The 72089-nt window shown below is 41.8% G+C and overlaps 3 protein-coding genes and 1 pseudogene across 3 annotated transcripts; all 4 read right to left on the bottom strand.

Annotated features, from left to right (window-relative positions):
* Positions 1-2034: 2034 nt before the first annotated feature.
* On the bottom strand, positions 2035-5022 carry LOC120030563. Its single transcript, XM_038975979.1, has 6 exons — positions 4965-5022; positions 4440-4805; positions 2732-3082; positions 2454-2582; positions 2261-2310; positions 2035-2169 (listed from the first exon to the last, which is right to left on the bottom strand). The coding sequence occupies exons 1-6, from the start codon at positions 5020-5022 to the stop codon at positions 2053-2055; spliced, it is 1071 nt and encodes a 356-aa protein (XP_038831907.1). The 3' UTR covers positions 2035-2052.
* A 10683-nt stretch (positions 5023-15705) lies between these two features.
* Positions 15706-17289, bottom strand: LOC120030594. Its single transcript, XM_038976019.1, has 5 exons — positions 16977-17289; positions 16413-16757; positions 16135-16263; positions 15942-15991; positions 15706-15825 (listed from the first exon to the last, which is right to left on the bottom strand). The coding sequence occupies exons 1-5, from the start codon at positions 17287-17289 to the stop codon at positions 15706-15708; spliced, it is 957 nt and encodes a 318-aa protein (XP_038831947.1).
* Positions 17290-21646: 4357 nt separating this feature from the next.
* LOC120030252 lies at positions 21647-24926 on the bottom strand. The gene is made up of 7 exons (XM_038975600.1): positions 24905-24926; positions 23202-23546; positions 22752-23093; positions 22497-22628; positions 22293-22342; positions 22053-22172; positions 21647-21679 (listed from the first exon to the last, which is right to left on the bottom strand). The coding sequence occupies exons 1-7, from the start codon at positions 24924-24926 to the stop codon at positions 21647-21649; spliced, it is 1044 nt and encodes a 347-aa protein (XP_038831528.1).
* Positions 24927-33420: 8494 nt separating this feature from the next.
* LOC120030253 lies at positions 33421-39663 on the bottom strand (annotated as a pseudogene).
* Positions 39664-72089: the final 32426 nt, after the last annotated feature.

The raw sequence follows: 72089 nt of genomic DNA on the forward strand, positions 1-72089 counted from the left end.
AAAAAGATCATGAAGGACAACAACCCCCCTAGCCACTGCCTGTTCACCCCGCTACCATCCAGAAGGCGAGGTCAGTGCAGGTCCATCAAAGCTGGGACTGAGAGACTGAAAAATAGCTTCTATCTCAAAGCCATCGGACTGTTAAACAGCCATCACTGACACAGAGAGGCTGCTGCCTACGTACAGACTTGAAATCATTGGCCACTCTAACACATGTATATGGATCACTAGTCACTTTATTAATGCTACTTTAACAATGATGTTTATATGTCTTGCATTACTCATCCCATATGTATATATCGTACTTTATACCATCTATTGCATCTTTCCTACGCCGCTCGGTCATTGCACATTCATATATTTATATGTACATATTCTTATTCCATCCCTTTACTTAGATTTGAGTGTATTAGGTAGTTGTTGTGGAATTGTTAGATTACTTGTTAGATATTGCTGCACTGTCAGAACAAGAAGCACAACCATTTCGCTACACTCGCAAATAACATCTGCTAACCATGTGTATGTGACCAATACAATTTGATTCGATATGATTTGATAATTTTTTGGGGTTGAGTTAATTCGAGGTTGATTCAGTTTTTTTCCCAGTGAGTTGTATCAGTTATGGCTACAGGCCATTCGACATTCTGATTATGGTGTCGATACAAAGCCTGAAGTGATTCACCAGCTGCGTTATCTGTGTGCAGTGATCGCTTTGATCACTTTGGGACCGGTTGAAACTGGGTTCTGTTCTCACCGTCTTTCCACCATGGACCGGAAAGCTCCAACCATTCGAGGTAGATTGCAAGCAAAGTTGCTAACACCTGCAGTCACTACAAAGTCATTTATAACGCTATTTGTTTGCCATTCACCAAACTAGCTCGTGGTGTATTTGGCTTGCTACTGTAATGGTAACGCTATCCTATCCTGCTGATTGTTTTGTTTATCAAATCAAATCAAATTTATTTATATAGCCCTTCGTACATCAGCTGATATCTCAGAGTGCTGTACAGAAACCCAGCCTAAAACCCCAAACAGCAAGCAATGCAGGTGTAGAAGCATGGTGGCTAGGAAAAACTCCCTAGAAAGGCCAAAACCTAGGAAGAAACCTAGAGAGGAACCAGGCTATGAGGGGTGGCAAGTCCTCTTCTGGCTGTGCCGGGTGGAGATTTTAACAGAACATGGCCAAGATGTTCAAATGTTCATAAATGACCAGCATGGTCAAATAATAATAATCACAGTAGGTGCAGCAAGTCAGCACCTCAGGAGTAAATGTCAGTTGGCTTTTCATAGCCGATCATTAAGAGTATCTCTACCGCTCCTGCGGTCTCTAGAGAGTTTAAAACAGCACGTCTGGGAAAGGTAGCACGTCCGGTGAACAGGTCAGGGTTCCATAACCGCAGGCAGAACAGTTGAAACTGGAGCAGCAGCATTGCCAGGTGGACTGGGGACAGCAAGTAGTCATCATGCCAGGTAGTCCTGATGCATAGGGCTCAGGTCCTCCGAGAGAGAGAAAGAAAGAGAGAAGGAGAGAATTAGAGAGAGCATACTTAAATTCACACAGGACACTGGATAAGACAGGAGAAGTACTCCAGATATAACAAACTGACCCTAGCCCCCCGACACATTAACTACTGCAGCATAAATACTGGAGGCTTCGACAGGAGGGGCCAGGAGACACTGTGGCCCCATCCGATGATACCCCCGGTATATTTTGCTTTGTGATGCAATTCCCTCTTCCAATACTCATAATACTGATAAGAATTCTCAACCTAGGTCCCGATTCATGGCAGACATTAATCTACTTCCTGGATTTCAATACGAACATAACCAAATACATTGGTAAATATACTCAAGCAAGGCATCTAAAAATTGCCAGGGGTACTGACAAATGGCCAGGAAAGTGTTATAAAGTGCCCAGAAGTGTTATGGGTGAACTTCCCCTTTAATTAAAGTTACTACAGTAATTGTTAGTCACAGTAATACTGGTAATAATTTTAATAAAGAGAGTTTAATAAAATAAAAATCTAATGGTTTTTCAATTATCCAGTTTTACTATCTGATCCCAGAGTATACCGTCTCTTCCTCCATGTTGCTTCTCTGTCTTCTAGACCTGTTCTTCTTGTTTCTCAGGTTCAGAGCTACATAATGGAGACTGTCTGCATCTTGGGCCTGTGAAGAACAATTATAAAATGGAGGGAGAATATTATTATATGCTATTTGTAACATTTTATGGTAATACAACATTAGGAATTCTGCTTACCCCTGGATCTGAAGAAGAGACTGCTGGTTCTCTTGTCTGAGAGACGGGTCCTGAAAAGGAAGACAGAAAAGATAAAGATACAACTCCTTCTTCCATTACAGATACATCTGGTGATATGAAAGAAGAGCAACTTCTATGAAGGACTTTAACTGCTACATAAATCATTCATTTATTTGGTATGGACTTCACTTACCTCTACACTGCAGACACTTTCTCTTGCTCGTCTTGTACATAATGCATCCAAGGACAGTGATCAGGATAAACGACAGACCCAATGCTGCGCTTAGGCAGTACACCAAGAGAATAGGTTCTGCGCCATTGTCTGTGAAAATAAATATTGTGCTAGAAGCATAGTAACTATATGGATGATTGCATGATTTCTCATGTGATCTAAATAACTAGTACTGTATGCAGTTTTACACTGTAGATTATTCAATAGATATAAACAAAAATGTAAGACGTATCACCTACCCTTGATGTCCAGTTTCGTCCCATTTCCAAACAGCATCTCCCCACATGAGGCCACAGCACAGTAGTAAGTCCCAGCATCAGAGAGGCTGAGGTTCCTCTTGGGGAGGTTGTAGACACAGCTCTGTGTAGGAGACCCAGCCTCAGGGCTCTTCTCACACTGATCACTCCTGTCTCCATGCGTGTAAATGATTCCTGGATGGGATTCTCCCGAGCCATGTCTGAACCAATAGACACTGTGTTCTCCTGCACAGGTATCAGTGTGTATTGTACAGTTCAGAGTCACAGAGTCTCCTGGCTGGACTGACCCAGAAATAGATTGCTGGAGCACAGTTGTGTTTATGGACCATGAACCTGATAAGAAAGATTATGTCAGAAAATCTGTTTCCAATGTTTGAACTTAACATTTGTTGAATACGTTCAGTGATATCTGATTATGTAAATACCTGATATAAAATGTTAGTAGATGTTAAGTCCCCTATATAGGGGACATTGATTGGTTGTGGACCGGTTCAGACTGACATTTTGGTGTACAAAGCTTTCTGTGAACGTCCTAGGGTCCAGTGCTTTATAGTGCCAGATGGCCCAGTCTGCCTGCTACCACTCTGTCAGCGGAGCTGACTTCTAGTTTGAGGTTTCCCACCCACATTTGCATAGGTAAATGACGTGTCACTTTTTCTGGCCTATCCAGACAAAGAATCGATTTGCTCTCCCTCTGAGTGATGGAGCTGCTATACGAAAGGGGACAATCTGAGTAGGGTCTATCTGTGGACCGCAGACTAGGCCCACCAAGTAGTGTCACGTGAGAGTTGGGTTCAACAGGGTCTGATCCAGCAGATACTGTATGTGTACTAGTTAGCTAGTGTTCATGTAGTGACGTTAAACTTGTAGTGACGTAATGCTAGTAGGAGCGGCATGTACTGAAAATGTTAATGGCATCATACTGTTGAAGGTCCCCTCAATGGCAGTGAGCGAGGAATGTAGTGGGTGCAGTGTGTAGTTTCTGCAGTCCGCAGGTAGATATTATTGGACAGTCTAGCAATTTCAGCAATCGTGCTTTAATCTCACTGTGATATTCTCAGCTGGATTTAGAGCTCTCAACATGAAAAAATACGAAATAATTGAATGAGATTGAAAAACGGCCACTTTCTCTTGGTTACAGAAGACGAAATCAGTTTGTGAGTAAAGCTGAAGTTGTAACGAGTCTGCAGCAATTTGATTGGTGCCTCTTCGTCGCTCAGAGGAGGCTTGGCAGAAAATGTTCTCACGTGAAATGTGGCCAAATTTGTACTGTCACTAAATATGATCATATTTATAGTATTTTGCAATTATAAGAAAGGTGAAATCTTAAAGTAAGTTGTTTATAATTTGATTGTTACTATATTTAGAAAGCATTTCAGAAATTCCAAGCCCTTTTCCCCTAGTTTTGTTGAATAGGAAAAAATATATTTTTATACATTCATAATATTTGTAATATGTACTTGAGCTTGTGTTCTCAAAAGTGAGTACACCTCAGCAATGTGTAACTATTTTTACCAGAAAGGTAAGGTCTAATGCTTTCTAGAACTTCTTAAGCATTAATAGTTATTGTTTATGGCCATAACATGCACAATAATTACTTTTGGGTATGTTTCTTTAGGCGGACATCTACATTTTGCATTATCATTCAAGAGGTTAATGCAACTTTTCTTTATAAATTCAGATTTTTTACCTTTTACAATGACAATGGTTCCTTCTCCAAATTCCATGATGTTGTTATAAGCACTCCCACAGTAGTATGTTGCTGAATCCGAGAGTTCGATGTCGGAGATCCTTAGGTGATTCACTCCTTTGCCACATCGCAGTGAGAAACGAGGATTATCCTTAAATTTCTGGTGAAACGTAGCATCACTGTCATTCTTATAGAAGGTTGAGAAGAGCTGAAGTTTTTCTCCTAATGTTTGCTTGTACCAGGAGAAAATTACTGCCATGTCGCCTTCATAGAAGCAACGCAAAATCACTGTGTCTCCAACGTTGGCAGAGATGAGATCATTCTCCTGACGTATGGATGAGGACTTAATCCCAGCTACCATATGAACTAGAGAACATAAAAGTATATTGTCTGCTATATAATATAGGTAACCCCAAATACAACTTTGGATTGTCAAACTGTTCTAAAGCATTAAATGCAATGCCTCATGCCTCTAAATCAAGAGTGGACATCACATAAGCAGTGAAATATAAAATATTGACTTACCCCTCTCTACGATAAGTGGAAATATCAGACACAGTGCGATCATTTTTGAATTTGTCATACTCTTTACTAACTGTGTCTTGAGTGGCAAGAGTCTACCCGTGTAGACATCACTTCAACAATGGGGTTATTGGTGATTGGTTGAACTCTACGCATCATTTTTGTTGACGCCTCATTCAGGGTGCGCTCATGTACTTCTCATGTATCTTGTTCAGCTCAGTCTCACAGAGTTTCCTGGCAGGACTGCCTCAGAATATCTGTTTTATAGGTAGATTCTGATCCTTATAAATGTATTTCAAATTGATCACTAATCATTAAAGTTCGACATCCCTTCTTCTTCATAACTGCAGCTTCTTTGGTCTAAGAGACTCATACTTGTGTGTGACTATCTTGGGCACACACATGCTATGCAACTTTCATCCACTAGGGCTTCAATTACCACACAGCCACTTCACATCACCAAAAACATATAGAGAAAACACAGCAAACACAATACAGTAGTCTTCTTTTAGTGATCTCTCATTCAGGATTTACACTCAGTAGAACAGATGGATAGAATACCCTCCCATGATATTGTTATTGAGTAGGTCCATGGTTCTAGTGTCCTAACATCACACTTAAAATCAGGGTTTGATATTTGACTAAGAAGTACTGATCTCTAGGTCAGTTGACCTACTAAAAACCTAATTGTGTTTTTTTCACCGATTTCAGTTGACTTGGTATAGATAAGCTGCCTCATCAAAAGAGTTGGTTTACTGTTGGTTACAAAAATTGTCAACTTGAAGAGCAAGTCTAGTATAGACTAAGTTCAGTATGAGAGAGGTAACAGCTCTTAGACATCTGGCTAAAAACCACAGAAAGAGAGAAACAGAGAGAGAGGAAGAAAGAAAGAGTAGAGTGCCCTGTGTGTGCAAAAGGTCAGGAGGCACTAACAAAGCAGGAACACATCTTCATGTGTTCATAGGTTGCTGTGTATGTCAGGGGATTTTAGTGGCATGAGAAAAGAAAAAAAAAACGTTAAACACCATTAACCCAGTTCAATGTACCATCGATATGTTTAGGCTACGACATGATCCTCAAATTTTCCCTATACCCGTCATGAGGTTGCTACAACCTAGCCCATGAATGAAAGTTTACAACATAGGGACACGCAGGTCGAGAGAAAAAATTGAGACAGTGACACATGGACAGACAGTGACACATTCAATACAGCCTTGCACACTCTAGCCTGCATCTAGCTGATATAGTTGTGTCCAACAGTTGCAGGGAGTCCAACAGTTGCAAACACAAGTTTCTATTGGAAAAATGCAGGTATGTTGTCATAATTCTTGTGTAAGTCTATGGAAGGGGGTGAGAACTATGAGCCTCCTAGGTTTTGTATTGAAGTCAGTGTACCCAGAGGAGAACGGAAGCTAGCTGTCCTCCGGCTACACTATGGTGCTACAATACCTTACAGAGTGCTGTTGAGGCTACTGTAGACCTTCATTTCAAAACAGTGTGTTTTAATCAACTATTTGGTGACGTGAATATATTTAGTATAGTTTTATCTAAAAAAGGATGACTTTTTAAATGTTTAACTTTTTTAAAACTGAAATTCACTGAGGAGGATAGTCTTCCCCTTCCTCATCTGAGGAGCCTCCACTGGTGGGTAGGGGTCTGAGCTGTAGCCTGGATACACTTTCTACTCTACACTCTGTTAACTAACGATTACAGTTCAAGAATTTATAAAACCTATGATCTTGTAAGTGATAAGATACTGTGTTCCTCTACATGTCAGTAGAGCTGTATTTCTAATAGTGATGGACGTGAACAACGAAGAACGAGACCAACTGACTGACACCACATAGACATCCTGCTGAAAACCACAGAGTGTGTAGTAGGCCAGCAGGCCTGTCCAAAGCGTAGATATGGCTTCGTCTTGAGCTCACAGCAGACCAAAGTGTTCAGATACCTGTGAACAGGTCACTGAGTGCATGATGTGATGGTGGGTTTAGCATGGTAACAGTAGGTTGTCTCTGCAGAAACCCTCTGGACAAACATTCATACAGGCATACAGTATGTAAATCAAAACAAATGTTATTTGTCACATGCACCGAATACAGTTGTGAACCTTACCGTGAAATGCTTACTTACAAGCCCTTAACCAACAATGCAGTTCAAGAAATAGAGTTAATAAAATATTGACTAAATAAACTAAAGTTAAAAAAAAAATCTAATCAATCACAAGGTAACACAAGAAATGTACATAACAATAACGAGGCTATATACAGGGGGTACCGGTACCATGACAATGTGCGGGGGTACAGGTTAATCAACGTCATTTGCAAAGTGACTATGCATAGATAATAAACAGCGAGTTCAATGGTGGGGGGGTTCAATGTAAATAGTCCGGGTGGCCATTTCAGTAGTTTAGTTGTTCAGCAGTCTTATGGCATGGGGGTAGAAGCTGTTAACCTTTTCATACGTACTAACAAACCAACAAACGGGTGTGATCATTCTACAGTGGTCTCAGCAGCGTACGCTTAAACCAGTGTGATTAGAACGATTATTTAGAACGTCCAGTTTCGATTGACGCAACAATCAGCATTTGAGCTGGCCACACTGTTTTTTCACAGAAACATTTTGCGCAAACACAGTCCTTACAAAGTTATGTCCAGAATGTGAGCAGTTTATTTTGGATGTAATGTTCAGACATTCACAGAAGTAGCTACAGCGTAACACAATCATCCAAACCGGAAAATGTAGGCTACATTTGTCCTAGTGCTAACAGAGGAAAGATTGACATAACACAAGTGGTCATATTTTTATAGCTCTCGGCTGACAGAAACTACATTATGAATTAGCTAATAGCAATTACTATTAATAATTAGGTGCAGAACGATGATGATATATATGATATATCATCATAAATTGGGTTGAAAGTAGCCTAGTGGTTAGAGCGTTGGGCTAGTAACCGAAAGGTTGCAAGTTCAAATCCCCAAGCTGACAAGGTACAAATCTGTCGTTCTGCCCCTGAACAAGGCAGTTAACCCACTGTTCCTAGGCCGTCATTGAAAATAAGAATTTGTTCTTAACTGACTTGCCTAGTTAAATAAAAAGTAATATTTTGGGTGAGCTCACCATTGAGCTACATAATTGAGTACAACACTTACCAGAAATCAAATGTAATCTGAGATGGGTAGTTTGTGCGCGCCACCATGTTTTTTTTTTTCCGCATCAACCAAAGATAATAAGAGGAGACAAGATGAGTTTTGTATGTTTATAGTATGCATGTTGAAGGGGGTGTGTCGTCTACAATCATTCACTTCCCTTCATTCACTTCCGGAAGTTTACCCGAAAGATGAGTGAAAAATTCCTTCACCTCATTATAACATCTTTGGTCTGGTTACGTGACACCCAGAATGCATTGTATAATGTCAACAAACATAGCGCCACACATAGCTGGCAAATAGCTTTGCATTAGTCAGATAGCCAGTACAACCTAAAAAAGTATTTTACACACATCATAGGTGTCCATTACAATCTATGCAATAATCAGAATGCATTATTTGTCACTAGTACTTTACAAAACTGTAAATACATTATGCTACATACATACACTACCATTCAAAACATTTGGGGTCACTTAGAAATGTCCTTGTTTTTGAAAGAATGGCAACTTTTTTGTCCATTAAAATATCATCAAATTGATCAGAAATACAGTGTAATGTTAATGTTGTACTGTAAGTAATTTAATGTATGTACCCCTAATTGCACCGAATCTGTTTATCCTACAGCTATTGTAAGCGGTAATCATTAACCTATAAACCAGTTACACTGTTAGCACTGAGGCGGTGTGCAATAGTAGGAAGACCACTTTATGCAGTTCACCCTGCACTATCAGCGCCAATGTAAATAACATGAGTAAGTCTACCTCTGATAAGCTTCCCAGTAAAGCATCAAAAAGATTCAAGCAAGACAGAAAACTGCTAAAAAATAACCCATATTAACATATGTAGCCTATGAAACAAGGTCCACACGGTGGTTATAACATCCACCGAAAAGACAGAAATGCCAACGGAGGCAGTGTTGCGGTCTATATTCAGCACCACATTCCTGTAAAGCTTAGAGACGATCTAATGTTAAATACTGTTGAAGTAGTATGGCTACATGTTCATCTACCTCACCTAAAACCCTTTCTTGTGGGAAGCTGCTATAGACCACCAAGTGCTAACAGTCAGTATCTGGATAATATTTGTGAAATGCTTGATAATGTATGTGATATCAACAGAGAAGTATATTTTCTGGGTGATTTAAATATTGACAGGCTATCATCAAGCTGACCACTCAGGAAAAAAATTCAAACTGTAGCTAATGCCTGCAATCTGGATCAGGTTGTCAGTCAACCTACCAGGGTAGTTACAAAAAGCACAGGAATTAAATCATCAACATGTATTGATCACATTTTTACTAATGCTGCAGATATTTGCTTTAAAAGCAGTATCCAAATCCATAGGATGTAGTGATCACAATATAATAGCCATATCTAGGAAAACCAAAGTTCCAAAGGCTGGGCCTAATATAGTGTTTAAGAGGTCATACAATAAGTTTTGTAGTGATTCATATGTTGATGATGTAAAGAATATTTGCTGATCTGTGATGTGTAATGAGGAGCAACCAGACGCTGCACTTGATGCATTTATGAAACTACTTATTCCAGTTACTAATAAGCATGCACCCATTAAGAAAATGACTGTAAAAACTGTTAAATCCCCTTGGATTGATGAGGAATTGAACAATTGTATGGTTGAGAGGGATGAGGCAAAAGGTGTGGCAATTAAGTCTGGCAGCCCAACTGATTGGCAAACGTTCTGCAAATTAAGAAATCATGTGACTAAACTAAATAAAAATAAACTACACTATGAAACAAAGATAAATTATATAAAGAATGATAGTACAAAGCTTTGGGGCAATTTAAATGACATTTTGGGAAAAAAGCCAACTCGGCTCCTTCATTCATTCAATCAGATGGCTCATTCATCACAAAGCCCACTGATATTGCAAACTACTTTAATGACTTTTTCATTGGCAAGATAAGCAAACTTAGGGATGACATGCCAGCATCAAACGCTGACACTAAACATCCAAGTATATCGGACCAAATAATGAAAGACAAGAATTGTACTTTTGAATTCCGTAAAGTCAGTGTGGAAGAGGTGAAAAAAGTATTGTTGTCTATCAACAATGACAAGCCACCGGGGTCTGACAATCTGGATGGAAAATGACTGAGGATAATAGCAGACGATATTGCCAGTCCTATTTGCCACATCTTCAATTTAAGCCAACTAGAGAGCGTGTGCCCTCAGGCCTGGAGGGAAGCTAAAGTCATTCCGCTACCCAAGAATAGTAAAGCCCCCTTTACTGGCTCAAATAGCCGACCAATCAGCCTGTTACCAACCCTTAGTAAACTTCTGGAAAAAATGGTGTTTGACCAGATACAATGCTATTTCACAGTAAACAAATTGACAAAATAATTTCAGCATGCTTATAGGGAAGGACACTCAACAAGCGCAGCACTTACACAAATGACTGATGATTGGTTGAGAGATATTGATGATAAAATGATTGTGGGGGCTGTCTTGTTAGACTTCAGTGCATCTTTTGACATTATCGATCACAGTCTGCTGCTGGAAAAACGAATGTGTTATGGCTTTACACCATCTGCTATAATATGGATAAAGAGTTAATTGTCTAACAGAACAAAGATGGTGTTCTTTAATAATGGAAGACTCGCAAATATAATCCAGTTAGAATCAGAAATTTGATGGTAGCTGTTTAGGCCCCTTGCTTTTTTCAATTTTTACTAATGACATGCCACTGACTTTGAGTAAAGCCAGAGTGTCTATGTATGCGGATGACTCAACACGTCAGCTACTACAGCGACTGAAATGACTGCAACATTCAACAAAGCGCTACAGTTAGTTTCAGAGTGGGTGGCAAGGAATAAGTTAGCCCTAAATATGTCTAAAACTAAAAGCATTGTATATAGAAAAAAACATTCACTAAACCCTAAACCTCAACTAAATCTTGTAATAAATAATGTGGAAATTGAGTAAGTTGAGATGACTAAACTGCTTGGAGTAACCCTAAACTGTCATGGTCAAAACATATTGATGCAGTAGTAGCTAAGACAGGGAGAAATCTGTCTATAATAATAATATTCTTAACAACATTATCAACAAGGCAGGTCCTACAGGCCCTAGTTTTGTCGCACTTTGACTACTGTTCTGTCGTGTGGTTAGGTGCCATAAAAAAGGAATTAAGAAAATTGCAATTGGCTCAGAACAGGGCAGCACGGCTGGCGCTTGGATGTACACAGAGAGCTAATATTAATAATATGCATGTCAATCTCTCCTGGCTGAAAGTGGAGGAGAGATTGACTTCATCACTACTTTTATTTATGAAAGGTATTGACATGTTGAATGCACCGAGCTGTCTGTCTAAACTACTGGCACACAGCTCGGACACCCATGCATACCCCAGAAGACATGCCACTAGAGGTGTCTTCACAGTCCCCAAGTCCAGAACAGACTATGGGAGGCACACAGTACTACATAGAGCCATGACTACATGGAACTCTATTCCACATCAAGTAACTGACGCAAGCAGTAAAACTAGATATAAAAAAACAGATAAAAACACCTTATGGAAAAGCAGGGACTGTGAGGCAACACATACATTGGCATAGACACATGCATAGACACACACACACACACACACACACACACACACACACACACACACACACACACACACACACACACACACACACACACACACACACACACACACACACACACACACACACACACACACACACACACACACACACACACACACACACACTAACATACGCCCTATACATACACATGGATTTAGTACTGTAGATATGTGGTAGTGGTGTAGAAGAGCCCTGAGGGCACACAGTGTGTTGTGAAATCTGTGAATGTATTGTAATGTTGCTTTGGCAGCAGCAAATGGGGATCCATAATAAGTACAAATACAAATACTAAACAGTATCTCCCCACATGAGCCCACAGCACAGTAGTAAGTCCCAGCATCAGAGAGGCTGAGTCTCCTCTTGGGGAGGTTGTAGACACAGCTCTGTGTAGGAGACCCAGCCTCAGGGCTCTTCTCACACTGATCACTACTGTCTCTATTGTGGTAAATGATTCCTGGATGGGATTCTCCTGAGCCATGTCCGAACCAATAGACACTGTGTTCTCCTGCACAGGTCTCAGTGTGTATTGTACAGTTCAGAGTCACAGAGTCTCCTGGCTGGACTGACTCAGACACAGGCTGTTGACGCACAGACATGATTCTGCACTCTGAACCTGACAAGACGGCCAATAAACACATTGCATCTCTAGAATATTACTGTAGCAAGTGTTCTCCCATAAAAATGTGTTAAATGAATATCTTAATTATCTGACTAATAAGAGAATACTTCATATTTACACTGTATATATGTCAATTCCGATTTACACAAACTAAACAAAATCGGTCTCTTTACCTTTTACAATGAGAACGGCTCCTTCTCCAAACTCCACCTTATTGCTATAATAGCTCCCACAGTAGTAAGTACCTGAATCAGAGAGATGCATGTTGAGATCATTAGGTGATTCTTGTTTTGGCCATTTTCCACTGAGAAGTGAAGGTTATCCTTAAACTCTTGGTAGGCTGTTTTGTTCCTGTCAAACGTATACACAGTTGAGAATAGCTGTACCAGGAGAAATGTATGTCCATGTCGCCTGCATAAAAGCAACGGAAAGTCTTCAACGTTCGCTGACATGAGACTACTATCCTGATGTATGGATGGCGACTCAGCTAGCACATGAATTAGAGAACATGTAAATATATTAGCTGGTACATACCTCAAATACAACTTTGGATTGTCAAAGTGTCTGTAGAACAATAATGGGATACCTTATGTCTCCAAATCATCACATAAGCAGAGAAATATAAAATATTGACTTAACCATCTCTACAAGAAGTGGAAATATCAGACACAGTGCGATCATCTTTAAAGTTGTCAGCTCTTCACAACTTGGGTCTTGAGTGGAAAGAGTCCACCCATATAGACAACACTTCAACAATGGAGTTACATATGATTGGTCGAACTGGACCACATCATTTTTGTTGACGCCTCATTCAGGCACGATTGTGGTCTTTACGTGTATCTTTTACAGTTCAGAGTCACAGAATTGTTCTACAGGTAGAATCTCATCGTTTTGAATTGTATAAAATCAGCACACATGTTTTAAGCAGGGTTTCCCTCAATCTTTATCTCTGCAGCTACTGTTGTCTAAGAGACTCATAATTGAGGCTTTTTTGGAACATACATGCTATGACACTGTCATCCACTAGGGCTTCTATCACCACACAGTCACTTCACCTCACCAAAAACATAAATAGGGAAAACATAGCAAACACAATTGTAACGTCTGCTTCCAACTCACACTCTCATACACCTGATCCCAATCACCTGAATTCTGAGAACCTGTTCACACACCTGTATGTCATTATCACACTATTTAGTTCAGTTCTTTGCACCCCATCTTTGTGAGGTATTGTTTGTTTTTGACACACTTCTCTTCGAAGCTCTATTTTTCCCATCATTTACTCATCCCGTGTATGATAGTTTTTGCCTGCCTCACTAACGACGCCTTTTGCCTATTCCCTGCCTGTACCTTAGCCTATCGGATTTCCTGTTATTCACCTATTGCCTGATCTCCCGGGCGACGTTTCTAGCCTGTTCCCTGCCTGTACTGTTGCTTTTTGGACCCCCTGTGTATGACCTGCTTCCTGCCCCTGGACCCAGCTACCTGCCTCTTCCCGTGGTCCTTTACATTAAAACCTCCCTGGTACAAGTGGGACGGTAGCGTCCCAATTTCAACAGCCAGTGAAATTGCAGGGCGCCAAATTCAAAACAACAGAAATCCCATAATTAAAATTCCTCAAACATACAAGTATTATACACCATTTTAAAGATAAACCTTGTAAATCCAACCACAGTGTCCGAATTCAAAAAGGCTTTACGGCGAAAGCACACTTTGCGATTATGTTAGGTCTGCACCTAGCCACAGAAACCCATACAGCCATTTTCCAGCCAAGGAGAGTGTCACAAAAGTCAGAAATAGCATTAAAATTAATCACTTACCTTTGATGATCTTCATCTGGTGGCACTCCCAGGTCTCCATGTTAGACAATAAATGTTTGTTTTGTTCGATAATGTCCCTCTTTATGACCAAATACCTCCTTTTTGTTCGCACGTTTTGTCCAGTAATCCAGTAATAAAAGGCGCATGCACTAATTCCATACAAAAAGACAAGAAAAAGTACAATAAAAGTTAGTAGAAACATGCCAAACAATGTTTAAAATCAGTTCTCTGGTTGTTTTTGTCATAAATAACCAATAATATTTCAACCGGACAAAAGCTTCGTCAATAGAAAAGGAGAAACAAGAAAGGCGTGTTCCCGATCAGGGCGCATGGCTGATGAATGGAAATTTCCACTGGCCACTGATTGAAAGTGCTGTATCTCCCTCATTTTTCAGAGTAAAAGCCTGAAACAATGCCTAAAGACTGGCCACATGTAGAGGAAGACACGAAGCTTGTGAACTGGGTCCTAAGTCTTTGTATGGTGGATAGGCTTACAATGGAAAAACAGCCTTTCAGAATAATAGTACTTCCTGGTTGGATTTTCCTCGGGTTTTCGCCTGCCATATCAGTTCTGTTATACTCACAGACATTATCTTAACAGTTTTGAAAACTTTAGAGTGTTTTCTATCCAAATCTACTAATTATATGTACATCCTATCTTCTGGGTCTTAGTAGCAGGCAGTTTAATTTGGGCACACTTTTCATCCAAAAGTCCGAATGCTGCCCCCTACCCATGTGAAGTTTTAAGTTTTACACCTGCTGCGCTCTGCGCTTGAAACCAGCTCTATGTCTCCATCGTGTTCATTACAACAATAGAGTAGTCTTCTTTTAGTGATCTCTCATTCAGGATTTACACTCAGTAGAATAGATGGATAGTATGCCCTCGCATGATATTGGCATTGAGCAGGTCCATGGTTCTAGTGGCCTAACATAACACTGATCGAGAATACTCTACTGATCTCTACTTCAAATGACCTAATACATATCTCATTATGTTTTTTCACAGATTTCCATCGACTGTGTGTAGATAAGCTGCCTCATGAAAACAGTTGGTTTACTGTTGCTGAAATGGTCATCTTGAAGTGTAGGTAGTATAGCCTACAGTATGAGAGAAATAAGAGTTCTGAGACATCCGGCTGAAAACCACAGAAAGAGAGAAAAAGAGAGAAAGAGGGAGTAAAGAGCAGAGAGAGAGAGAGAGAGAGAGATATGTCTTGTGTACAATAGACCAGCAGGCCCTAACAAAGCCTTTGCGACTTCCTCATCTTGTGTTCATCACACACCACAGAGTACCTGTGAATAGGTTGCTGTGTGTGAGGCGGTGTTAGTCGCATGAGAACGGAAAACACTTTTCTTCAATACAACTTAAAGATGCCTGAGCATGGCCCAAATAAATACATTCAACTTCCTTTGTCTTGATTATTGTTAAATGTTTATTCATCTTATCACATGGCAGAGAGGCAATACATTTAATTTATTAGTAGCTACAGTTACAATAACAAAGCTAATACAGTAACTTAGAGCTCATGAATCTGTTTTATTGTTCTACTGTCTGATCCCAGAGTACAACGTCTCTTCCTCCATGTTGCTTCTCTGTCTTCTAGACCTGTTCTTCTTGTTGCTCAGATTCAGAGCTACATAATGGAGACTGTCTGCATCTTGGGCCTGTGAGGAATAAATATAAAATAGAGGGAGAATATTACTATATGCTATATATGCTATATAGTAATATATAGTAACTGATATTTTTATTGTAATACAACATTTGGATTTCTGCTTACCCCTGCATCTGAAGAAGAGACTGCTGGTTCTCTTTTCTGAGAGACGGGTCCTGAAAAGAAACACAGAAGAGATAATGATACAACTGCTTATTCCATTACAGATACATCTGGTGATATGAAAGAAGAGCAACTTCTATGAAGGACTTTACCTGCTACATAAATCATTCATTTATTTGTTATGGACTTCACTTACCTCTACACAGCACACACTTTCTCTTGTTCATCTTGTACATGATGCAACCAAGGACAGTGATCAGTATAAACGACAGACCCAATGCTGCGCTTAGGCAGTACACCAAGAGAATAGGTTCTGCGCCATTGTCTGTGAAAATAAATATTGTGCTAGAAGCATAGTAACTATATGGATGATTGCATGTTTTCTCATGTGATCTAAATAACTAGTACTGTATGCAGTTTTACACAGTAGATTATTCAATAGATATAAACAAAAATGTAAGACGTATCACCTACCCTTGATGTCCAGTTTCGTCCCATTTCCAAACAGCATCTCCCCACATGAGGCCACAGCACAGTAGTAAGTCCCAGCATCAGAAAGGCTGAGGTTCCTCTTGGGGAGGTTGTAGACACAGCTCTGTGTAAGAGACCCAGCCTCAGTGGTCTTCTCACACTGATCACTCCTGTCTCCATGCGTGTAAATGATTCCTGGATGGTATTCTCCCGAGCCATGTCTGAACCAATAGACACTGTGTTCTCCTGCACAGGTCTCAGTGTGTATTGTACAGTTCAGAGTCACAGAGTCTCCTGGCTGGACTGACTCAGACACAGGCTGCTGTACAACGGTGGTGTTTCTGGATCCTGAACGTGATAAGAAGGTTATTATGTCAGTAAGTATATGTGTGGGTCTTAACTAAACATATGTTGAATACATAAAATAATATTTCATTATGGGAATACATAATTTTGTATTCCGTATCATTGTATCCAGACGGTAAAGTGGAAAAAGTGTTCAAGATGTTCCCTCAGTTGCAGTCCATAAGTAACTAGTTATTTTCTCTTTAAATTTGTATGTTGTACCTTTTACAATAAGAATATATCCTTCTGCAAATTCCACCATATTGGAGTAGGAACTTCCACAATAATATGCTGCTGAATCAGAAAGCTGTACGTCTGAGATCTTTAGGTGGTTTATTCCATTGCCACTTTCCACTGAGACACGAGGGTTACCTTTAAAGCCATGGTAAAATATAGCATTCTTTTCATACTCATAAAAGGTTGACATGAGCTGAGGATTATATCCGAAGGGTTGCTTGTACCACAAGAAGTGCATTGCCAAATTGCCTTTATGAAAGCAGTGCAAAGTCACTGTGTCTCCAACATTGGCTGACATGAGACGGATGGCTAAGGATTGTGCCACATCTAGAATACACAAAAGTACAGAATTTCATTATATACTTCAATATACATGTATGAATTGTATCAATAAAGGTGTACATCCTATAAGCAGAGAAATATATACGTGTGACTTACCCATCACCCTGAGAAGTGGAAGTATCATACACAGTGCCATGATCTTCTTTGATGTTGTCATCCTCTTTACTAACTGTGTCTTAAGTGGAAAAAGTCTACTATGTAGACAACACTTCTACAATGGGCTTATTGGTGATTGGTCGGACTGGACACGTGCATCATTTTCGTCAATGCCTTATTCAGCCCACCGTGGTCTTCATAACTGAAAACCACTCATATAATCAACGTTTAAAGTGGGCCAATGCTTACTTTGTAGGATATTTTGTGCAGGTTGGGTGTCTTGATGATGATGTTTTTTTTACATTGTGTACTTTGCAGGCACTGACTGGACAAAGATGTTAATCCCGAGGTTGCATTGTGGTAAGAGAAATATAAATGTCCATCAGTAAAATGGGTTTAAAGTAATACTGTTGTCTGGTAAGCATGCAAAAAATGTTCTGGCATACAATGCAGTATGTACCTGTATATGCTTTAGGTATCAAACTTAGTTTTGTGCCTTAGATATCTTTGGCCCCACCACATGCAACAGTTACAGTTCTCCTGATGACCTATAGGAGGACTGTTATACATAGAACATAACTTGATATGTACCATGAGGAACAGTGGTGGAGTGTCATGAGTGTTTATGGGGGAATCACTTACAGGATGAAACAAGTCTATTGTATGTCAGTCTCGTTCACTATCATTCACAGAATCATGCTCTATCTGAAGTGTAACACCTGACAGTTTAATAGGGGTCAGGGGTCAGGGGTGTACGTGGGTGGATAGGGCTCTTACCTGTAGCCTAGTATACATGTACACAACTTCTACTTTAAATCAATTATCGTAGTTCAAGAATGAACATGAACATGCTTTTTAGTCCAGGACTAGTCATAGTCTGTGTCTGGGAAACTGGCCCATGTGATAAGATAGAGGCTATATAGCATGCAGTATGTCAGTGGACTGTGTTTCTAATTGTTATGGTCGTGATCAACAATATAAACATGAGAGAAAACACACTGACACCATATAGACATCCTGCTGAAACTACGTAGTGAGTGAAATGCCAACCAGGCCTGTACAAAGCAAAGAGACGGCCTTGTCTTGAGCACACAGGAGATCAAAGTGTTCAGGTACCTTTGAACAGCTCACTGAGTGCATGATGTGTGGGTGGGTTTAGCATGGTGTTAGCAGTTGATGTTATTCTTCAATAACACAGACCCCAAAGCAAATCAGGGGGAGAAAAATATATTTATTCAAAGAGAACAAATCATAGTTGTTATGCTGGAAAGTAGATGGTAGATGTTAATACCCAAGCTTAGCCTGTGGTTGACCAATTAGACTTCCTTGCAGTTAAATCGGGCCAATGACCAAATACCAGGTATCCCATTTCAGAGTCAATGTATAGACAATTTGGACCAATGAGAACTTGCCACATGTAGCTATGAGTCCCGAACTGGAATTCCTAAAAAATACTAGTTCAATTGCTCTCTAGCCCTCTTGACCTGTAGTCCTCTTGACCTGTAGTCCTCTTGACCTCTAGTCCTCTTGACCTCTAGTCCTCTTTGTGGTGCATTTATCTTAGAATATTCTTACAATGTTAACAGAGGTTGTCTCTGCAGAAGCCCACTGTACAAACATTAATACAGGCATACTGTATGTACAGAACACAAGAGAAGGAAGAATTCTATTTTAGTCTGTATCAGTTGTTTAAATAGATATTTATTCATTCAAAAAGAAGGTGCATCCTGTACACAGGGATTTCAGGAGAGCAGTTCAATCAATTAACACATACAGTATAAGGAAGGATGCTGATGATCAATTGAATTAAAATATCTTTCAAATCCAATACAAGCAACAAAGCAATCTCTATAAATCATAATTTGTAATACATAGCGATGATACAGTACCACAGACTTCATTCAAAACCCATCTCTAGTCTATTGACACTGGCCTTAGCTTGATCTATTTCCTGGTGGTGTAGACGATGATAAAGATGATCAGACAGCAGAGGATAATTCCAGTTCTTATGATGGAGAGAAGACCAGGATTCTCATCTGTGGATCAACGTCACAACATGAAATAATAAAATTGCTCTTTAAATGACATAGACTGACCAGGTGAAAGCTATGATCCCTTACTGATGTCACTTGTTAAATCCATATTCAATCAGGATAGGTGAAGGGGATGAGACAGGTTAAAGAAGGATTCTTAAGCCTTGAGACAATAGACATGGATTGTGTGATTCAGAGTGTAAATGGGCAAGACAAAATATGTAAGTGCTGGTGTGTGTCAAAAACTGCAACGCTGCTGGGTTTTTCACGATCAAAGGTTTCCAGTGTGTATCAAGAATGGTCCACCACCCAAAGGACATCCAGACAACTTGAAAAAACTGTGGGAAGCATTGGAGTCAACATAGGCCAGCATCCCTGTGGAAAGCTTTTGACACCTTGCCCCAACAAATTGACACTATTCTGAGGCCAAAAGGGGGAGGTGGGGGGGGGGGGGGGGTTGTGGACTTCTGCTTGTCAAACATCTCTTTCAAAAATCATGGGTGTTAATATGGAGGTTGTCCCACCTTTGCTGCTATAACAGCACTACTCTTATGGGAAGGCTTTCCACTAGATGTTGGAACATTGCTGTGGGGACTTGCTTCCATTCAGCCCCAAGAGCATTAGTGAGGTGGGGCACTGATGTTAGGCCTGGTTCGCAGTAGGTGTTCCAATTCATCCCAAAGGTTTTCGATGGGGTTGAGGTCAGGGCTCTGCTCTCTTAGCCAACCAGCTAATTTGACACACTTTATCTAGTCTGTTTTTCTCTGTGGTTAGTGTGGTTCTAAAAGGAAGCAATTTATCAGAAGGAGGATCCTCCTCTATTGGTCTCATTCTGACAGAGGAACCTGCAGTAGTTTTTGTGCTTCACAAGACATGTCTGTTTGAGAATGTACTGAAAGTTCTTCCATGACATCATCACCAAATTGCCCCTCCCTCTGGACCACAAGTTAGAATAGATGGTGCTGCATCATACATGAGGTGCTTAACTTAGAGGGTTCAGATAGGGTTCATTAGCAGTTATTTGTGGTTTGTAACTGATTTCAGATAAAAAAATATATATTAGAGTCAGTTTTATATATAAGTGTTTTGTTGTGGCTGTAAACTGTCAGGGGCAACATGAACAACAAGTAAAGATAGTGAGAACAACAGTGACAGCACATAGACATCCTGCTGAAACCACATAGAGACATAGAGACACAGAGAGCAGGTAGGAGGGTCCTGTGTGCACAAAGCCAGCAGGCCCTCCCACCAACCTATTAGATACGACCTCATCTTGTGCTTACAGCAGACTGCAGAGTACCTGTCAATTTGTTCACTGTGTGGGGGTGGGTGTGAGTGACATGCTATCAACACAACTAAAAGAGGACAACACATTGCAGAGAGAGGACTTGAATAAATAGGTTGTCTCCCATACCTATTCAACTACTCCCTGGAACTCAATACAAAACTACACACAAACATGAGTCATTGTCACCGTCATATAGAGATCACTCTGCTACCCATTTTATTTTGAATGATTGTGTGGCTCCTCCTGGTAACTAAGCTACACTTTATAATAACTTAGTTGATGTTAGTAGTAATGATCCAGTGATGATGAATAACTAGCCTGTTTGATGCATGTGACTCTATGATTCTGAAATGGATTTATAACATGATACAGATGTTTAATATGTAAGTAATAAATGTATATATTACCTTGTTATAGATTCTTTTGGGCTTTTATTGACAGATATGACTGCACACATGAGCTATCACAAGAAAGTACGTTTTCAATAATTCTTTATAAAATTTGTAAACAATTTGAAAAATTTCTTGACTTCTAAAAGTTGCTGTGACTCTACTGGTGAAGCTGCCACAGGGGACTTCCATATAACCTGCTGCTCCCTATTGACAGATAAATACATTTTGTCAATAGTTTGTGAAAACTGCTCAGTCACAATATGTACATTGTCATATCTGAAATCAGTCTCAACAAAATATAAATGATGTTCAAAGTATATTCACCTAAGATGTTTATTTTAATTCAGGCTTTTCTCATGAAGAGAGTGAGTTGTACTCTTAGTGACATGGTTGTTTGTGGTTTAGATGCACTGAGGTGTGTGTAGAGAGCACATGGTGAGGACTGACAGTCATTGCTGGGGGTTAGAGATGAATTTAGCTGAGTGTTAAATCTATGTAGCGTATTCAGAACACCACAGAGATGTTTTCAGGATACAGCTAAAAAAGAGTTTGAGACAAACTTAAACACCAGTCAATAGATGCATATTCACAGTGCATTATGCAACCAAATATAGCTTTGTTACATTGAGCATCAGCCTAATATGGTTGTTGCAAACTGAATCACTGGGTGAAATGTAAGGACAGAGAAAAATATGAATGCAAACCAAATAATACCTCTATATGAAAGCAGTTGAATGTTTTATTGGATCTAAAATGCACAACAGTATCAATGTTAAAAGGAGCTTGACAGAATACAATTTTAACACACAATGAAAAGCCATAGTTATGCATACAGTGTAGAAAACACAAATCCAATGCAAGTTATAGAAGATAAAAAGTTGACATTTCAGTCCATGTTTTGGCACCTCACCCCAGAGTACACAGTGTCTCTCTCCATGGTGCTCCTCTGTCTCCGGGTCTTTGGCTTCTTGTGGATGACATTCAGAGCAGCGTAATGGCCCGATGTGAGTGTGTCATCGTGTTCTTGATCCTAAGAGGAATAGAAAAATAAATTCCAAAGACATCAGGAAATGACCTGATAATTTGATAGAAGGATCTGTTTACAGTTCATGAAACTCATACAAAAAAATTCACTTTATGATCTGCATACCTGGTTATGAGAACCGGGGACTGCCGGACCACTTGACTGAGTGCGCATTTCTTTTAGACAAACACATGGTGGAATAACCATCATCAACATAATCATCATCATCAACATCATCACAAATGAATTAACCCAGTTTCATACCTAAAACATGTAATGTATACTCCATCTACAGCTTTAGCATATTTTGTAGACAATGATACCGCTTACCTCCGCACAGCAGAGAGGTTTTCTTGGTCATCTTATACAAAACACAAGCCAGGACAATGATGATGATGACACACAGACCCAACGCTACACCCAGACAGTTCACCAAGAGAACCTGGTCCTCCTTACAACCATCTGTGGAAAAACAGACAGTGATAGAGGAGATTCAGGACATTTTGTTCATCCAGGCATACAATTTATTCATAGCAATGTGAAGAAATGTTAGACATTTTCAGAAATGTCCGAAATATCACTTGCGGTCAATGTCCAGCTTGGTCCCATTCCCAAATAGTATTTCTCCACATAAGGCCACAGCACAGTAGTAAGTCCCAGCATCAGAGAGGCTGAGGTTCCTCTTGGGGAGGTTGTAGACACAGCTCTGTGTAGGAGACCCAGCCTCAGAGCTCTTCTCACACTGATCACTCCTGTCTCCATGGGTGTAAATGATTCCTGGATGGGATTCTCCTGAGCCATGTCTGAACCAATAGACACTGTGTTCTCCTGCACAGGTCTCAGTGTGTATTGTACAGTTCAGAGTCACAGAGTCTCCAGGCTGGACTGACTCAGACACAGGTTGCTGTACAACAGTTTTACTTGATCCTGAAATAAAAAGTTATGAATTCATTTTAGATGATGGATTAGCACATTTGAAGAATTAACATAAATGCCATATTTTACAATATTACTGTTAATAAAACAATAGCCCACCTTTCAGAATGAGAAGTATCCCGTTTTTGAATTCCATCACATTAACATTCATTCCCCCACAGACATATGTAGCGGAGTCATATGGCTGAGTGTTGGAGATATGTAGATGATAAAATCCATTTCCACTTTGCACTGTGAACCGACGGTTATCTTTAAACTCACTGTGAAATTTTGCACCACCATCATATTTGTAAATTGTTGATACAAGTTGAGGCTTCTGTCCTACTGTTAGCTTGTACCATGAGATATAAGAATTTCTGTCCGGATAGAAGCATTGCAGAATCACATTGTCTCCAAGATGAGCGCGCAGAAGAGGACTTGGATGGCCAATGTCCTCCGTGTCCACTATGAATTAAATACAGAGAAGATAACTCAGACAACATGAACATTTACTTACTTTAATTACATTCATCCTAAGTCCTGGTTGGGTGTGGTGTACAGTGTTTGGTTTCCCTGAGTGTGTGAATCAAACATTGTTAAACATTGATTCAGGAGTATGAAATATTAGAATCCTTGGTTTACCAAAATTACTTTAAGTTGTTAAACTACAATAACATAGATCATATAATGAGACGAACTTACAGGCTTGGATGATAACCAGGACAAGACACAACCTGAACATCCTTCAACGTCTCTCTCTCTGGTCTGGTGTAACAGAACAACTGAGGTGAGGGTCAAGAGACAAAGTGAAGTGACAGAAATGTGTATCTACATGCACCACAGGAGGCACAACTTTTAGGTTGTATCCATTGGTTGTTTGAAGAGGAAGTGAGGTCAAAAATATGTCCCACCTTAAAAACAGAAACAGTATGTATTCATATATGAATCAATGATGCTATTCTCTCTAAAATACTCACGCTATCACAAAGGAGTGCTATTTTTCTTCAAGTGGTATAAAGTCAGTGGCTATTGAAAGTCTACACTAACATTGGAAGTATTCATTTTTGATACAAAGTGGGATTCAATTGATTTAATTGTAATTTTTGGTCAACGATCTACACAAAAAACCAACGTCAAAGTGGAAGAAATTCTAACATAAGTTTACCTCATGCGAATAAGTGGTAAGAATTGGGTAAGTCATTAAACATAGAGGAAAAAAACATGTTTATTGAAATATCACACAGGCAAGACATCAGTCAGGAAGTTAATAAAGCTTGGTCGCAAATGGGTCTTCCGAATGGACAATGACCCCAAGCATACTTCCAAAGTTGTGGCAACAACTTAGTCACATGTCTGTGGAACTTGTTCAGTTTGTCTCAGTTGTTGAATCTTGTTATGTTCATACAAATATTTACACATGTTACGTTTGCTGAAAATAAACCCAGTTGACAGTTTGAGTTTGAGTTTATTTTATTTTTACAGTGCACATTAATCAATGTTTCAGTTAAAGTGACGGTTTTAGCCAGCCGGCTAATTTTCAACCGCAGTCTCTGGACAGGTTATTAAAAACAATTACAATATAGACAATCATTGAGCAGTGAGCACACGCAGAGCAACATAGGACAAGCAAGACATAGCATACAGACAGAGCAACATAGGACAAGCAAGACGTAGCATACAGACAGAGCAACATAGAACGAAAAGCAGCAAGACAAAATTCATAAAAGCAACAAAGTGTTTCCACACCTCACAAGCTACAGACAACAGACAACATGTAAAGCGGCAATACACAGCTAGGGATTATGTTCACAAATCTGATTTACCTTTAGCCAGGTCTTCATGCATTTTGTGAAAGTGTGATATGTGGTGCAGTTCTGTGTGTCTGATGGCAGTGTATTCCAGACATGGGAAGCTCTCACAGGGAAAGCGGATTTACTAAAGGTGCTTTTCCTTAACTATACAGTTACCTCTCATGGCAGACCTTGTGGATCTGCTGCAATATGTTTGGGTTTTCTGTTTAACAAAAATACTGTGTGGAGGGAGAGCCAGGCCATTTAGGATCTTGAATACAAGACATGCGTTGGTGTATTGCACAAGATTTTACCAACTCAGGAGCTTATGCTTTCTGAGGTTGTAACAGTGATGATGGCTATTGTAACAGTGATGATGGCTTCCTATCAAGCACTTTGAGAGCCTGTTTGTAGACAGACTGAATAGGTTTTAATGTTGTACTGCAAGCTTGGGCCCAACTAGTCAAGCAGTATGTTAAGTGGGGGAGTATCATAGATTTGAAGTACAGTTTTGCTACCTCTGTTGTCAAACAATTTCGTATAAATGCTGTTTAGCAGTCTGATGAGCCTGTTTATCAATCTCTCAGTCCCAGCTTTGATACACCTGTACTGACCTCGCCTTCTGGATGACAGAGGTGTGAACAGGCAGTGGCTCAGGTGGTTGTTGTACTTGATTATCTTCTTGGCCTTCCTGTGACATCGGGTGCTGTAGTTGACATGGAGGGCAGGTAGTTTGCCCCCGGCGATGCGTTGTGCAGACCGCACCACCCTCTGGAGAGCCTTGCAGTTGAGGGCGGTGCAGTTGCCGTACCAGGCTGTGATACAGCCCAACAGGATGCTCTCAATTGTGCATCTGTACAAGTTTATCAGGATTTTGAGGTTGAAGAGGCGCTGTTGTGCCTTCTTCACCACACTGTCTATATGGGTGAACCATTTCAGTTTGTCTGTGATGTGTACGCCAAGTTGACTGGGAGGGTTATGGCCTGGAGAGGTCCTGGGTCTCCGCCAGGGACATCCTGGACACAGGCCTCATCGCTGAGTTCCAACGCCGGCACCCCGGTTAACCAGGTAGGCGCCCAGGTAGGACACCAGGTGGCGTCCTACCAGGAGGGTACTATCACACACTGACCTCTGCCTGCCCTTGACCTGTCGTTTCCCTGCCCCTTGTTTGAGTTATAAACTTTTGTTCCTTTCAAAACTGTCTACATCTGGGTCTTCTCCTGAGCCTTGACATTCCGACAGTAATATGTTGCTGAATCTGAGAGCTGCATGTCTGAGATCCATAGGTGTTTATTCCTTTGTCACTTTGCACTGAAAATGAGGGTTGCCTTTAAATTCATTGTGGAATGTAGCGTTATTGACAAAAGTTGTCATGAGCTGAGGATTGTCAACCAAGGTTTGCTTGAACCACAAGAAGTGCAGTAACAAGTTTCCTTCATGGAAGCAGTGCAAAGTCACTGTGTCTCCTATGTTGGCTGACACAAGGCGCATGGCTGTGGATTGTACCGCAGCTAGAATACACACAAGGACACATATTAATTATATCAATAAAGTACCTGGGTGTCTTCAAATGTAGGGAGTGCACCCTATATGCACAGAAATATAAAAGTTGGACTTACCCATCTCCCTGAGAAGTGGAAATATCAGGCAGAGTGTGATGATCATCTTTGAAGTTGTCATCCTCTTTACTAACTGTGTCTTGAGTGGAAGAAGTCTACCCATTTGGTGATTGGTTGAACTGGGCGCTTTGTATGCCTTATACAGCCCACCATGGTCTTCACATGTAAACTGAGAATCACCTACTGTATATAATCAATGCTAAAAGTGGACCAATGATAATACTTTGCAACAACTGGCTGGATGAAAGCTGTCTAATATTCTGTTATAACTCTTATCTGGATAGATAGTCTGTGTAACAACAATTCAAAAATCCAACCTTTTTTTCCATTTTGGCAATCATACTTTACCACCTGAATTACCATCACAGGTTTTACATTTCTTTAAATAGGTATTTTCATGTAGTTAGTACTTTTTATTTTTAAGCATACATTATATGTACCTGTATGCTCTTATCAGTTGTGTGCCTTAGATATCTTTGGTTCCACCACATGCAGCAGTTACTGTTCTCCTAATGACCTATAGGAGGACTGTTATTCATAGAACATGACTTGATACTTATATACAGGATGAATAGGGCTGTTGCATAATGAGTGTATACGGGGGTAACACCTACAGGATGAAGCAAGTGTATGTAACACTGAAATGTAACACTTGAGTAGGGGTCAGAGGTGTACCTGAGTGGGTAGGGCTCTTGGCTGTAGCCTGATGCACCTTCTACTCTACACTCTGTAAACTAATGATTACAGTTCAAGAATTGATAAAACCTATGATCTTGTAAGTGATAAGATACTGTGTTAGTCTACATGGCATGCAGTATGTCAGGGGAACTGTGTTTCTAATTGTGATGGGTGTGAACAACGACTAGAGAGTAACTGACTGACACCACATAGACATCCTGCTGAAAACCACAGAGTGGGTGCAAGTTCAGCAGGCCTGTCCAAAGCGTAGATATGGCCTCGTCTTATGCTCACAGTAGACCAACATGTCCAGGTACCTTTGAACAGCTCACTGAATGCATGATATGTCGGTGGGTTTAGCATGGTAACAGTAGGTTGTCTCTGCAGAAGCAATCTGGGAAAGGAGGAAGAAGTCAATTTCAGTTAGTATCAGTTGTTTAAATTCATATTTAAATAAAAAAAGAAGGTACATACACAGGGATTTCAGGAAAGCAAATCAATTAACATACAACTTTTTAGGCAAGGTCACAGACCATTAATATTAAATACTCAATATGATCAACTCAGCAATCTCAATAAATATCGTAAATTACAACGCATAAGTGATGATCTCCAGCAGTTATTGCAAAACCTATCTATTTCCTGATGAGGTAAATGATGAAGATTGTCAGACAGCAGAGGAGAACTCCAGTTCTTATGATGGAGAGAAGGACCAGGATTTTCATCACTGGATAATGGTCAAATTCAATGTTCAGCTTGGTCCCGTTCCAAAACAGTATCACTCCACATGAGGCCACACCACAGTAGTAAGCCCCAACATCAGAGAGGCTGAGATTCCTCTTGGGGGGGGGTTGTAGACACAGCTCTGTGTAGGAGACCCAGCCTCAGGGCTCTTCTCATACTGATCACTCCTGTCTCCATGGGTGTAAATGATTCCTGGATGGGATTATCCTGAGCCATGTCTGAACCAATAGACACTGTGTTCTCCTACATAGGTCTCAGTGTCTATTGTACAATTCAGAGTCAGAGTCTCCTGGCTGGACTGACTCAGACAGCTGTACAACGGTAGTGTTTCTGGATCCTGAACCCGATAAGAAGATTAATAGTAAATACAATATGTAAATACAATATGTTTTTTTAAGACCCAAACATGTAAGTTGAACACAAAGTATTATTTGATTACGCAAATACATAATTTTGTATCCAGTATCGTTGTATCCAAAAAGTAAAGTGGAAAAAGTGCTCAGATGTTCCCTCAGTTGCAGTCCATAAGTAACTAGTTATTTTCTCTGTATATTTGTTTGTTGTACCTTTTACAATAAGAATGTCTCCTCCAAATTCCACCAAATTAGAGTAAAAACTTCCACAATAATATGCTGCTGAATCAGAAAGCTGTACGTCTGAGATCTTTAGGTGGTTTATTCCATTGCCACTTTCCACTGAGACACGAGGGTTACCCTTAAAGTCATAAAATATATCATTCTTTTCATACTCATAAAAGGTTGACATGAGCTGAGGATTATTTCCAAAGGGTTGCTTGTACAATAAGAAGTGCATTGCCAAATTAACTTCTTGTCAATATTGGGGCGCTGTTTTCACTTTGTAAAAATTTGTTCCCAAATTAAACTGCCTCATACTCAATTCTTGCTCGTACAATATGCATATTATTATTACTATTGGATAGAAAACACTCTCTAGTTTCTAAAACCGTTTACAGAACGGACAGAACTCAAGTTGGAGCAAACTTCCTGTCAGGAAGTGATAAATCTGAAATCGGGCACTCTGTTCTAGGGTCAGTTTATTAATTTGCATGTATTCTATTGGTCGACATGCACTGCATACGCCTTCCCCTAGATGTCAGCAAGCAGTGAGAATTGGAATGGAGTTGCTAGGCAGATCTGAGGCCATATAAGGGCTCTTGAAACCGGGGGTGCACTCTTTTCAATGTTCGCCATGACGCGAGACAGACCTCAGGATGGCATTCTGGAAAGCTCTCGTTATAGGCCTTAGATATATCCGGCTCTGATTTTATTCGATATAGGTGTTAAAAACGTCATAATGTAGTTATTTTAAACCGAGTTATATCAGTTTATATCAGTATATTGCGATTTTCGGAATTTTCTTAGTGCTGCGTTATAGTGAGTTGGACACGTCTTCGCCACATGGCTAATGTTTACTGCTAATTCCAAAGTTGAAGGCGACAATCTACAACCGAGCAACGATTCTTCTTGACAAAGGACAACTTGCCCAATATTCTGATGGAAGCTCATCAAAAAGTAAGAACTATTTATGATGTTAATTCGTTGTTCTGTTGAAAAATGTAAAACTACTATTCCGCCATTAATTTCGGTGCGGTCTCGCTTTAACGCACGCTGTATGTCGTAGTAACGTTAATTTAAAAAAATCTAACACAGCGGTTGCATTAAGAACTAATGTATCTTTCATTTGCTGTCCAACCTGTATTTTTTAGTCAAGTTAATGATTAGTTATTGATTAGATTAGGTGCCTCTCCCAAGATTTCTCCCGACGTTTTCTTTGCAGCTTGGCTACTATTCTCATTGTATAACCACGATTTGTGCCGCTAAATATGCACATTTTCGAACAAACAATATATGTATTGTGTAATATGATGTTATAGGACTGTCATCTGATGAAGTTTTGAGAAGGTTAGTGAAAAATGTAATATCTTTTGCTGGTTCATTCGCTATCGCTAACGTGCATGAATCAATGCTGCTGTGTGTTTGGCTATTGTAGTAAGCTAATATAATGCTAAATTGTGTTTTCGCTGTAAAACACTTAAAGAATCTGAAATATTGGCTGGATTTACAAGATCTTTGTCTTTCATTTGCTGTACGCTGTGTATTTTTCATAAATGTTTTATGATGAGTATTTAGGTAATTCACGTTGCTCTCTGTAGTTATTCTAGTTGCTTTGGTGAGACTTGTGATAGTGGCTGCAATGTAAAACTATGATTTATACCTGAAATATGCACATTTTTCGAACAAAACATATGCTATACAATAAGTATGTTATCAGACTGTCATCTGATGAAGTTGTTTCTTGGTTAGTGACTATTTATATCTTTATTTGGTCGAATTTGTGATAGCTACCTATGCAGGAAAAAAATGGTGGAAAAAAAAGTTGTGTCTTTTGCTATGGTGGTTAGCTAATAGAAATACATATTGTGTCTTCCCTGTAAAACATTTTAAAAATCAGAAATGATGGCTGGATTCACAAATGTGTATCTTTCATTTGGTGTCTTGGACTTGTGATTTCATGAACATTTTATTATATGATATCCCTGTGGCTTTAGGCTAGGCTATGCTAGTCAGCTTTTTTGATGGGGGGGATCCCGGATCCGGGTTTGTGACTCGTTAGAGGTTTTAACTTCATGAAAGCAGTGCAATGTCAGTGTCTCTGTCATGCCCTGATCTGTTACACCTCCTTGTGCTTGTCTCCACCCCCCTCCAGGTGTCACCAATCTTCCCTATCATCCCCTGTGTATTTATACCAGTGTTCTCTGTCTGTTTGTTGCCAGTTCGTCTTGTTCGTTGAAGCTTACCAGCATTTTCCCGTCAGCTCCTATCGTTTCCCAGCCTCTCTTTACTGGTCCTCCCGGTTTTGAACTTTGCCTGTCCTGACCCTGTACCCGTCCGCCTGACCTCTCTGGCTGACCCTGAGCCTGCCGTCCTGTACCTTTGCTCCACCTCTGGATTACTGAACCCTGCCTGTCCTTTACCCTGAGTCCGTCTGCCGTCGTGTACCTTTGCCTTACCCTGGATTTTTCGATCCCTGCCTGCCTTGACCTGTCTTTGCCCGCCCCTGTTTGCCACAATACTTAATACCCATCCCGGATCCGGGATCCTCCTCATCAAAAACACTGACTAGCATAGCCTAGCCTAACGGGACAGGGATATCATATAATATAATTGTCACGATCGTCAAAGGGACTGAGAGAGGACCAAGGCGCAGCGCGTGGAAAGTACATCTTCTTTTTATTTAAAGAAGGAAAAAACAAAACAAACCAACAAAACAGACGACCGTGAAGCTATACAAACATAAGTGCTGACACAAAACACTTCGACATAGACAATTCCCCACAAACAGCTAAAGCCTATGGTTGCCTTAAATATGGCTCCCAATCAGAGACAACAATAACCAGCTGTCTCTAATTGAGACCCAATTCAGGCAACCATAGACTTTCCTAGATACCTACACTCAACCATAGACACAGCTAGACTTCTATACTAAACATAAACCCAACTACTCTAATAAACCCCCTAAACCTTACAACCACCCTAGACACTACAAAAACACATACATTCCCCATGTCACACCCTGACCTAACTAAAATAATTAAGAAAACAAAGAATACTAAGGCCAGGGCGTGACAATAATTTTCATGAAATCACAAGTCCAATACAGCAAATGAAAGATAAACATCTTGTGAATCCAGCCATCATTTCCGATTTTTAAAAAGTTGTACAGCGAAAACACAATATGTATTTCTATTAGCTAACCACAATATCCAAACACACAACCGCATATTTTCACCATGTTTCCACCGCATAGGTAGCTTTCACAAAACCGACAAAATAGAGATAAAATTAGTCACTAACCAAGAAACAACTTCATCAGATGACAGTCTTATAACATGTTATACAATACATTTATGTTTTGTTCGAAAATGTGCATATTTGAGGTATAGGACAGGGGTTCCGCTAGCGGAACTCCTCCCACATTCCACTGAAAAGGCAGAGCGCGAAATTCAAAAAATATTTTTGAGAAATATTTAACTTTCACACATTAACAAGTCCAATACAGCAAATGAAAGATAAACATCTTGTGAATCCAGTCAACATGTCCGATTTTTAAAATGTTTTACAGCGAAAACACCACGTATATTTATGTTAGCTCACCACCAAATACAAAAAAGCACAGACATTTCTTTCACAGCACAGGTAGCTTGCACAAAACCAACCAAACTAACCAAGAACCAACCAAACTAACCAAGAAACAACTTCATCAGATGACAGTCTTATAACATGTTACACAATAAATCTATGTTTTGTTCGAAAAATGTGCATATTTGAGGTATAAATCATAGTTTTACATTGCAGCTACCATCACAAATAGCACCGAAGCAGCCAGAGTAATTATAGAGACCAACGTGAAATACCTAAATACTCATCATAAAACATTTATGAAAAATACATGGTGTACAGCAAATGAAAGACAAACATCTTGTGAATCCAGCCAATATTTCAGATTTTTTAAGTGTTTTACAGCGAAAACACAATATAGCATTATATTAGCTTACTACAATAGCCAACCACACAACAGCATTGATATTACTATTCTCATGTAAACATTTTCGACAGAAATACGAAAAAACATCATAAATGGGTCCTACTTTTGTTGAGCTTCCATCAGAATCTTGTACAAGGGGTCCTTTGTCCAGAACAATCGTTGTTTGGATTTAGAATGTCCTCTTCGTCTGTTGATTTAGCAACCAAAACTTGCCAAGTGGCGCGAAGCTGTCCATCGTCACCAAACGCAGAGAACGGAACACGCCGTACTGTACTTATACAGTACGTTCACATTTTGTCAGTAGTTTGTGAAAACTGCTCAGTCACAATGTGTACATTGTCATATCTGAAATCATTTTCAACAACATAAATTCTTTTCAAAGTATATTCACCTAAGATGTTTATTTTTACTTCAAGGCTATTCTCATGAAGAGAGAGTTGTGCTCTTAATGACATGGTTGTTTGTGGTTTTGATGCACTGAGGTGTGTGTAGATAGCACATGGTGAGGACTGAAGGTCATTGCTGGGGCTTAGAGATGAATTTAGTGGAGTGGAAAATCTATTTAGGGCCGTCAGAACACTAAAGAGTTGTTTCCAGGATACAGCTGAAAAACACCATTCAATAGATGCATATTCACAGTGCATTATGCAACCAAATATAGCTTTGTTACATTGAGCATAAGCCTAATATGGTTGTTGCATTTTAAATTGGTGGGTGAAATGTAAGGACAGAGAAAAATATGAATGCAAACCAAACAATGCATCTGTATGAAACGTTTTGTTTGATCTAAAATGCACAACAGAATCCATGTTAAAAGGAGCTTGACAGAAAGAAGTAATTGTCACACAATGAAAAAGCCATAGTTATACATATAGTGTAGAAAACACAATGTCAATGCGAGTTATTAAAGAGCAAATGTTGACATTTCAGTCCATGTTTTGGCTACTCACCCGAGTACACAGTGTCTCTCTCCATGGCGCTCCTCTGTCTCCTCTGGCATTTACTTTCTTGTGGATGACGTTCAGAGCGGCGTCATAGAGTGTGTCAGCATCTTGATCCTAAGAGGAATAACACAAATAAAATACAAATATTTGGTATTAGACTAAAATATTTATAGTGAAACAACACCTTTAGGTAAATGCCTATTTCCATATTCGGGAATGAAGAAAACATATATATTGAATCAACAACAGCTGGACAAGTGTTAGGTCTGTCTACCTGGTTATGAGAACTGGTGACTGACGGCGTACTTGACTGAGGGTATGTCCTTGATTATGCATAACACAACCAAAGACAATGATGATGATGACACAAAGAGCCAATGCTACACCCAGACAGTACACCAAGAGAACCTGGTCCTCCTTACAACCATCTGTAGAAATATTGTAACGATTCCAATGGTGAATGAAGGAGTCAGGCGCAGAGAGCAGGGTAGTTCCGAGCAAGTGGATATTTTAATATTCCAACAAGAATATAAATGAGACGGCTACGCCACACAACAAAAGGGCGCGTCAAGATACAGTCCAAAAATAACTAGGACAAAATCCACACTATAACAAACACCACAAAACAGAATAACAAGCCCGCACAAAAGTCGGCGGGCCAACTGGGTTTAAATAGCTCACTAACCCTAAACACAAAACAGGTGCAACCAATTAGACAAAACTAAATGAAAACAGAAAAAGGGGATCGGTGGCAGCTAGTAGGCCGGAGACGACGACCGCCGAGCGCCGCCCGAACGGGAAGAGGCACCATCCTCGGCGGGATTCGTAACAGTACCCCCCTCCCGACGCGTGGCTCCCGCAGCGGGCCGACCCCGGCCTCGAGGGCTACCCGGAGGACGAGGAGCAGGGCGATCCGGGTGGAGGCGGTGAAAGTCCCTCAAGAGGGAAGGATCCAAAATGTCCCCCACCGGTACCCAGCATCTCTCCTCCGGACCGTACCCCTCCCAGTCCACGAGGTACTGCAGGCCCCTCACCCGGCGTCTCGAGTCCAGAATAGTTCGTACCGTGTACGCCGGGGACCCCTCGATGTCAAGAGGGGGCGGAGGGACCTCCTCCAACTCTGCCCAAGGGACGTACCTCGCCCATTCTCCTGGCCGGTCCTGGCAATACGACCTCAGAAACCTACCCACTTCCTGGTTCACTCTTTCCACCTGCCCATTACTTTCGGGGTGATACCCAGAGGTAAGGCTGACCGAGATCCCCAGACGCTCCATAAACGCCCTCCACACCCGGGACGTGAACTGGGGACCTCGATCAGATACGATGTCCTCCGGCACCCCGTAGTGCCGGAAGACGTGGGTAAATAGAGCCTCCGCAGTCTGTAGGGCCGTAGGGAGACCAGGCAATGGGAGGAGACGACAGGACTTAGAGAACCGATCCACAACGACCAGAACGGTAGTGTTCCCCTGAGATGGGGGAAGATCAGTCAGAAAATCTACCGATAGATGAGACCATGGCCGTTGTTGAACCGGGAGGGGTTGTAACTTCCCTCTCGGCAGGTGCCTAGGAGCCTTACTCTGTGCGCATACCGAACAGGAGGAGACATAGAGCCTCACGTCCTTAGCCAAGGTGGATCACCAGTATTTCCCCCTAAGACCCCGCACTGTCCTCTCAATCTCCTGTTGACCCAAAGAAGGTAGTGTGTGAGCCCACCGAATCAATCGATCACGGACACCAAGCGGTACGTACCTAAGGCCAGTCGGACACTGGGAAGGCGCATGTTCTACCCTCAACGCCCGCTCGATGTCCGCGTCCACCTCCCATACCACCGGGGCCACCAGCCAAGAGGCTGGAAGGATGGGAGTCGGATCGATGGGCCGGTCTTCGGTGTCATAGAGACGGGACAGCGCGTCGGCCCTAGTGTTGAGGGAACCTGGTCTATAAGAGATCGTAAATCTAAAGCGTGTAAAGAACATGGCCCACCTAGCCTGACGCGGATTCAGTCACTTCGCCGCTCGGATATACTCCAGATTGCGGTGGTCAGTCCAGATGAGGAAAGGGTATTTAGCCCCCTCAAGCCAGTGTCTCCACACCTTCAGGGCTTTTACCATAGCTAGTAACTCCCGGTCCCCCACATCATAGTTCCGCTCCGCCGGACCCAGCTTCTTAGAAAAGAAAGCACAGGGACGGAGCTTCGGTGGCGTGCCCGAGCGCTGTGATAGCACGGCTTCAACACCAGCCTCGGACGCATCCACCTCCACTATGAACGCTAACGAAGGATCCGGATGCGCCAACACGGGAGCCTCAGTAAACCGTGCCTTCAACTGGTTGAAGGCTCCATCTGCCTCGGCCGACCACCGTAGACGCACCGGCCCCCCCTTCAGCAGTGAGGTAATGGGCGCCGCCACTTGGCCAAAACCCCGGATAAACCTCCGGTAGTAATTGGCAAACCCTAAAAACCGCTGCACCTCCTTTACCGTGGTCGGAGTCGGCCAATTACGCACAGCGTTAACGCGGTCACACTCCATCACCACCCCCGAGGTGGAAATGCGATAACCCAGGAAGGAAACGGCTTGTTTGGAGAACACACATTTCTCAGCCTTGACGTATAGGTCATGCTCCAGCAGTCGCCCAAGGACCCTGCGCGCCAGGGAGACATGCGCGGCGCGTGTGGCAGAATAGATCAAGATGTCATCAATATATACTACCACACCCTGCCCGTGCAAGTCCCTGAGAATCTCATCTACAAAGGATTGGAAGACGGCTGGAGCATTCTTCAACCCATACGGCATGACGAGGTACTCATAGTGGCCTGATGTGGTACTAAACGCTGTTTTCCACTCGTCTCCTCCCCGAATACGCACCAGATTATACGCGCTCCTGAGGTCCAGTTTTGTGAAAAAACGCGCTCCGTGGAATGATTCCACCGCCGTAGCGATGAGAGGTAGCGGATAACTAAATCCCACTGTGATTGAATTGAGACCTCGATAATCAATGCACGGACGCAGTCCTCCCTCCTTTTTTCTCACAAAAAAGAAACTCGAGGAGGCGGGTGACATGGAGGGCCGAATGAACCCTTGTCTCAGAGCTTCCGTGACATATGTCTCCATAGCCAACGTCTCCTCCTGTGACAATGGGTACACGTGCCTCCTGGGAAGTGCAGCGTTCTCCTGGAGGTTTATCACGGAATCCCACCATCGATGAGGTGGTAATTTGGTCGCTTTTTTCTTACTAAAAGCGATAGCCAAATCGGCATATTCTGGGGGAATGCGCACAGTGGAAACCTGGTCTGGACTCTCCACCGACGTGGCACCGATGGAAACTCCCACACACCTACCTGAACACTCCTCTGACCACCCCTGAAGAGCTCCCTGTCTCCAGGAAATGAGGGGATTGTGAATGGCTAGCCAGGGAACCCCCAACACCACTGGAAACCCAGGTGAATCAATAAGGTAGAAACTGATCTGCTCCCTATGATCCCCCTGCGTTATCATGTCCAGCGGAATCGTGGCCTCCCTGATCAGCCCTGACCCTAACGGTCGGCTATCTAAGGAGTGCACGGGGAAAGGTGGGTCTATCTGCACCAGCGGAATACCCAACTTACGGGCGAGTCCGCGATCCATAAAACTCCCAGCTGCGCCTGAGTCGACTAGCGCCTTATGCTGGAGAGAGGGGAAAAACGCAGGGAAAAAAATAACCAAAAACATGTGACCAACAGGGAGCTCTGGGTGAGTCTTGTGCCTACTCACCTGGGGTGGCCGAGAAGTATTCCGCCTGCCATCTCGACTCCCAGATGGACTCCTCCAGCACCGGTCCGAAGTGTGTCCTCTCCGGCCACAGTAGGTGCAAGAGGAGCCACCTCCTCCGGTCCCCCTAGATGCAGCTCCTCCCAACTCCGTCGGAGTTGGAGCGGGAGGGCTGGGAGGTGGAACTGACAGGACCCCCTCTGAACGCCCGCGGGCAGCTAGCAGGTTGTCCAGTCGTATCGACATGTCAATGAGCTCATCGAGGGAGAGTGTAGTGTCCCGACAAGCTAGCTCCCGACGGACGTCCTCCCGAAGGCTACATCGGTAATGGTCCATCAGGGCCCTGTCATTCCACCCCGCACCAGCAGCCAAGGTCCGGAACTCCAACGTGAAGTCTTGCGCACTCCTCGTCTCCTGTCTGAGGTGGAACAGTCGCTCACCCACCGCACGGCCCTCCTGAGGGTGGTCAAATACGGCCCGAACGCGGCGGGTGAACTCTGGGTAGTGGTCCCGAACCGAGTCTGGGCCGTTCCAGACCGCGTTGGCCCATTCCAGGGCTCTACTCGTCAGACAGGAGATGAGGAGGCTAACACTCTCCTCTCCCGAGGGAGTCGGATGAACGGTAGCCAAGTAGAGCTCCAACTGGAGCAAAAACCCCTGGCACCCAGCCGCCGCTCCATCGTATTCCCTCGGGGGCGCGAGACGCAACGCGCCGGAACCAGACGCTGACGTGGAAGGAGTAGGTTGCGACGTCTGTGAAGGAGCTGGGGTAGACGTCGGGAAACTACTCCTCTCCCATCGCTCCATCCTCTCCATCATCATGTCCATCGCCGAACCAATCCTATGGAGAACGACGGTGTGATGGAGGACACGCTCCTCCATCGATGGAAGAGGGGTGGTCGCTGCTTCTGCTGACTCCATGGGTTGGTGCGGGCTTCTGTAACGATTCCAATGGTGAATGAAGGAGTCAGGCGCAGAGAGCAGGGTAGTTCCGAGCAAGTGGATATTTTAATATTCCAACAAGAATATAAATGAGACGGCTACGCCACACAACAAAAGGGCGCGTCAAGATACAGTCCAAAAATAACTAGGACAAAATCCACACTATAACAAACACCACAAAACAGAATAACAAGCCCGCACAAAAGTCGGCGGGCCAACTGGGTTTAAATAGCTCACTAACCCTAAACACAAAACAGGTGCAACCAATTAGACAAAACTAAATGAAAACAGAAAAAGGGGATCGGTGGCAGCTAGTAGGCCGGAGACGACGACCGCCGAGCGCCGCCCGAACGGGAAGAGGCACCATCCTCGGCGGGATTCGTAACAAATATAGACAGTGATAAAGGATTGATTCAGCACATTTTACTCCACCAGACAAACAATTTATTCAAAACAATGTGAAAGAATTGTAGACATTTTCAGAAATGTCAGAAATATCACTTACAGTCAATGTTCAGCTTGGTCCCTTTCCTGAACAGCATCTCCCCACATGAGGCCACAGCACAGTAGTAAGTGCCAGCATCAGAGAGGCTGAGGTTCCTCTTGGGGAGGTTGTAGATACAGCTCTATGTAGGAGACCCAGCCTCAGGGTTCTTCTCACACTGATCACTCCTGTCTCCATTGGTGTAAATGATTCCTGGATGGGATTCTCCTGAGCCATGTCTGAACCAATAGACACTGTGTTCTCCTGCACAGGTCTCAGTGTGTATTGTACAGTTCAGAGTCACATAGTCTCCTGGCTGGACTGACTCAGACACAGGCTGCTGTACAACCATGGTGTTTCTGGACCCTGAACCTGACAAAAAGGTTTTCACGTCAGTAAATGTGTTTCCTATTTTGTGTCCTAACTCAACATTTCTTGAAAACAACAGTAACGTCTGATTTAATGAAGACATTGTATATCCAAAACGTAACGTGCAAAAATGATCAAGATTGTACTTGCAGGACATTCTTTTCTTGTCATTTTCTTTCTAAATTCAGATTGTGTACCTTTAACAGTAAGATCCTTCTCCAAATTCCACCTTGTTGGAATAAGAACTCCCACAGTAAAATGTTGCTGAATGTGAGAGCTGCTCGTCTGAGATACTTAGGTGTTTTATTCCTTTGCCACATTGCACTGAGAAGCGAGGGTTTCCTTTAAATGCATTGTAGAATGTAGCATTATTGTCATACTTGTAAAAAGTTGAGCTGAGGATTGTCACCCAAGGTTTGCTTGAACCACAAGAAGTGCCGTGACAAGTTTCCTTCATGGAAGCAGTGCAAAGTCACTGTGTCTCCTATGTTGGCTGACACAAGGTGCATGGCTGAGGATTGTACCGCAGATAGAATACACACAAAGACAAATATGAATTGCATCAATACATTTCCTTGGTGTCTTCAAATTTAGGGTGTACACCCTATAAGCACAGAAATATTAACATTTTTGACCTACCCATCTCCCTGAGAAGTGGAAATATCAGGCAGAGTGTGAGGATCATCTTTGAAGTTGTCATCCTCTTTACTAACTGTGTCTTGAGTGGAAGAAGTCTACACAAGTAGACAACACTTCAACAGTGGGCGGTTTGGTGACTGGTTGAGCTGGATGCGTAATTTTTGTTGATGCCTTCGTTGATGCCATGGTCTTCACAGGTAAACTGAGAATCACTTACTGTGTATAATCAATGCTAAAAGTGGACCAATGCTCATCATTTGCAACAACTGGCTGGGTGAAAGCTGTCTAATACTCTGTTAAAACTCTTATCTGGATAGATAGTCTGTGTAAGAACAATTAAAATATCATCCAACAACCATTTTTATTTTTTGGCAATCATACTTTAACACCTGAATTACCATCACAGGTTTTACATTTCTTTCAATAGGTATTTTCATGTAGATAGTACTTTTTATTTTTAAGCATACATTATATGTAACTGTATGCTCTTGGTATCAAAATCAGTTGTTTGCCTGAAATTTCTTTAGCCCCACCACATGCAGCAGTTATGTTTCTACTGATGACCTATAGGAGGACTGATATACATAGAACATGACTTGATACTTATATACAGGATGAATAGGGGTGTTGCATAATGAGTGTATAAGGGGGAAACACCTACAGGATGAAGCAACTCTATTTTAAGCAGTGCTGGAAAAAGTACCCAATTGCCATACTTGAGTAAAAGTACAGATACCTAAGTAGAAAATGACTCAAGTAAAAGTGAAAGCCATCCAGTAAAATACTACTTGAGTAAAAGTCTAAAAGTATTTGGTTCTAAATATACGTAAGTTTCAAAAGTAAATGTAATTGCTAAAATACACTTAAGTATCAAAGGAAAAGTATAAATAATTTCAAATTCCATACCTTAAGGGAAGTCTGGGACGGGAGCCGTATGGTTAGTGAAGAAAGTCCCATTGCAAATGTACGGTCCCTTACTAGACGTCCGACTTCGTCGCAGAAAATCGCGGACGGCGTCGGGCCGAGGGCGGCGGAGAGCTCTTTCAGGAAGTCACCCCAAAAAACGTCTCGGACGTTCGGTCACCGTTTTATAAAAATAACAAATTTTTGACTTGGACTCCGCATTCTCGAAAATTCCCACAAGGGGGCAAATAAATCATATTGCAGGCGCACGAACACGGGGCAAACGAGCGCGGCCTTTTCTCCTAAACGGAAAATATTTCGAAGACGAAACTCGGCGAGCGTAGGTTTGGAGTAAAGGGAAGTTGGCCCCGAACAAGATGGCGTCGAGGCCTCTGCGCTTTTTGAGTTATGGCCATTTTTCTGGGATTAAAGGTCAAAAACGCAAAGTAGGGTGCAATTTGACCGCTTCACGTCAAAGTACATAAGCATACGGTGTCAGGAAAAAAAGAACCAGCCGTTTATCTATCGTAATTTAAGAGAAATCGTACATTGTCCATTTGGTGATGTTCACGAAGAGGAATTTTTTTTTCAAAAAATTCACAGATCCAGTTGCAGTTTGTTCACACGAACATTTTTAAAGTGGGTCTCGAAGCTCTGCGAGAATTCTGTGATTTTATGTGATTTTATGAAGTAACACACACTCATTTAACCCTCTGTTAATAAGTCAGTTCTTAACATAAAGACTTAAAACTCAATATTAAATAAGAGCCTACCCCAAGGAGGGTATGTGTTCACGTTCAGCTTCCTATGTCAACTGGAAGTACCTTAAAATGGTGCATAGGGTCAGGTTTGAAGGGTAATAAAGGTCAGATCTTTTCAAAACTTCACTTGTGTGATTAGACAACCCTCATGAACTGTAATCAGTCATTTTTCCCAACAGATGTCAAAGAAAAGCTCTCTCACACAAACACACACACACAAAAAGGAAGGATGGAGTGAAAAAGTACGGTGCTTAAAGACACACAAAGCCTGCAATGGCATGACTATTATCTCCAGGCCGTGCCGAGTTCAACGAGATGCCCCGCTTGACCGTAGCTCGCTCGGTCTGAGCGCAGCGACCGTTACAAGAAAATGGACCCAAATGACCTTTTGACCTCATGTCAATTTTATTTGCTTTTGGGAGACAGAGAGAGAACCGTTAAGGTTAGAAGCACAATTTCACCTCAGGAATGTTCTTAAGGTCCTCCCGATCTGTGCAAGCCTAACCTTGACCTTGTGGCATTAACCCTTAACAGTTAAAAGCTGGTGTTTACATCAAACAATTTACAATGACATGTCGCCCCATAGGAATACATTGACTGCACCTCTCAATTCAACCTGAAGCCTATGTGGGTTATGAATGTCTTATGAACCTGTCTTTGATGTCAGTCCATCAGGCCACCATGAGGTCTACCTGTGTCGATTCTAAGCTTCCTGGAGCAACCGGAAGTGGTTAAATCACCCTAAAAGTGTTTGCCATAGCCAACCTGCAGTTTGAGAGAAATAGTGCATTCAGCCCTATGTAAATCAGTCAATTTTTAACATACAGACTTAAAACTCAGGATTCTGTAACAGCCTACTCCAGTGATGATATGTGTTTATTTATAGCTTCCTGTGCCAACCGGAAGTGCCATAATTGGTGTCAAATGGGCTGTTTCGAAGTGTTAAAAATGTCAAATCTTTCCAAAACTTCATATATGTGAATAGACAACCCTCATGAACTGTAAATCAGTCCTTCATCCCATCAGATTAAAAAAAAAAAAAATACACACCGACACAGAAATGATGGAGGGACACACTGAGGGGCTAAGAGGCAGACAGTGCCTGCAGTAGTTACTTTTGTTCCAACTTTTAAAGAACCGTCAGACCTAGAGTTCTGAAAATTTACAAACCTGTTCTAGACCTCAGGTCGATTGTGCACGGTGAATTATATGGCTCTAGAAGGTTCTCGGATCGATAAAAAGCATCGTGTATTTGCCATGTTTTCAATTCATTTTGACCTCAACGAAACGGACGACATTTAGAAAAGTCCCAGAGTCTCAAGACTAGGTGCGTTGAAACCGGCTCGGCCCATAGAGACAGACCCCAACGAGCCTGTTTGATTGCTCATTCAAGGACCCCGTAGCAAGGCAATGAAAAAAGTGGCATTTCAGCACCAATTAGGGTTTTGCTCGGGCACCGAATGACCTATCGAGCCGAAACTTGGGATTCGAGGTCGCTTCACATAGGGCTAAACATAATGTGTGAACTGGACCCGCAGCTAGAACATAACTACGTATTATTTGTTTTATTATGGTTTAAATAGAAGGCGCTGTGAATTTTGGGCCTGCTCTGAAATATGTTATAGTTGGCTTCTAAAGGAGTTGGAAAAAGTGAGTTTGGAGTCAGATGGTATCAGTTTGGTGTCTGAAAATATCTATTTGACTGATGGACACTGACTTGCTCGTTGACTTTTGTACATTTGCAATATGTTTCAACGGGGAGGTACCATGAGGAAAAAGCGACATGATGAAATTTCACGAAACGAGCGATGGAGAGGAACCACTATCACTGCCCGGCCATCCTGAGGTCATCAGACCGTTGACTTTTGCATTTCTAAAGTATTTAAGAGAATGTACGTTACATTTGCAATATGATTCAACATCACATCATATTGCAAATGCACGTTAGATTTGCAATATGATGTGATGTTGAATCATATTGCAAATGTAACGTGCATTCTTTAAATACTTTAGAAATACAAAAGTCAACGTCCTGATGACCTCAGGATGGCCGGGCAGTGATAGTGGTTCCTCTCCAACGCTCGTTGCGTGAAATTTCATCATGTCGCTTTTTCCTCATGGTACCTCCCCGTTGAAACATATTGCAAATGTACAAAAGTCGACTAGCAAGTCAACTAGCAAGTGTCAACAAAAGTCAACTAGCAAGTGTCCATCAGTCAATTGGATATTTTCAGACACCAAACTGATACCATCTGACTCCAAACTCACTTTTTACAACTCCTTTAGAAGCCAACTATCACATATTTCAGAGCAGGCCCAAAATTCACAGCGCCTTCCATGAATGCACCAAAATAGCATTCTGAAATCACCACTAAAATGACATCGCCATATTCTCCAGGCCGTGCCGAGTTCAACGGGATGCCCCGCTTGACCGTAGCTCGCTCGGTCTGAGCGCAGCGACCGTTACAAGAGAACGGACACAAATGACCTTTTGACCTCAATGTCAATTTCATTTGCTTTTGGGAGACAGAGAGAGAACCGTTAAGGTTAGAAGCACAATTTCACCTCAGGAACAATCCTAAGGTCCTCCCGATCTGTGCAAGCCTAACCTTGACCTTGTGGCATTAACCCTTCACAGTTAAAAGAAGGCGTTTACATCAAACATTTTACAATGACATTTCGCCCCATAGGAATACATTGACTGCTCCTCTAAATTCAACCTGAAGCCTATGTGGGTTATGAATGTCTTATGAACCTGTCTTTGATAACAATCCATCAGGCTACTATGAGGTCTAACTGTGTTGATTTTAAGCTACCTGGAGCAACCGGAAGTGGTTAAAATCACCCTAAAAAGTGTCCAGATATACATGACTTGCAATTTTGAAAATCACTGCATTCAACCCTATGTAGATCAGTCAATTCTTAACGTATAGACTTAAAACTCAGGATTCTGTAACAACATACCCCAGTCAAGATATGTGTTTACCTATAGCTTCCTGTGCCAACCGGAAGTGCCTTAAAATGGTGTCATGGTGCTGTTTCGAAGGGTTAAAAAGGTCAGAACTTTTCAAAACTTCATTTGTGTGATTAGACAAGCCTCATGAACTGTAAATCAGTCATTTCTCTAAGCAGATGTCAAAGGAAAGCTCTCTCTCACACAAAAACACACACACAAAGCAATGATGGAGTGAAAAAGTACGGTGATTAAAGACACACAAAGCCGGCAATGGCATTCCCATTATCCCTAGGCCGTGCCGAGTTCAACGAGATGCCCCGCTTGACCGTAGCTCACTCGGTCTGAGAGCAGCGACCGTTACAAGAGAACGGACACGAATGACCTTTTGACCTCAATGTCAATTTTATTTGCTTTTGGGAGACAGAGAGAGAACCGTTAAGGTTAGAAACACAATTTCACCTCAGGAATGTTCTTAAGGTCCTCCCGATCTGTGCAAGCCTAACTTTGACCTTGTGGCATTAACCCTTCACAGTTAAAAGAAGGTGTTTACATCAAACAGTTTACAATGACATTTCGCCCCATAGGAATACATTGACTGCTCCCCTAAATTCAACCTGAAGCCTATGTGGGTTATGAATGTCTTATGAACCTGTCTTTGATGACAGTCCATTAGGCCACCATGAGGTCTACCTGTGTCGATTCTAAGCTTCCTGGAGCAACCGGAAGTGGTTAAAATCACCCTAAAAGTGTTTGCAATAAGCACCCTGCAATTTGAGAGAAATAGTGCATTCAGCCCTATGTAAATCAGTCAATTTTTAACATATAGACTTAAAACTCAGGATTCTGTAACAGCATACTCCAGTGAGTATATGTCTTTACTTTCAGCTTCCTGTGCCAACCGGAAGTGCCATAATTGGTGTCAAATGGGCTGTTTTGAAGGGTTAAAAATGTCAAATCTTTCCAAAACTTCATAATTGTGATTAGGCTACCCTCCTGAACTGTAAATCAGTCATTAGTCCCATCAGATTTCAAAGAAAAATTTACACACCCAAACAGAAATGATGGAGGGACACACTGAGGGGCTAAGAGGCAGACAGTGCCTGTGGTAGTTACTTTTGTTCCAACTTTTAAAGAACCGTCAGACCTAGAGTTCTGAAAATTTACAAACCTGTTCTAGACCTCAGGTTGATTGTGCACGGTGAGTTATGTGGCTCTAGAAGGTTCTCAGACCGATAAACAGCCTCGTGTATTTGCTATGTTTTCAATTCATTTTCAGCTCAACGAAACGGACGACATTTAGAAAAGTCCCAGAGTCTCAAGACTAGGTGCATTGAAACCGGCTCGGTCCATAGAGACAGACCCCAACGAGCCTGTTTGATTGCTCATTCAAGGACCCCGTAGCAAGGCAATGAAAAAAGTGGATTTTCAGCACCAATTAAGGTATTGCTCGGGCACCGAATGACCTATCGAGCCGAAACTTGGGATTCGAGGTCGCCTCACATAGGGCTAAACATAATGTGAGAACTGGACCCGCAGCTAGAACATAACTACGTATTATTTGTTTTATTATGGTTTAAATGGAAGGCGCTGTGAATTTTGGGCCTGCTCTGAAATATGTTATAGTTGGCTTCTAAAGGAGTTGGAAAAAGTGAGTTTGGTGTCAGATAGTATCAGTTTGGTGTCTGACAATATCCAATTGACTGATGGACACTGACTTGCTAGTTGACTTTTGTGCATTTGCAATATGTTTCAACGGGGGGGTACCATCACCAAAATCGACATGATGAAATTTCCACGCAACGAGCGATGGAGAGGAACCACTAACACTGCCCGGCCATCCTGAGGTCATCAGGACGTTCAATTTTGTATTTCTAAAGTATTTAAAGAATGCACGTTACATTTGCAATATGATTCAACACATCATATTGCAAATGTAACACTGTGTGTTATGTTTGCAATATGATTCAACACATCATATTACAAATGTAACACTGTGTGTTATGTTTGCAATATGATTCAACACATCATATTACAAATGTAACACTGTGTGTTATGTTTGCAATATGATTCAACACATCATATTGCAAATGTAACACTGTGTGTTATGTTTGCAATATGATTCAACACATCATATTGCAAATATAACAGTGTGTGTTTGCAATATGATTCAACAGTGTGTTATGTTTGCAATATGATGTGATGTTTTTCACTGTTGAATCATATGCAAATGTAACGTGCATTCTTTAAATAAACCCTATGTGGGTTATGAATGTCTTATGAACCTGTCTTCAATGACAATCCATCAAGCCACTATGAGGTCTACCTGTGTTGATTCTAAGCTTCCTGGAGCAACCGGAAGTGATAAAATCACCCTAAAAGTGTTTTACCCAACCAGCAGTTTGTGATATATAGTGCATTCAACCCTGTGTAAATCAGTCAGTTCTTAACGTATAGACTTAAAACTCAGGATTCTGTAAAAGCATACCCCGATCAGGATAGGTGTTTACTTATAGCTTCCTGTGCCAACCGGAAGTGCCTTAAAATGGGGTCATAGGTGCTGTTTCAAAGGGTTAAAAAAGTCAGATCTTTCCAAAACTTTAAGTGTGTGATTAGGCAACCCTCATGAAGTGTAAATCAGTCATTTCTCTAATCAGATGTCAAAGAAAAGCTCACACACACACACACAGACACACACAGCAAGGATGGAATGAAAAAGTATGGTGCTTAAAGACACACAGAGCCTTAAATGCTTTTAGGGGGGATCCAGACTTCCATACCCGCTCTGGGAGCACTATACTACGGGCAAAAATCAATGGGTGCTGGCCTGAGTGATTTATGGAGGTTTTCAAAAAAAGTCAAAAAATATTCTGTTTCATGTTTTGGGTTACCACACACGATTTTCAATACAGTTTTAAATGCTTCATTTTGGCCTTTAAAAAAAAAAAGTTATTTTCGACTATGAAGGGGGTGATACGTTTTTTCCAAATTTTTGACATTTTTTACTTCCTATGAAATCACATTCCAAATGCACAAAACATATTCCTTAAGTACAAGTAAACATTTATAAAAAATTATGATAATAAAATGTGACTAAAGTACTTTCATACAGTTCTTACACATGTGTAATTGACATAAAACTCAAAAGAATTTCAAAAAACGGTCCAGAAAGCACTTTTTTAAAGGGGGTGATATGTTTTTTCCAAATTTTTGACATTTTTGACTTATGACTTTTGACTTCCTATGAAATCACATTCCAAATGCACAAAACAAATTCCTTAAGTCCAAATAAAAATGTCCTAAAAATTATGTTAATAAAATTTGACAAAAGTATTTTCATACAGTTCTTACACATGTGTAATTGACATAAAAATTGAAAGAATTTCGAAAAACGGTCCAGAAAGCACTTTTTTAAAGGGGGTGATACGTTTTTTCCAAAATTTTGACATTTTTGACTTTTGACTTTTGACTTCCTATGAAATCACATTCCAAATGCACAAAACAAATTCCTTAAGTCCAAATAAAAATGTCCAAAAAATTATGTTAATAAAATTTGACAAAAGTATTTTCATACAGTTCTTACACATGTGTAATTGACATAAAACTCGAAAGAATTTCGAAAAAAGGTCCAGAAAGCACTTTTTTAAGGGGGTTATAAATTTTTGCCAAAACTTTCAAAATCTCAAAATTTTACTCTTGGGTCTTGACTTGCGTTACAAAAGGCCTATGAAAAATTTAGATAGAAAACACTCGCCCACTATAGGATTTTTGGGGTGTTACACAGCTCATTTACAATATGGCATTTGCCATCAACTTTGGACGAAACAGCGCCGGATGTAATATGAAATCCCACACAATCCCATCGTGTATATGGTCCGCTCGGTGCCAATAAGTTGCCATGTTATTTTGTACAATTGGGGGGGGACTTCCCTTACTTGTGTTAAGCCAACCAGACGGCACCCTTTTTTTCCCTTTTTTTTTTACATTTACGGATAGTCAGGGGTTCACTCCAACACTCAGACATCATTTACAAGCACTGCATTTATATTTAGTGAATCTGCCAGATGAGAGGCAATAAGGATGACCACGTGTTCTCTTGATATGTGCGTGAGTTGGACCTTTTTCCTGTCCTACTAAGCATTCATCATGTAACAAGTACTTTTGGGTGTTAGGGAAAACGAATGGAGTAAAAAGTATATTATTTTCTTTAGGAATGTAGTTTAAGTAAAAGTAAAAGTTTTCAAAAATATAAAAAGGTAAGTAAAGTACAGATATCCCAAAAAACGACCTAAGTAGTACTTTAAAGTATTTTTTACTTAATTATTTTACACCACTGATTTCATGTCAGTCTTACTTTCACTATCATTCACCGAAACATTAAGTGTCACACCTGAGAGTTTAGTAGGAGTCAGGGTTTGTAACTGGGTGGGTAGGGCTCTTGGCTGTTGCCTGGATACACCTTCTACTCTACACTCTGTCAACTAATGACTACAGTTCAATAATTTATAAAACTTATGATCTTGTAAGTGATAAGATACTGTATTAGTCTACATGACATACAGTATATCAGTGGAGTTGTGTTTCAAATTGTCATGGGAGTGAACAACGACGAAAAAGAGTAAATGACTGACACCATATAGACATCCAGCTGGAACCACATAGTGGGTGAAAGGTCAACCAGGCCTATACAAAGCAAAGAGACGGCCTTGTCTTGAGCTCACAGGTCAAGGTTGTCTCTGCAGAAGCCCTGTGGACAGACATTCATGCAGACACACTTTATGTACAGAACCCAAGACATGGAAGGAGTCTATTTTTGTCCATATCAGTTGTTCAAATAGATATTTATTCATTCAAAAAGAAGGTGCATCCTGTACACAGGGATTTTAGGAGAACAGTTCAATCAATTAACACATACAGTATAATGAAGGATGATGATGATCAATTGAATTAGAAGTCGCAGGCTAATATTTTTTTTAAAGCAAAACGAGTAAATAAGCAATCTCTATAAATCATAATTTACAAAGTATAGTGATGATACAGTATCTCCTACTTTACTCCAAAACCCATCTATAATCTATTGACCCCGTTCTTAGCTTTATCTATTTCCTGGTGAGGTAGATGATGGTCAGACAGCAGAGGAGAACTCCAGTTCTTATGATGGAGAGAAGACCAGGATTTCCATCTGTGGATCAACGTCACAATATGAAATAATACAATTGCTCTTTAAATGACATAGACTGATCAGGGGAAAGCTATGATCCCTTACTGATGTCACTTGTTAAATCCACTTCAATCAGGGTAGACTAAGGGGAGGAGACAGGTTAAAGAAGGATTTTTAGGCCTTAAGATAATTGAGACATGAATTGTGTGATTCAGAGGGTGATTAGGAAAGACAAAAGATGTAAGTGCCTTTGAACGGGGTATGGTGGTGGGTGCCAGGCGCATCGGTTTGTGTCAAGATTTGTGCTTTTCACACTCAACAATTTCCTATGTGTATGAAGAATGGTCCACCACCCAAAGGACATCCGGCCAACTTGACACAACTGTGGGAAGCATTGGAGTCAACATGGGCCAGCATCCCTGTGGAAGGCTTTCGACACCTTCTAGAGTCCATGCAGAGAAGAATTGAGGCTGTTCTGAGGGCAAAAGGGTCGGGGGGGGGGGGGGGGGTGCGCATCTAAATATTAGGAAGGTGTTCCTAATATTTGGTATACTCAGTGTATACTGTATCACTCCACTATATTGCTATGGGCGGTAGCCGATACTGCAAATCAATAATTAAACTACATTGCCAAAGGTATGTGGACACCTGTTTGTCAAATATCTAATTCCAAAATCATGGCCATTATTATTGAGTTGGTGACCCCTTTGATGCTATAACAGCTTCCACACTTCTGGGAAGGCTTTCCACTAGATGTTGGAACATTGCTGCTTGGACTTGCTTCCATTCAGCCACAAGAGCATTATTGAAGTTTGGTAATCTGATGTTGGGCGTTTAGGCCTGGCTCGCAGTCGGCGTTCCAATTCCTCTCAAAGCTGTTTGATGGGGTTGAGATCAGATCTCTGTGCAGGCCAGTCAAGTTCTTCCACACAACTATCTCGAAAAACAATTTCTGTATGGACATCTTTTTGTGCACATTGGCATTGTCATGCTGAAATAGGAAAGGGCCTTCCCCAAACTTTTGCCACAAAGTTGGAAGCACAGAATAATCTAGAATGTTATTGTATGCTGTAGCGTTAAGATTTCCCTTCACTGGAACTAAAGGACCTAGCCCGAACCATGACAAACAGACCCGGACCATTTTTCCTCCTCCACAAAACTTTACAGTTGGCACTATAAATTGGGGCATTTAGCGTTCTCCTGGCATCCTCCAAACACAGATTAGTCCGTTGGAATGCCAGATAGTGAAGCGTGGTTAATCACTACAGAGCACGTGTTTCCACTGTTCCAGAGTCCAATGGCTGCAAGCTTTACACAACTCCAGCCGAAGCGTGGCATGAAAATCCATTACATGAAGCTCCCGACGAACAGTTCTTGGGCTAACGTCGGGTGCTGACTGCTTCTAGAGGCCGTTTGGAACTCGGTAGTGAGTGTTGCAACTGAGGACAGACGATTTTTAAGCACTATGCGCATCAGCACCTGGCGGTCCCGTTCTGTGAGCTTGTGTGGCCTACCACACAGCGGCTGAGCATTGTTGCTCCTAGATGTTTCAACTTCACAATAACAGCACTTACAGTGGATCGAGCCAGCTCTAACAGGGGAGACATTTGACTAACTGACTTGTTGGAAAGGTGGCATCCAATGACGGTGCCACGTTGAAAGTCACTGAGCTCTTTAGTAAGGCTCAGTGGCTGAAATAGCCAAATCCATTCATTTGAAAGGCTGTTGTGGTTAATTTCTTTACTATCAAATGAGGAGAGACAAACTTATCACACAAGTCAGAGTTGTACTTAAATTAAATCTTTAATAACTTATTAATAAGGGAGCAGGTCAATACAATGCAAACATATAAAGTGAATCGATTGAGTGCTCTACGATAATGATGGCTGGTCATGGCTGGTCGACGATTCACAATCAAATGATTCGTTGACAGCCCTGAGACAAAAGTACAAAGGTATTTTATAGCCAAGATGCACCTTTTTCAACCTACATGACAAACAATAGATATATAGAATGGGTCACAAGGTTAAGATTTGTATGAAAGATATAATACATAGCAGACAGTATCTGCTGGGTCAACAGTTTTCATTGTATAGACCAGTGTCTGTCTCTCCGACTCCAAACTGGAACCATCTCTCCCTGGTACCATATATAACAGAAACATTAACTCATGCTCTGGAATGCTCTTCAGGTTTTATCACCCAAAAGACATTGTAAATCTCCTGTCAGTGTTATCTCCCAGAGGCCCATCCTCAGTAGAACACACACACAATAGTTATAAGAATACTCTATTCTGTTGCATAACACAACCATTTGATGCAATAGAAGAATTATAAAATAATCTTGCATTTGTTCCACCATACTGTCCACATACTTTTGTATATATAGTGTATGTACAAGAGTGAACATGAGAAGTGTAAACACCTACACAATGAAACAAGTCCATGTCAGTCTTCCATTCCTTGTATATCATTCACAGAAACATTCACTAAGTGTAACACCTGATAGTGCATGCCTGATTGGATACCCCAGCCACTCAGCTAATGTGACACACTTTATCTAGTGTGTTTTACTCTGTGGTTAGTGTGGTTCTAAAAGGAAGCAATTTATCAGAAGGAGGATCCTCCTCTATTGGTCTCATTCAGACAGAGGAACCTGCATTAGTTTTTGTGCTTCACAAGACATGTCTGTTTGAGAATGTACTGAAAGTTCTTCCATGACATCATCACAAAATGCCCCTCCCCCCTGGACCACAAGTTAGAATAGATGGTGCTGCATCATACATGAGGTGCTTAACTTAGAGGGTTCAGATAGGGTTCATTAGCAGTTATTTGTGGTTTGTAACTGATTTCAGATAACTAAATATATATTTCAGTCAGTTTAATAAATAACTGTTTTGTTGTGGCTGTAAGCTGTCAGGGGCAACATGAACAACAAGTAAAGACAGTGAGAACAACAGTGACACCACATAGACATCCTGCTGAAAACCACATAGAGACACAGAGACAGTTAGCAGGGTCCTGTGTGCACAAAGCCAGCAGGCCCACCTGACCAAAGCGTAGATATGGACTCATCTTGGGCTTAGAGAAGACTGCAGAGTACCTGTGAACTTGTTGTGTGGGGGTGGGTGTGAGTGACATGCTATCAACACAACTAAAAGAGGACAACACAGTGCAGAGAGAGGACTTGAATAAATAGGTTGTCTCCCATACCTATTCAACTACTCCCTGGAACTCAATACAAAACTAGACACAAACACGAGTCATTGTCTTCGTCATATAGAGACCCATTTTTTGCCCATTTCATTTTGAATGATTGTGTTGCTCCTCCTGGTAACTAAGCTACACTTAATAATAACTTAGTTGATGTTAGTAGTAATGATCCAGTGATGATGAATAACTAGCCTGTTTGATACAAGTGACTCTATGATTCTGAAATGGATTCATAACATGATACAGATGTGTAATATGTAAGTAATAAATGTATATATTACCTTGTTATAGATTCTTCACAGCCACACAGTGTCTTTGTTGGGCCTTTGTTGACAGATATTATGACTACACACATCAACTATCACAGGATAGTACGTTTTCAACGATTCTTTATAAAATTTGTAAACAATTTGAACATTTTCTTGACTTCTAAAAGTTGCTGTGACTCTACTGGTGAAGCTGCCACAGGGGACTTCCATAAACACTGCTGCTCCCTATTGAAAGATAAATGAATTGCAATCCTGCAATTTGGAATTATACGTTAAGATTTTGTCAACGGTTTCTGAAAACGGCCAAATCACAATGTGCACTTCATATTTAAATCAGTCTCTCAACAATATACTGTTCAAATTATAATATTTGTATTTTTAGTTCAGGCTTTTCTCATGAAGAGAGTGAGTTGCGCTCTTAGTGACATGGTTGTTTGTGGTTTAGATGCAACGAGGTGTGTGTAGAGAGCACATGGTGAGGACTGACAGTCATTGCTGGAGGTTAGAGATGAGTTTAGCTGAGTGTTAAATCTATTTAGGGTATTCAGAACACCACAGAGATGTTTTCAGGATACAGTTAAAAAAGAGTTTGAGAAAAACTAAATCACCAGTCAATAGATGCATATTCACAGTGCATTATGCATCCAAATATAGCTTTGTTACATTGAGCATCAGCCTAATATGGTTGTTGCAAACTGAATCTGTAGATGAAATTTAAGGACAGAGAAAAATATCAAATCAAACAATATCTCTATATGAAACAGTTGAACGTTTAATTTGATCTAAAAGGCACAACAGCATCAATGTTAAAAGGAGCTTGACAGAATACAAGTAATTGTAACCTACAATGAAAAGCCATAGTAATACATATAGTGTAGAAAACACAAAATCAATGCAAGTTATTAAAGAGCAAAGGTCTACGTTTCTGTCCATGTTTTGTCATCTCACTCCAGAGTAAACAGTGTCCCTCTGCATGGCGACCTTCTGTCTCCGGGCGTTTACTTTCTTGTGGCGTCATGGATTGTGTCAGCATCTTGATCCTGAGAGGAATAACAAAAATAAGTGTTCATCAGACAAAAGTATTTATAGTGCAACAACACCTATAGGTAAATGCCTATTTTCATATTTGAATGAAGAAAAAATACATTGAATCAGCAGCAGCTGGACAAGTGTTATGTCTGTCTTCCTGGTGATGAGAACTGGGGACTGAAGTAGTACTTGACTGAGGGGTACGTTCCTGTAGACGAACACATGGTGGAATCATCATCGTCATCATCATCATCATCATCATCATACAATGAATTAACCCATTTTCATGACTAAAACATTTAACGTATACTGCACCAACAGTTTAAGCATATCAAATCAAATTGTATTTGTCACATGCACCGAATACACTGTAGACCTTACAGTGAATGCTTACTTACAAGCCCTAACAAACAATGCAGTTTAAAAAATTAAATAAAATTTTTAAAAATACCTAAAAGAAAGTAAGAATAAGAAATAACAGTAACAAATAATTAAAGAGCAACAGTAAAATAACAATAGTGAGGCTATATACAGGGGCTACCGGTACAGAGTCAATGTGAGGCGGCACCAGTTAGTCTTGGTAATTGAGGTAATATGGACATAAAGGTAGAGTTATTAAAGTGACTATGCATAGATAATAACAGAGAGTAGCAGCAGTATAAAAAAAGGGGGGGGGGGGGGGGGGGGGGGGGGGGTTGGGGAGGAGGTGGCTGGAGGAGGGGGCAATGCAAATTGTCTGGGTAGCCATTTGATTTGATGTTCCAGAGTCTTATGGCTTTTGGGTAGAAGCTGTTTAGAAGCCTCTTGGACCTAGACTTGGCGCTCCGGTACCGCTTGCCATGCGGTAGCAGAGAGAACAGTCTATGACTAGGGTGGCTGGAGTCTTTGCAATTCTTAGGGCCTTCCTCTGACACCGCCTGATATAGAGGTACTGGATGGCAGGAAGCTTGGCCCCAGTGATGTACTGGGCCGTACGCACTACCCTCTGTAGTGCCTTGTGGTTGAAGGCCGAGCAGTTGGCATACCAGGCAGTGATGCAACCAGTCAGGATGCTCTCGATGGTGCAGCTGTAGTACATTTTGAAGATCTGAGGACCAATGCCAAATCTTTTCAGTCTCCTGAGGGGAAATAGGTTTTGTTGTGCCCTCTTTACGACTGTCTTAGTGTGCATGGACAATGTTAGTTTGTTGGTGATGTGGATGCCAAGGAAATTCAAGCTCTCAACCTGCTCCGCCACTACTGTCCTGGCACCACACGGCAAGGTCTCTGACCTCCTCCCCGTAGGCTGTCGTCATTGTCGGTCATCAGGCCTACCACTGTTGTGTCATCTGCAAACTTAATGATGGTGTTGGAGTCATGCCTGTCCGAGCAGTCATGAGTGAACAGGGAGTGTAGGAGGAGACTGACCACGCACCTATGAGGGCCCCCCCCCGTGTTGAGGATCAGCGTGGCGGATGTGTTGTTACCTAACCTTACCACCTGGGGGTGGCCCGTCAGGAAGTCCAGGATCCAGATGCAGAGGGAGGTGTTTAGTCCCAGGGTCCTTAGCTTAGTGATGAGCTTTGAGGGGACTATGGTGTTGAACGCTGAGCTGTAGTCAATGAATAGCATTCCTTTTGTCCAGGTGGGAAAGGGCATTGTGGAGTGCAATAGAGATTGCATCATCTTTGGATCTGTTAGGGCTGTATGCAAATTGGAGTGGGTCTAGGGCAGGGCTGCCCAACCGTCTTCCTGGAGATGTACTGTCCTGTAGGTTTTCAGTCCAACCCTAATTTAACATATGTGTGTCCTGCATGTCTCTCCAGCCTGGTGAGTCCTGTGACTTCTCCCAGAGCCAGGCCTCCTGTGTGTCTCTCCATTCCAGTGATGATCCATGGCACGAAGCCTCCAGTGATGATCCATGGCAAGAAGCCTCCAGTGATGATCCATGGCACGAAGCCTCCAGTGATGATCCATGGCACGAAGCCTCCAGTGATAATCCATGGCACGAAGCCTCCAGTGATAATCCATGGCACGAAGCCTCCAGTGAGGATCCATGGCACGAAGCCTCCAGTGAGGAGTTATGGCACGAGGCCTCCATCGACGCCCTCTAGTCCGGAGCCTCCAGCGACGCCCTCTAGTCCGGAGCCTCCAGCGTCGCCCTCTAGTCCGGAGCCTCCAGCGACGCCCTCTAGTCCGGAGCCTCCAGCGTCGCCCTCTAGTCCGGAGCCTCCAGCGTCACCCTCTAGTGCGGAACCTCCAGCGACGCCCTCTATTCCGGAGCCTCCAGCGTGTCCGCTGGAGGCTCCTTCTCCTGTCCAGAGCAGCCAGAGTCTCCCTCCTGGCCGGAGCAGCCAGAGTCTCCCTCCTGGCCGGAGCAGCCAGAGTCTCCCTCCTGTCCGGAGCAGCCAGAGTCGCCCTCCTGTCCGGAGCAGCCAGAGTCACCCTCCTGTCCGGGGTCGGCGGTAAGGGTCCCCGCTCCAGAGGCGCCACCTAAGTGGGCCAAGACTAAGGTGGAGCGGGGTCCACGTCCCGCACCAGAGCCGCTACCACGGTGAAATGCCCACCCAGACCCTCCCCTACAGGTTCAGGTTTTGCGGCCGGAGTCCGCACCTTTGGGGGGGGGGGGTACTGTCACGCCCTGACCGTAGAGATCCTTTTTATGTCTCTATTTTGGTTGGTAAGGGCGTGAGTTTGGGTGGGCATTCTATGTCTGGTGTTCAATGTTGTCTATTTCTTTGTGTTTGGCCGTGTGTGGTTCTCAATCAGAGGCAGCTGTCTATCGTTGTCTCTGATTGAGAACCAAATTTAGGTAGCCTGTTTTCCCACTTTGAGTTGTGGGTGATTGTTTTCTGTTTAGTGTATGTCACCTTGCAGAACTGTTCGTTTATCGTTTTTGTTGTTTTGTTCTAGTATTCGTATTCATTAAAAGGAATTATGAATACTTACCACGCTGCACCTTGGTCTTCTCCTTCTCCTCTATACGACGATCGTTACAGTGGTGAGTAATCGCTGTTCTGATGTCCAGAAACAATTTTTGGTCAGAAGAGACGGTAGCAGCAACATTTTGTACAAAATAATTTAAAAAACAAGTTCCATACAACGCAAAAAAACAAACAAAATAACACAGTTGGTTAGGAACACGTAAAACGTCAGCCATCCTCTCCGGCACCATTCTATATATATTGTGGGCAATGATAACGCTTACCTCTGCACAGCAAAGATGTATTCTTGGTCATCTTATACATAACACAACCAAGGACAATGATGATGATGACACAAAGAGCCAACGCTACACCCAGACAGTACACCAAGAGAACCTGGTCCTCCTTACAACCATCTGTGGAAATACAGACAGTGATAGAGGAGATTCAGGAAATGTTGTTCAACCATACAAGCAATTTACTCTCAGCAATGTGAAAGTATGTTTGAGATTTTCAGAAATGTCAGAAATATTATATATAATATAATTTTACGGTCAATGTCCAGCTTCGTCCCATTCCCAAATAATATCTCCCCACATGAGGCCGCAGCACAGTTATAAGGCCCAGAATCAGAGAGGCTGAGGTTCCTCTTGGTGTAACGGGTGTCCTCCTCCTCTTCAGACGAAGAGGAGGAGTAGGGATTGGACCAAAGCGCAGCGTGATGGTTTAACATAACGAAGTTTATTAAAGTTAAGACGAAAACCGAAAACACTTCAACAAACTACGAAATAACAAAACGACGTAGACAGACCTGAACATGGAACTTACATAAATACACGAAGAACTCACGAACAGGAACAGACTACATCAAACGAACGAACAAACCGAAACAGTCCCGTGTGGTGCAACATACACAGACACAGAAGACAATCACCCACAAACAAACAGTGTGAACAGCCTACCTTTATATGGTTCTCAATCAGCGGAAACGTCAAACACCTGTCCCTGATTGAGAACCATATAAGGCTAATTACACCTGACCTAAACATAGAAACACAAAACATAGAATGCCCACCCCAACTCACGCCCTGACCAACTAAACACATACAAAATTAACAGAAAACAGGTCAGGAACGTGACACTTGGGGAGGTTGTAGACACAGCTCTGTGTAGGAGATCCAGCCTCAGGGCTCTTCTCACACTGATCACTACTGTCTCCATAAGTGTAAATGATTCTTAGACAGGATTCCCAACTTACATACAGTTACAGAACAACGTTTTTGTCTTTTGAGCTTCTAGTCATGAAATCTATGCAGCCTACTCAATCACTTTTTATAGCTACTGTTTACAGGTCTCCTTGGCCATATACAGCGTTCCTCAGTGAGTTCCCTGAATTCCTATTGGACCTTCTAGTCATGGCAGATAATATTCTAATTGACATTTTTTAATATTCACATGGAAAAGTCCACAGACCCACTCCAAAAGGCTTTCGGAGCCGTCATCGACTCAATGGGTTTTGTCCAACATGTCTCCGGACCTACGCACTGCCACAGTCATACTCTGGACCTAGTTTTGTCCTGTGGAATAAATGTTGTGGATCTTAATATTTTTCCTCATAACCCTGGACTGTCGGACCACCATTTTATTACGTTTGCAATCGCAACAAATTATCTGCTCAGACCCCAACCAAGGATCATCAAAAGTCGTGCTATAAATTATCGGACAACCCAAAGATTCCTAGATGCCCTTCCAGACTCCCTCCGCCTACCCAAGGACGTCAGAGTACAACCATTCAGTTAACCACCTAACTGAGGAACTCAATTTAACCTTGAGCAATACACTAGATGCAGTCGCATCCCTAAAAACAAAAAACATTTGTCATAAGAAACTAGCTCCCTGGTATACAGAAAATACCCGAGCTCTGAATCAAGCTTCTAGAAAATTGGAAAGGAAATGGCGCCACACCAAACTGGAAGTCTTCCAACTAGCTTGGAAAGACAGTAACCGGGCAGTATCGAAGAGCCCTCACTGCTGCTCGATCATCCTATTTGTACAACTTAATTGAGGAAAATAAGAACAATCCAAAATTTATTTTTGATGCTGTCGCAAAGCTAACTAAAAAGCAGGATTCCCCAAGAGAGGATGGCTTTCACTTCAGCAGTGATAAATTCATGAACTTCTTTGAGGAAAAGATCATGATAATTAGAAATCAAATTACAGATTCCTCTTTAAATCTGCATATTCCTCCAAAGCTCAGTTGTCCGGAGTCTGCACAACTCTGCCAGGACGTAGGATCAAGGGAGACACTCAAGTGTTTTAGTACTATATCTCTTGACACAATGATGAAAATAATCATGGCCTCTAATCCTTCAAGCTGCATACTGGACCCTATTCCAACTAAACTACTGAAAGAGCTGCTTCCTGTGCTTGGCCCTACTATGTTGAACATAATAAACGGCTCTCTATCCACCGGATGTGTACCAAACTCACTAAAGGTGGCAGTAATAAAGCATCTCTTGAAAAAGCCAAACCTTGACGCAGAAAATATAAACAACTATCGGCCTATATCGAATCTCACATTCCTCTCAACATTTTTAGAAAAAGCTGTTGCGCAGCAGCTGTTGCGCTTCAGTCTGGTTTTAGACCCCATCATAGCACTGAGACTGCACTTGTGAAGGTGGTAAATTACCTTTTAATGGCGTCAGACCGAGGCTCTGCATCTGTCCTCGTACTCCTAGACCATAGTGCTGCTTTTGATACCATCGATCACCACATTCTTTTGGAGAGATTGGAAACCCAAATTGGTCTACACGGACAAGTTCTGGCCTGGTTTAGATCTTATCTGTGGGAAAGAATCAGTTTGTCTCTGTGGATGGTTTGTCCTCTGACCAATCAACTGTAAATTTCAGTGTTCCTCAAGGTTCCTTTTTAGGACCACTATTGTTTTCACTATATATTTTACCTCTTGGTGATGTCATTCGGGAAAACATAACGTTAACTTTCACTGCTATGCAGATGACACACCGCTGTACATTTCGATGAAACATGGTGAATCCCCAAAATTGCCCTCGCTGGAAGCCTGTGTTTCAGACCAAAGGAAGTGGATGGCTGCAAATGTTCTACTTTTAAACTCGGACAAAACAGAGATGCTTGTTCTAGGTTCCAAGAAACAAGGAGATCTTCTGTTGACAATTTATCTTGATGGTTGTACAGTCGTCTCAAAGAAAACCCTGAAGGACCTTGGCATTACTCTGGACCCTGATCTTTCTTTTGACGAACATATCAAGATTGTTTCAAGGACAGTTTTTTTCCATCAACGTAACATTGCAAAAATCAAACTTTCTGTCCAAAAATTATGCAGAAAAATGTATCCATTCTTTTGTCACTTCTAGGTTAGACTACTGCAATGCTCTACTTTCCGGCTACCCGGATAAAGCACTAAATAAACTTCAGTTAGTGCTAAACACGGCTGCTAGAATCTTGACTAGAACCAAAAAAATTGATCATATTACTCCAGTGCTGGCATCTCTACACTGGCTTCCTTTTAAGGCAAGGGCTGATTTCAAGGTTTTACAGCTAACTTACAAAGCATTACATGGGCTTGCTCCTACCTATATCTTTCCGATTTGGTCCTGCCGTACATACCTACATGTATGCTACGGTCACAGACGCAGGCCTCCTAACTGTCCCTAGAATTTCTAAGCAAACAGCTGGAGGCAGCTCCATTTTTATGGAATGGTCTGCCTACCCTTGTGACAGACGCAGACTCGGTCTCAACTTTTAAGTTTTTACTGAAGACTCATCTCTTCAGTTGGTCCTATGATTGAGTGTAGTCTGGCCCAGGAGTGTGAAGGTGAACGGAAAGGCACTGGAGCAACGATCCGCCTTTGCTGTCTCTGCCTGGCCGGTTCCCCTCTCTCCACTGGGATTCTCTGCCTCTAACCCTATTACAGGGGCTGAGTCACTGGCTTACTGGTGCTCTTCCATGCCATCCCTAGGAGGGGTGCGTCACTTGAGTTGGTTGAGTCACTGACATGATCTTCCTGTCTGGGTTGGTGCCCCAACTTGGGTTGTGCCATGGCGGAGATCTTTGTGGGCTAAACTTGGCCTTGTCTCAGGATGGTAAGTTGGTGGTTGAAGATATCCCTCTAGGGATGTGGGGGCTATGCTGGGTTATATCCTGCCTGTTTGGCCCTGTCCGGGGGTATCGTCTCCCGACCCCTCCTGTCTCAGCCTCCAGTATTTATGCTGCAATAGTTTATGTGTCGGGGGGCTAGGGTCAGTCTGTTATATCTGGAGTATTTCTCCTGTCTTATCCGGTGTCCTGTGTGAATTTAAGAATGCTCTCTCCAATTCTTTCTTTCTCTCACTTTCTCGGAGGACCATGCCTCAGGACTACCTGGCCTGATGACTCCTTGCTGTCCCCAGTCCACCTGGCTGTGCTGCTGCTCCAGTTTCAACTGTTCTGCCTGCGGCTATGGAACCCGGACCTGTTCACCGGACGTGCTACCTGTTCCAGACCTGCTGTTTTCAACTCTCTAGAGTCAGCAGGAGCGGTAGAGATACTCTGAATGATCGGCTATGAAAAGCCAACTGACATTTACTCCTGAGGTGCTGACCTGTTGCACCCTCGACATCCACTGTGATTATTATTATTTGACCCTTCTGGTCATCTATGAACATTTGAACGTCTTAGCCATGTACTGTTATAATCTCCACACAGCACAGACAGAAGAGGACTGGCCACCCCTCATAGCCTGGTTTCTCTCTAGGTTTCTTCCTAGGTTCTGGCCTTTCTAGGGAGTTTTTCCTAGCCCCCGTGCTTCTACACCTGCATTGCTTGCTGTTTGGGGTTTTAGGCTGGGTTTCTGTACAGCACTTTGAGATATCAGCTGATGTAAGAAGGGCTTTATAAATACATTTGATTTGATACAGTCTGTATTCATTGATGAATCAATGATGAGTTTCTCTTTGAAATGCTTACGCTTTCAAAAAGTTGTGATATTTATCTTCAAATGGTGTAAAGTCAGAGTTACTGCTTTGTATTTTTTCATTATTTGAGTTGGTTTCTGAGACTAGTAGTACATACAACGCCTATAGAAAGTCTACACTAACATTGGATGTCTTCATTTTTATTGTGTTACAAAGTGGGATTTATTTGTCATTTTGTCAACGATCTTCACAAAACACTAATAAGATTACCTCGTACAAATAAGTGGTAAGAATTTGGCAAGTCATTAAACGCTGGAAATAAAAACATGTTTATTGAAATATCACACAAGCATAAAGGCATGTTACAGAGTTCCATGTTACAACCATTATCATCGAAAGGAAGAGTTCAGACATTTGCAAATTAAACATACAGTAATTTGTGCTAAACTTCTTTTTGTAAAAGCAAATGTATCCAGTCAGTCAACCTCAGCCACTATTGGTGAGTATTTGAGACTTCTGAAACCATCCTAGTATCAGCTTTCACACTTGCTGAACAATTATGGTCTGCATCTGAATGATTCTACATTGATATTAGGAGAGTATGGCAATGCAGTGACAGTCTCTTCAGCTTGGCCCGACTACTACATTTTACAACAAATGAGGAAAGTACAAAATAGCCAAGTCACACGGACACAGTCAAGCTCAAAAAGGAGGTCAGTAGGGCTGAACTTAAAATTATGCTGATTGGAGGACTGTCACATCCTGACTTGATGACTCACACCAGAGTAGATGGTTTCTTCCTCTCTCTGTTCTCTCCTCTGTCTCCTGGGCTTGGTACTCTTCTTGTCAGTGAACTTCAGCGCAGCATAGTTCAGGCCATCATCGTCACCGTGGAGCTGTGGGGATGAAACACAGACTCACTCAAATCAGACTTTGGGTCAATTCTAATGCTGTAATCTTTTGCTTTAACAAACTTCTCCAGACTCACTCTTAATACAGTACAATTGATCCTGCTAACCTGTTGGTCTGAGGTGTTGGAATGAGGATTCCCATAGTGGCTTTGTTGAAAAGGGGTCCCTGCTAAAAGGAAAACGTCAAAACATTCAATATATTGGAAGCCTTTTCATGTTTACTAATAAAAACACATACTTCTGTGAATGTCATATTTTCTACTTCAAAATGAAGTAGGCCAGAGAAGGAAGTGATAAAAGGAGGGCGAGCCTTCACCCTACTTAATGATCTATAACTATTATTACTATTGCTATTAGAATGAAAACATTTACTGTACCTGCACAGTGTTCACATCGTGACCTCTTCATTCTCACACAGAGGATAATGTTGACACTCACACTCACAATCACAGCAGTTGTCAGGCAAGATATAATGATGAGGAAAATAAGATTACTCTGATCACCCAAGAGGTCTGAAAGTTAAAAAACAAGGCTTGATTATTTTCTATTATTCTTTAATCCTCAGTGATTTTGGCATGAAAATTAGATATACAAGTTATATTTGAAATCTAATACGAATTGAAAGAAATATATTTACATATTGATATTTCCCACAATTTGAGAGAAAATGTGTGGTTATGCACTGCATACCTTCGATGTCCAGCTTGGTCCCGTTCCCGAACAGTATCTCCCCACAGGAGGCCACAGCACAGTAGTACGTCCCAGCATCAGAGAGGCTAAGGTTCCTCTTGGGGAGGTTGTAGACACAGATCCGTGTAGGAGACCCAGCCTCAGGGCTCCTCTCACACTGATCACTCCTGTCTCCATGGGTGTAAATGATTCCTGGATGGGATTCTCCTGAGCCATGTCTGAACCAATAGACACTGTGTTCTCCTGCACAGGTCTCAGTGTATATTGTGTGTATATTGTACAGTGTATATTGTACAGTTCAGAGTCACAGTCTCCTGGCTGGATTGACTCAGAAACAGTTGGGTTTCTGGATGCAGAACCTGACAAAAAGGTTTTGATGTCAGTAAAAGTGTTTCCTATTTTGTGTCCGAACTCAACATTTGTTGAAAACTTAAGCTTCATTGATGTCTGATTTTGCAAATACCTCACATTTAATTAAGACCTTGTATTTCCAAAACGTAAAGTGCAAAAATTATCAAGATTCTAGTTGCAGAACATTAGTTTCTATTTATTTTCACTCTAAACTCCACCTTGTTGGAAAAAGCACTCCCACAGTAATATGTTGCTGAATCTGAGAGCTGCGTGTCTGAGATCATTAGGTGTTCTTTTCCTCTGCTAATTTGCACTGAGAATCGAGGGTTGCCATTAAATTCATTGTGGACACAAGGCACATGACTGAGGATTGTACCACAGCTAGAATACACACAAAGACAAATATGAATTGTATCAACAAAGTACCTGGGTGTCTTCTGTTGGGTTGTAATTTGAAATACTTGCTACACCAGAAGGTAATGGTTATATGTAGGAGGAATGTATATGGTGGGGTCAAGTGAGGGTAGATAAGTGACATGGGCCTGAAAAGTTACTAAGTAAGGGAAAAGGCAATCACATGGTTGCAGTCACTCATAAGGGTGGATAGCTGTGGATTAGTGAAGAATGTGGGCCGAGGTCAGGTAAGGTCACATGAAGGGAGAAGGAACAGTTTATTACACACGTAACTTAACTTCCTGCCTAGCAACAAAGATGTAGTGTTTGAGAAAAGGAAGGGACTCTACCTAAAGGGGGGTATAAATACTTGTGCTGGTGGGAACATGTCTTTGTCTTTGCAGCTGTTTAACCCATTGGGTGAATAAACTTGGTCAGTCTTACTTTCACTATCATTCACAGAAACATTAAGTGTAACACCTGAGAGTTTAGTAGGAGTCAGGGTTTGTAACTGGGTGGGTAGTGCTCTTGGCTGTAGCCTGGATACACCTTCTACTCTACACTAAACTAATGATTACAGTTCAAGAATTGATAAAACCTATGATCTTGTAAGTGATAAGATACTGTCTTAGTCTACATGGCATGCAGTATATCAGTGGAACTGTGTTTCTAATAGTGATGGGTGTGAACAACGACTAAAGAGAGTAACTAACTGACACCACATAGACATCCTTCTGGAACCACATAGTGAGTGAGAGGTCAACCAGGCCTGTACAAAGCAAAGAGACAGCCTTGTCTTGAGCTCACAACAGATCAAAGTGTTCAGGTACCTGTGAACAGCTCAATGAGTGCGTGATGCGTGGGTGGGGTTAGTATGGTAACGGTAGGTTGTCTCTGCAGAAACCCCCTGGACAAACATTCATACAGGCAAACTATGAGATGGAATAAGTTTGGAATAAGTTGGAATACGTTTTTTTCCATATCAGTTGCTTAAATATATTAAACAATGCAAAATTAATGCAATAAGAAGGTGCGTTCTGTATACAGGGATTTCAGGACATCAGTTCAATCAATTAACATATACAGCATAATGAAGGATGATGATGCTCAATTGAATTAAAAGTTGCAGGCTAATATTTTTCAAATGCACCACAAGCAACTAAGCAATCTCTATAAATAATAATTTGTAATGCATAGCGATGATACAGTATCTCCTACTTTACTTCAAAACCCATCTATAATCTATTGACACTGGTCTTAGCTTTCTCTATTTGTAACGGAATTCTTCGTCCTCCTCATCAGAGGAGGAGTAGGAGATATCGGACCAATACGCAGCGTGGTGAGTATTCATATTTATTTAGAATACTTGAAACAAACAAACAAAATAACGAATGAACTAACGAACACGAAACAGTCCCGTATGGTGAACAAACACAGAAACAGGAACAATCACCCACAACCCACAATACAAACAGGCTACCTAAATATGGCTCCCAATCAGAGACAACAACAAACACCTGCCTCTGATTGAGAACCATATCAGGCCAAACACATAGAAATAGACAAACTAGACAAACAACATAGAATGCCCACTCAGATCACACCCTGACCAAACAAAACATAGAAACATACACAGCAAACTATGGTCAGGGCGTGACACTATTTCCTGGTGATATAGACGATGATTATGATGATCAGACAGCAGAGGAGAATTCCAGTTCTTATGATGGGAATTAGGACCAGGATTATCATCTGTGGATCAACATCACAATCTGAAACCATAAAATTGCTCTTTCCATAACATAGACTGACCAGGTGAATGCTATGATCCCTTATTGATGTCACTTGTTAATAAATCCACTTCAATCAGGGTAGATGAAGGGGACTAGACAGGTTAAAGAAGGATTCTTAAGCCTTGAGACAATTTAGACATGGATTGTGTGATTCAGAGGGTGAATGGGAAAAACAAAAGATGTATGTGCCTCTGAAGAGGTATGGTACTAGGTGCCAGGAGCACCGGTTTGTGTCAAGAACTGCAATGATAATGGGTTTTTCATGTCTAACAGTGTCCTGTGTGCATCAAGAATGGTCCACCACCCATAGGACATCCAGCCAACTTGAGACAACTATGGGATAAATTGGAGTCAACATGGGCCAGCATCCCTGTGGATGCTTTCGACACCTTGTAGAGTGCATGCACAGATGAATTGAGGCTGTTCTGATGGGCAAAAGGTGGGCACATTTGTGCAGGCACATTTGTGGCCTGCTGGAGGTCATTTTGCAGGGCTCTGGCAGTGCTCCTCCTTGCACAAAGGCGGAGGTAGCGGTCCTGCTGCTGGGTTGTTGCCCTCCTACGTCCTCCTCCACGTCTCCTGATGTACTGGCCTGTCTCCTGGTAGCGCCTCCATGCTCTGGACACTACGCTGACAGACACAGCAAACCTTCTTGCCACAGCTCGCATTGATGTGCCATCCTGGATGAGCTGCACTACCTGAGCCACTTGTGTGGGTTGTAGACTCCGTCTCATGCTACCACTAGAGTGAAAGCACCGCCAGCATTCTAAAGTGACCAAAACATCAGCCCGGAAGCATAGGAACTGAGAAGTGGTCTGTGGTCACCACCTGCAGAATCACTCCTTTATTGGGGGTGTCTTGCTAATTGCCTATAATTTCCACCTTTTGTCTATTCCATTTGCACAACAGCATGTGAAATTTATTGTCAATCAGTGTTGCTTCCTAAGTGGACAGTTTGATTTCACAGAAGTGTGATTGACTTGGAGTTACATTGTGTTGTTTAAGTGTTCCCTTTATTTTTTTGAGCAGTGTATTTTTATGCACTATGCGCATCAGCACTCAGTGGTACCGTTCTGTGATCTTGTGGGGCCTACCACTTCTCGGCTGAGTCGTTGTTGCTCCTAGATGTTTCAACCTCACAATAACATCACTTACAGTTGACCTAGGCAACTCTGCCAATGTTTGTCTATGGAGATTGCATGGCTGTGTGCTAGATTCTATAAACCTGTCAGCAACGTGTATGGCTGAAACAGCCAAATCCACTAATTTGAAGGGGTGTCCACATACTTTTGTATATACAGTATATGTACAAGTTTGAAGATGAGTGGGGTAAACACCTACACAATGAAACAAGTACATTTTATGTCAGTCTTACAATCCTAGTATATCGTTTACAGAAACATTCACTAAGTATAACACCTGATAGTGCATGCCTGATTGGACACCCCAGACAACCAGCTAATGTGACACACTTTATCTAGTCTGTTAGTCTGTGGTTAATGTGGTTCTAAAAGGAATCTATCAGAAGGAGGATCCTCCTCTATTGGTCTCATTCTGACAGAGGAACCTGCAGTTGACTTTTTGTGCTTCACAAGACATGTCTGTTTGAGAATGTACTGAACGTTCTCACATGACATCATCACCAAATTGCCCCTCCCCCCTGGACCACAAGTTAGAATAGATGGTGCTGCATCATACATGAGGTGCTTAACTTAGAGGGTTCAGATAGGGTTCATTAGCAGTTATTTGTGGTTTGTAACTGATTTCAGATAACTAAATATATATATTAGAGTCAGTTGTATAAATAACTGTTTTGTTGTGGATGTAAGCTGTCAGGGGCAACATGAACAACAAGTAAAGACAGTGAGAACAACAGTGACACCACACAGACATCCTGCTGAAAACCACATAGAGACACAGAGAGCAGGTATCAGGGTCCTGTGTGCACAAAGCCAGCAGACCCACCTGACCAAAGCATAGATATGGACTCGTCTTGGGCTTACAGCAGACTGCAGAGTACTGTGAATTTGTTCACTGTGTGGGGGTGGGTGTGAGTGACATGCTATCAACACAACTAAAAGAGGACAACACATTACAGAGAGATGACTTGAATAAATAGGTTGTCTCCCATACCTATTCAACTACTCCCTGGAACTCAATACAAAACTAGACACAAACACGAGTCATTGTCTTTCGTCATATACAGTAGAGACCACTCTGCTACCCATTTTATTTAGAATGATTGTGTGGCTCCTCCTGGTAACTAAGCTACACTTTATAATAACTTAGTTGATGTTAGTAGTAATGATCCACTGATGATGACTACCTAGCCTGTTTGATACAAGTGACTATTATTCTGAAATGGATTTATAACATGATACAGATGTGTAATATGTAAGTAATAAATGTATATATTACCTTGTTATAGATTCTTCACAGCCACACAGTGTCTTTGCTGGGCCTTTATTGACAGATATTATGACTACACACATGAGCTATCACAGGAAAGTACGTTTTCAACGATTCTTTGTTGAAATAGTGAAAAATTAGAACATTTTCACATTTTTTTTTATTTTGCTGCGACTCTAGTGGTGGAGCAGTCACATAATCAAATCAAGTTTTTCACATTCACTGAATACAGCAGGTGTAGACCTTACCGTGAAATGCTTAGTCACAAGCCCTTATCCAACAATGCAGTTTTAAGAAGAAAAAAAACCACACTCTAAAATAACAATAATGAGGCTATATACAGGGGGTACCGGTACAGAGTCAATGTGCGGGTGTACAGGTTGGTCGAGGTAATTTGAACATTTAGGTATGGGTAAAGTGACCATGTATAGATAATAAACAGCTAGTAGCAGCAGTGTAAACATAAAAGGGGGGTGGCCATTTGATTCATTGTTCAGCAGTCTTATTGCTTGGGGGTCGAAAAAGTTAAGGAGTCTTTTGGACCTAGACTCTGTTACTTCTTGCCGTGCAGTAGCAGAGAGAACACTGACTTGGGTGACTGGAGTCTTTTTATATAGGTCCTGGATGGCAACGCCATTACGATCGGATGCCTAGCAGTTGCCATAGCAGGAGGTGATGCAACCAGTCAGATGCTCTCGATGGTGCAGCTGCATAACTTTTTGAGGATCTAGGAACCCATGCCAAATATTTTCAGTCTCCTGAAGGGTAAAAGGCATTATCGTGCCCTTATCACAAATCTCTTGGTGTTCTTGGACCATGATCGTTTGTTGGTGATATGGACACCAACGAACTTGAAACTCTCGACCGGCTCCACCACAGCCCTGTCGATGTGAATGGGGGGCGTGTTCTGCCCTCCTTTTCCTGTAGTCCACGATCATCTCCTTTGTCTTGCTGACGTTGAGGGAGAGGTTGTTGTCCTGGGACCACACTGCCAGGTCTCTGATCTCCTCCCTATAGGCTGTCTCATCGTTGTCAGTGATCAGGCCGTCAGCAAACTTAATGATGGTATTGGAGTCGTGGTTGGCCACGCAGTCATGGGTGAACAGGGAGTACAAGAGGGGAATAAGCATGCACACCCGAGGGGCCCCCATGTTGAGGATCAGCATAGCAGATGTGATGTTGCCTACCCTTACCACCTGGGGTCGACCTGTCAGGAAGTCCAGAATCCAGTTGCAGAGGGAGGTGTTTAGTCCCAGGGTCCTTAGCTTAGTGATGTTCCAAATCCAGATAGCTGATGTTCTTAAAGAACTGCAAAACCTGGACCCCTACAAATCAGTCGGGCTAGACAATCTGGACCCTCTGTTTTTAAAATGATCTGCCGAAATGGTTGCAACCTCTATTACTAGCCTGTTCAACCTCTCTTTCGTATCGTCTGAGATTCTCAAAGATTGGAAAGCTGCAACGGTCATCCCCCTCTTCAAAGGGGGAGATACTCTAGACCAAACTTGCTAAAGACCTATATCTATCCTACCCTGCCTTTCTAAGGTCTTCGAAAGCCAAGTCAACAAACAGATTATCGACCATTTCGAATCCCACCGTACCTTCTCCGCTATGCAATATGGTTTCAGAGCTGGTCATGGGTGTACCTCAGCCACGCTCAAGGTCCTAAACGATAACATAACCTCCATCATTAAGAGACAATACTGTGCAGCTGTATTCATAGACCTGGCCAAGGCCTTCGACTCTATCAATCACCACATTCTTATTGGCAGACTCAACAGCCTTGGTTTCTCAAATGATTGCCTCACCTGGTTCACCAACTACTTCTCTGATAGAGTTCAGTGTGTCAAATCGGCAGGCCTGTTGTCCGGACCTCTTGCAGTCTCTATGGGGGTGCCACACGGTTCAATTCTCGGGCCAACTCTCTTCTCTGTATACATCAATGATGTTGCTCTTGCTGCTGGTGATTCTCTGATCCACCTCTACGCAGATGATACCATTCTGTATACTTCTGGCCCTTCTTTGGACACTGTGTTAACTAACCTCCAGACAAACTTCCCACTAGCTCCAGGTCAAACCCACTGGCTCCAGATCATCTATACGTCTTTGCTAGGTAAAGCCCCGCTTTCTCTCAGCTCACTGGTCACCATAGTAGCACCCACCTTTAGCACGAGCTCAAGCATGTATATTTTACTGGTCACCCCCAAAGCCAATTCCTCCTTTGGCCGCCTTTCCTTCCAGTTCTCTGCTGCCATTGACTGGAACGAATTGCAAAAATCACTGAAGCTGGAGACTCATATCTCCCACACTAACTTTAAGCACCAGCTGTCAGAGAAGCTCACAAATCACTGCACCTGTACATAGCCCATCTGTAAATAGCCATCCAACTACCTCATCCCCATACTGTTGTTGTTTTTTTTGCTCCTTTGCACCCCAGTATCTCTACTTGCACATTCATCTTCTGCACATCTATCACTCCAGTGTTTAATTGCTAAATTGTAATTATTTTGCCACTATGGCCTATTTATTGCCTACCTCCCTTATCTTACCTCATTTGCACACACTGTATATAGACTCTTTTTCTATTGTGTTATTGACTGTATGTTTGTTTATTCCATGTGTAACTCTGTGTTGTTGTTTGTGTCGCACTGCTTTGCTTTATCTTGGCCAGGTCGCAGTTGTAAATGAGAACTTGTTCTCAACTAGCCTACCTGGTTAAATAAATGTGAAATTAAAATAATATGTTTATTTTTACTGCAAGGCTTTTCTCATGAAGAGAGTGAGTTGTACTCTTAGTGACATGGATGTTTGTGGTTTAGAGTACTTGGTGAGGACTGAATGTCATTGCTGGGGGTTAGAGATGAGTTTTGCTGAGTTTTAAATCTATTTAAGGTATTCAAAACACAACAGAGATGTTTTCAGGATACATTTAAAAAAGAGTTTCAGACAAACTTAAACACCAGTCAATAGATGCATATTCACAGTGCATTATGCAACCAAAAATAGCTTTGTTACATTGAGCATCAGCCTAATATGGTTCTTGCAAACTGAATCAGTGGGTGAAATTTAAGGACAGGAAAAATATCAAATCAAACAATATCTCTATATGAAACAGTTGATCAACAGTTTAATTTGATCTAAAATGCACAACAGAATCAATGTTCAAAGCTTGACAGAATATAATTGTAACACAGAATGAAAAAGCCATAGTTATACATAGAGTGTACAAATCAACAAATCAATGCAGGTTATTAAAGACCAAAAGTCTACGTTTCAGTCCATGTTTTGGCGTCTCACACCAGAGTAAACAGTGTCTCTCTCCATGGTGCTCCTCTGTCTCCCGGCCTTCACTTTCTTGTGGACGACGTTCAGAGCAGCGTAATGGAGTGTGTCAACATCTTGATCCTGAGAGGAATAACACAAATAAAATATATATAAAATAGGTATATACTTTAGGTAAATACCTATTTTAATGTAGAAAAAATACATTGAATCAGCAGCAGCTGAACAAGTGTTATGTCTGTCTACATGGTTATGAGAACTGGGGACTGATGGAGAACTTGACTGAGGGGTACGTTCCTTTAAGACAAACACATGGTGGAATCATCATCATCATCATTATGCAATTTATTAACCCATTTTAATGACTAAAACATGTAATAATATTGCACCAACAGTTTAATCATATATTATGCACGATGATGACGCTTACCTCTGTACAGCAGAGAGGTTTTCTTCATCATCTTATACAAAACACAACCAAGGACATTTGGGTCGGTGGCTGAGACTGGTACATATGTCCTCTTTGACATACACA

The sequence above is a fragment of the Salvelinus namaycush genome, chromosome 36, assembly GCF_016432855.1.
Source record: "Salvelinus namaycush isolate Seneca chromosome 36, SaNama_1.0, whole genome shotgun sequence".
Lineage (NCBI taxonomy): Eukaryota > Metazoa > Chordata > Actinopteri > Salmoniformes > Salmonidae > Salvelinus > Salvelinus namaycush.

Coding starts and splice junctions, on each gene's coding strand:
- LOC120030563 (XM_038975979.1), bottom strand. CDS start 5,022: ATGACAAATTCAAAAATGATCGCACTGTGTCTGATATTTCCACTTATC. Junction 2,583..2,731: donor GACGAAACTGGACATCAAGG/GTAGGTGATACG, acceptor TTATTTTCACAG/ACAATGGCGCAGAACCTATT. Junction 2,170..2,260: donor TCTCTTCTTCAGATCCAGGG/GTAAGCAGAATT, acceptor TGTTCTTCACAG/GCCCAAGATGCAGACAGTCT.
- LOC120030594 (XM_038976019.1), bottom strand. CDS start 17,289: ATGTCAGCCAATGTTGGAGACACAGTGACTTTGCACTGCTTTCATAAA. Junction 16,758..16,976: donor ATATATTCTTATTGTAAAAG/GTACAACATACA, acceptor TATCACGTTCAG/GATCCAGAAACACCACCGTT. Junction 16,264..16,412: donor GACGAAACTGGACATCAAGG/GTAGGTGATACG, acceptor TTATTTTCACAG/ACAATGGCGCAGAACCTATT.
- LOC120030252 (XM_038975600.1), bottom strand. CDS start 24,926: ATGCATGAAGACCTGGCTAAAG. Junction 23,547..24,904: donor GCATGAAGACCTGGCTAAAG/GTAAATCAGATT, acceptor TTTAATTCATAG/TGGACACGGAGGACATTGGC. Junction 23,094..23,201: donor GATACTTCTCATTCTGAAAG/GTGGGCTATTGT, acceptor TTTTTATTTCAG/GATCAAGTAAAACTGTTGTA.